This window comes from Scomber scombrus, chromosome 8 (assembly GCF_963691925.1).
Source record: "Scomber scombrus chromosome 8, fScoSco1.1, whole genome shotgun sequence".
NCBI lineage: Eukaryota > Metazoa > Chordata > Actinopteri > Scombriformes > Scombridae > Scomber > Scomber scombrus.
The window spans coordinates 9,079,768-9,151,375 of record NC_084977.1 but is presented as its reverse complement, the minus strand read 5'-3'; the positions used below and the strand labels follow the sequence as shown (position 1 = coordinate 9,151,375).

Genomic DNA, 71,608 nt, shown 5'->3' with positions numbered 1-71,608 from the left:
GTTTGGGAGGGGAGGACAGGTAATGCTGACTCAGGGGCAGTGTGCAGTCTCGATGCAGGCCAGAGCCCAGTGTGGAGTTGGGGTTTGGGGGAGGGGGTTGCTGCTGATGGTGTTATTTGATGATCTGAGGACAGTCGCTCCAGGCTTTGGCCTTTCGCTTGGCCAGGGCTAGCCAGGCCGGCTCTGTGGACACCTGCGGAGAGTCACTGGAGGGGAAGCGCTTTGACACCTCCTTGACAGCAGGTGGCGACGGTGTAGAGTCCGCAATCTCAACTGAAACATCAAACCAAGGACAACGTTTAGTTACAGCTCTATTCATAACACTGATCATAACACTTTTATACTCATTTTAAGTAAGATTAAAGTCCCCCTCTCATCAAGAATGTGTTTAGAATTGTGTTACTTCACTGTGATTTTTGAGCTCCACTCTGCAGAATGATGTGCAGAGTTTGACACCAGAAGCTGTTTTCATATTCATCTGCTGAAAGTGGAAAATTTCTCTGTGTTCACCTGAAATCTGAGTTAAAAACATGTAGTCTACCTACTAGCAATATTTTTGACGTCACAACTAGTTTGGAGCCAATTCTGATCCAGTAGATGTGGAGACATGAAGCATCCAGTGCACAAAACACTGAGAATGAACGTTACAGTGAAATAGGAGACATCCTGCACCCAACAGGTGAAATGAAAAATATTTGAACATTCATAGATACTGCAGTTTTTAATGGAGGACAAAGAGAATCAAACATGTTTATTTAAGTAATTGAACCATTTCTGTGTAAAACAAAATAGATAGATAGATAGATAGATAGATAGATAGACTTTATTGTCCTTTCCAGGATGATTATTTTCACATTCCGTACAGCCACGAGAATTACACAAACAACTTCACAGGTTACAAGAACAACATCAATACCACAGACGTATACCCGCCACCATACATACATCCATTCCCCACAGTTACAATCTCTTCATTCTTTGGTTTAGTTCAGTTATAGCATATGGGATGAAGCTTTTGCTGAATTTGATTTTCTTCCAAGCCAGTGACCTGTATCGGTGGCCAGATGGAAGGAGTGTGAAATATGTGTGCAGTGGCTGTGCTATTGAGGTCTGAGAGGTTGGGGGTGGGGAGCCCGATGATCTTGGCAGCCTTGTGTGTGATCTGTATTAGTATTAATATCTTAGACAAATTATTATTCCAAGCATAGTTTTTTTGTCCTAATTGTCAGGAGATCATATTTTCAATGTATTCTATTCTTTCATCCATCATAATTCCTTGGAGCTTAGAGTTGATGTCGTCATTTATCTTGTTTTGTCGGACCAACAGTCCAAACCCCCCAAATATTTAGTTTACTATAATGTATGACAAACAAAATAAGCAAATGATCACATTTGAGAACTTGGAACAATCAAATCTTTACTATTTTTTTTTACAATTTATTCATCAAATAATATAAATATCAAATAAGTTGTTGATTGTTTTATCCATTGATCGACTGATTGTTGCAGCTTTTCTTCTAATGAGCAGTATATTAAAAAAGAAATCATTTTTTATCAAGAACAAATAATTGAAATATTTGAGTGTCAGCACATTGTAAATATGACTTGAGAGCAGCAACTTATGAGCATACGATGCTTATGATAATTAATATGATAAATATTGTGCGATTATCTAGTCTACATATTATCAAAAAATATTGAAATATGTCCATTTTCCCAGAGACCATCTCCAGATGGTTTATTTTGTCTGAACAACAGTCCAGACAGAACAAATTACAAATGAAAAGAAAACCGTATATTTATCTGGAGTATCTGGAGCCAGTAATGTTTGGCATTTTCACTTGATAAGTGACTCAAATGATTGTTCAATTACCAAAGATTAATCTCTCAATCAAACAACCATCAGCAGTATATGGCTGTGCTGATGTGTACATGCAGGTTCTTACCAGTGACAGAACTGGGTAAAGTGTTGGCTTTTTTCAGGTGGTCCCGACGCTCAAATCTTCCCAGGAGGCTGTCTGGTCTCTTGGGCTCCTCTGGTGTCTGAGGTTTAGAGCTGGGACTGGTACTTCCACTTCCTCTGCTCTCTGTGGGGCTCACCAGCGTAACCTGTGAAAGAGATTTGTAACTGCTTGAGAGGAAGAACACTGTGTGCGATCAATACAGATAACAGTCAATCTGGGACACATACGCTGTCTCTATCTTTTGAGTGTTTTTCTGCCAGTTTGGCCTCTCTTTGGCTACGGCGGTCCTCTCGGTTCTGCTGCTGCTCCCTGAAACCCTTCTGCTTCTGCAGCGCCAGTGTGATCCATAACGGCCCAGCTTCCTTCTCCTGGACCTTCGCACTGTCGAGTGAGTGCCTGCTCTGTAGTGATGGTTTTTCTGCAGGGGAACACATGCATATTGGCAAATTGTTAGAGCTGTGTATCGATTGAAGCTAATGACACTCGCAGTTAAACTTTTGAAATGAACATATATTTGCATAATGAGGGAGAATGAGCAGATGTCATTTTAGGATAAAGATAAAGAGATAAGTGAACAATAATTTGTGTCTGATATGGTTTTTGTCAGGGCTGCCAACACTTATGCATTGACCATGAGACCCATGCAATGGACATTTTTCACATGCTCTCACGCCACATGTCTGTTTTCTCATGCAGTGAAAAGCAAATTCATAACTGATAACATTACAACACGAACAGGAGACCATCAGGAAGAAAACGAGAAATATATACAACTACTATTAGATTGTAACGTGTTCCCATGCATGCTGCTCAGAGTAATCTCAATTAGAAGCTCTTCTTTACCCCCTGCCAATTACATATCTTTCCAAATTCCCATTTTAAAACAAAACCAGGCACCCGTGGACCTGAGAGACTAAAGTTGGGAGTGTTGGATGATGGGAGTGGCTTGGTGAGGAGCAGAGATATTTTTTTTAAAGTGTAATATTTGGAAACATAAATTAGCAAGAAGAAAAAGTCTGATGAAAAGTTGTTGGTTCATAAGGCCGGAGAGAGGTTGTGTGGGTCAATTTATCACAGTTACCGCCCCGTACCCCCAACTAGGGACAAATCTCATTCCAAGCTGAACTCAAAAATTAGCAGCTCTGTTTTTACACAAAAAAGTTCACAGTAGAGTTTTTACATAAATCTAAAAACATGTCTGGAGGGGATCTTTAACAAAACAGTTTTCTTTCATTTAAAAAATTAAGTCAACTTTATGGTGGATTTTATTAAGCTAGCTGTTTCCTCCTGTTTCCTGACTTTATGCTTAACTAAGCTCATTGCTGCTGGCTGTAGCGGTATCGATCTTCTCATCAAACCCTTGGCAAGAAAACTAAGAAACATATCCCTCATAATGTCTAACTTTTTCTTTAAGCCATTTCCCGATCAGCACTAACAACACAGTGCCTACTCAAAGTGACACTGACCTCTTTTCATGAGCTCTGTCTTTCTGTCCACCTTCTCTCTCCAGGGGATGTTAATGGAGGGGAAGAAGGATCTCTTCTCCTTCGGCTCTTCTTCCCCTTGGATCTGGCCATGGCTGCTCCTCTGCAACTGGGCCACCGCTGATGGTTCCTCGCTCCTGTTTGGCTGCTCCTGGCTGGGTGAATCTGCGCCCCCAGTTCTCAGAACTGTGGCCTCACCGGGAGAGCCATGGACCACTTTAGGTAACGGCGATGGGGGAGGTGTTGGGGTTGCTCCAGTAGGTTTGGGTGACGTGGCTGGTCTTCGGTAGAGCGGTGGCTTTGAAACCACCTTTTCGCCTTCACTGTGTGCGGTCGGGCTGGTAGACTTGACTGATTTAGCACGGGGGATAGGGGAGGCACATGCATGTAAGTATTTGCCGATCACACAATCTCTCTGAGGCGATGTGGGACTTGATCTGTCAGAAAAGACAGAGGAAGCATCAGAGTCTGGCTCGATGGGGGTGAGAGGTGAAGGGACGCCATCAAAGCTGTCTCCTGCACTGTAGCGTTTCTTCCTTTTCTCTGTGGACTGTTCGTTGTGAAAGCGGAGGGAGTAGTTGGTCCTCCTCAGCTTAATGCCAAAAGGTGAGGGCTTGTCTTCACTGCCTGAGCCCCGCTCCTCTCCCTCCTCTTTGCTTTCAGGTGCCTCTGTCTCACTGTGTCCCCTGCTCCTCAATTCTTGCCCCTCAGGTTTGTCTCCAGGGCTGGGAACCAGGAAAGAGGGGAGGTCTTTGGCAAACATACATTCCTCTGACCCTCTTTCTACAATACGGACAGTTTTACTGGTCCTGTTCTGAGGTTTACTGGTTGGTGTTGGTGAGGATGCAGTAGGGCTATCAGATGGAGGAATTTCCTCTCCTGCTTCTTTCTCATCTGTAGTGAACACCTCAGAGTTTCTGTTTGAATCTCCGAACTTCTTCTTTGCGGGGGTGATGGAGAACTTGGCGCTGGCTGACATTGTCTTCCTGAGGTTCGTGTGGGCGAACACAGGCTGTTCTTCACTGCTGGGCTGAGGCTGGTTTTTGCTCGACTCTGGGTACTCTTCATACTTTCCTTCTTCTACCCCCTTGAATATCTTCGATCTGATACTAGCCCACTCTGCCAGGACGTCAGCACTGGACTGGTCTGTAGTGGGAGAGGACTCATTGAGTGATTTGGTTTTGCCAGACTTGCGGTCTGGTGAAGTCTTGCTCTTGGTTGGCGGTGTTCCCTGGGCCTTTCTATCCTCTCCTAAACCCAACAGAGACTTGCAGGCGGTGTCTTTGATCTGGTCCAAATTGACAGCTGTTCCACAAAGCTGGGCGCCTGTCACCAGAATGGCTGTGTGGGGGACATATGGAGATGTTGGCAAGTTGGGGGAGTCTGGTCCTTCAGAGGAGGAGACCTTAGCACCTTCTCTCTGATCAGCGGCAGCACTGCTCTGGTGGCTGGAGGTCGGCGTAACGGGCGTCAGGTTGACCTTTTGGAACAAAATCTGTTTTTCTCCAGAGGAAACTTTGAAAGAGAAAGGCCTCTGTCTCTCCTCCATCTCTCTCCAGCGCAGCTCCTCAGCTCTCCTCTGCCTCTCCTGTGGATCTGAGCTGCCATCTGGATCCTCTACAGACAGCCTCCTCTGCTCCTCCTCCTCCTTTCTCATTCTCTCCTCTGCTTCTATTTTTTTCTTTTCTTCAATCTCCTGCAACCTCTGCTTTTCTGCTTCCTCCTTTTTCTTCCTTTCCTCCTCCTCTCTTAGCTTCTCCAAACGTAGACGCTCAGCCTCAAGCTCCTCCTGCCTTCTTGCCTCCTCCTCCTCCTCCCGCTTCTTTCTCTCCTCATCTTTTCTCCTCTGCTCTTCAAGTCGTCTCCTCTCCTCCTCCTCCCGCTGTCGGCGCTCCTGTTCTTCTCTCATCCTCCTTTCCTCTTCCTCTTTCCGCATCTGCTCTTCCTCCTCTCGCCGCCTCCTTTCTACCTCTTCCCTGATCCTTCTCTCCTCTTCCTCCCGAATCCTTCTCTCTGCCTCCTCCTGAATCCTTCTCTCTTCCTCCTCCCTAATCCTTCTTTCTTCCTCATCTTTACGGATGCGCTCCTCCTCCTGCTGTTTACGACACCTCTCCTCCTCCAGTTCATGCAGCCTCAGCTCCTCTGCTCTCTTCCTCCTCTCCTCTTCCTCCTGTCTGAACCTCTGTTCCTCCAACTTCTTTTTTGTTTCTTGTCTTTCCTCCTCATGGAGTCTTTGTTTCTTGAAGCTTTCAAGCGACTCCTCAACAGATGTCCTGCGCTGATCAACTGTGGAGACACCTGCTGCCTCGAAGTCCTCTTGCAGCACACCAGGCATAGATACCTCTTGGATCTCCTGGGGATGTGGAATAATGATTAGTTTGCTTATCCACAACTAAGGTTTGCAAATCTCACAAAATGAGTCAACAGCATGCTTAGACCCACACAACCTGACTATAGCTTCGACTCACCTGTGTGAACCGCCGGTGTTTGCGGGAAACCCTCTGATTTTTCGGTTTGACGGACAGTTTATGCTTGGCAGCGGTGTTGTCTAAGCGAGGAACAGACTGCGGGACAGCATCCAGGTTGATAGACTCGATCGTACCAGTAGGTGGAAGAACTCGTTTGGACCTCAGGGACTTCACTGGGGTGCTGTGCGATCCTGCTTGTTGGGTCTCCTGGACCTGCTTTTGTCCCAATAACAAAGCATTTACTTACTGATACACATCTCAGTCTCACTGCTTTTAAAAATTTAAACCAAATTGTCACCAGAATAAGATAACAAGTTTCACCTTTGGCTCTGTTTTTGCTGGCTCTACTTCCACCTGTGCCATCACCTTCAGAGGGCTCTGGGGAACCTCCTCCTCATCTGAACTGCCCTCATCTCCCTCACTCCTCCTCAGAGAGGGAGGTTTCTGGCCGAACTTTATACTTTGTGCTATCTGCCTCTGTGTAATCAACAATAAAGGTTACATGTTAATACCATATATAGACAGAACAGAACTGATCTCGGTGCACATTGCTTTAAGGCTTACCTGCAGATTCCGAACTTTATCAGAGACGTTTTCCTGGGACATGGTGTGGTCTAGACTGGGCTCGGTCACAGGCTCCTCTGGGATAAAGATGCTGTCGTGTGAGAGAGCTCGAGATCCGATGGGATTCAACTCTCTGCAGAAGAATAAGAGCGTCTTCAGCATTGCAGTGTGTCATTATTGTCTGTCATTCATTCATTTATCATGAGCAGGGCTGTAGTGTCGCTCCACAAATCATTTCACATAAAGAAATGAATGACCTCTTTACACACCAGCAGTTTCCACACATCAATTAGAGTCTCTACTTATGTCGACCCTTTCATGAGCTGTATATGAGCAGGGCCTCACCCTTTTCTCAACAGATTGCAAAAAAACAACTTCCAGCGTTTATGAGAGGCTTTTTTTTAGCACTTTCACTTTCCTGTTGAGCATGAATGGATGCCCTAAGACAAAGTCTGATAAGAAGCAAAGTCGTTTCTTGGATAAAATCGGTTAAAGTAGATTTTTTTCACTATCTAACTAAGGTGGCAAGCATTTTACAAACTTCCTGTACCGACACTAAATTATTGATAAGATTTGGGTGTAGCTTTCATCTGCTATAATAAAAATCACGCAAGAACAAGCTCAGTTTTCTTATGCACTGCTCAAAAACTTACCTCAGATTTTGATTGGGCTCCTCATCGTCAGAAACAACTCCATTGCATACTTCCCCAGTAGAAAAACTCGCTTTTAGCTCTGCTCCATCAAAGCCCCCTTTAGCTTCCCGTTTCTTCTTCTTCCCAAACAGTCTTCTGAAGGGCTGGAATTTGCCCTGCCGCCGTTTCTCTGTTGGCACATAAAACAGATGATAACCACAGCTAAATGCAACTGCATCATCAATCTCCATATCTCGCCCTCAGGCAAGATAACGAGGCAGGACGGTGCCTGTAGGCGTGTCTTTGTGTATCTGCGTGATAGTTAATGAAATGCAATTGATTGAATGAACAAAAAAATAAATCACAATAGCAGATGGAATGAGAAGAAAACCTTGGCTCTTTGGTTGATACTTACTCTTATATACAGGAAGAGGGAAAAACAAACACCACGCATAAAAACAGAGCACCCGCAGTCAGAGCAGCTTTAAAAATGTGGTGATCAAATCCTTGAATTGCAAAGTAAACATAAGCAAAGTCCATGATTTCTTCTGAGAGAAAGGACAGCAGTGAAAACCCACCATGACACTCATGGCTTAAAGAGTTTTGGTCAAATGTGTGACTCACATCACATTTAACCTGCAGTATTTGAGCAACGCTTTAATAGATAACAACTCTCCAAGTTACGCAAAACCAAGGGGAGTACAGTTTTTTAGAGATATTTTTTGGAGAGGAGACAGGAAATGAGGGTAAAGAGGGGGGAGGGGTATGACATGCAATAAAAATCCCAAGCCAGAGTCCAACCAGGAATGTTGCGCATGCACTGTTAACGTACGGTTAGGTGCTAAGATTATACTTTGACTGCTACTTAATGACACATATCAAACTTAATCACACTGATCCATAGGTCAGTGACATTACTCCTTAAACTGCGCCAAATGATAACAGGGGCAACATGCTGCCAAAGATAAAACAATGAGCCGACAGTTAACTTGTATAAAAAAGCAATAGTTGTAAAAAAAGCCACTTAATTATTGCTGGTTCAAGGAAGTCACGAGTTTACAGTTACAACTCAATAAAACTAAGTTTGGACTTTTGGTTGATATCTTTATTTCTTCTTTGTGCTTCATGCCAGAAAGTTATACACATGAGCTAAACTTTCCCATGCGCAAAAGCTGTAGTATCCCAAAGAAAATGTAAACAGATATCTCTTAGTTTCATTTCAAAATGTAAAAGTGAACTTTTCTGGCCTTGTCTGCTAGTGTAAGTCCGTCAGTGTGTTTTTTTTTTGTCTGTGTATTTATTTGTGTGTCTGAGTACTTGTGGAGGTCCGCGGGATGAACGAAGTGGGTGAAGTTACAGAGCTACAAAGCTACTCTACACCACTGTGCAGACAGGCGTTCTCAGGGCTCTGTGGGTATCCCTTTCAGAGCTATAAGTAGCAACTGGTGTGGGATTTCACATCACATTCTGCTCACCATACCAGAGGCATCATGGGAAATTATACAGTAGACTCATTTTCCCACTTAGCTCCTTTACCCTGAAGTTAAGGTTTTGTACATGTATTCATATTGAGGCAATTCAGTAGAAACACAAAGTGGGGAATTCATGATTCATTTGCTGTCTTTGATTGTCTGAGTACTATTTGTTTGTATAAAATGGGACACTGCCCAGGTTTCATTTAAACAGAATGCTTTTACCCTTCAAATCTGAGAAGCAAACAATCAATAGAAATCAGTAAACTCTAAAAAGACGACATTATCAGTCTTGACCATATCAGTAATGTCATTACACTGACACCTTCGTAACAAAGGCCAACATTGTCCATGTACTAAATATGACAAATGTGACAGATGACACAACCACATTTTCACTTTACTGGAAATCTCTAATGCCTCCAACTTACTCTCAACGCCTTGAAGATATAATCTTGTTCTAATTAAATTGGAGAAAATTATATTTTTAATTGTAATGCTTCTGACCCCCTTTTTCTCTTTTTTTAAATTTTACAGAAATAGTTAGACATTTTGAGAAATATGTTTGGTTTATTGCCAAGAGAAGATTTAAAGTAGTAGATCACACCTGTACAGTAAATATAAAGCTATCTAGCAGCTAGTTAGCTTAGCTTAGCATAAACACACAAAAATAAGAGCTGACCTTCTCTTGTCCACTAAACTCACTAATTAACACATTAAATCGTGTTTGATTCATCAGCACAAAAACCAAAGTATAAAAATGACAAGTTGTACTTTTTTTGTTGCTTTTGTAAGGTTGCAATCAACAATTGTTTTCATTGTTGATTGATCTGTTCATTATTCTCTTAATTAATAGATTAGTCCTTTGCTTAAATGTCAGGAAGAAATTTCATGTCCATGTTGAGTCTGAGATTTAAGAATCATCAATCATTCTTCTCATCACTTGACAATCATTAAAAAAAAATCTGTCTTTTGTTTAAATAGATTTGTGTTTACATAGCGCGCTGATGAAATTGATGACATGCTCAATACTCTGTCAGACCCACTGCCACTCTGTCTGTCAAAGCAGCCAATGATATTATGCTGAGACGCTGATGTTCTGTTTCCCTGCAGCATGCTCTCTCAGCATCAGTGCCCGTCCAGTGTTTCTACTCTGGAACAAAGCCCATAATGCACTGCCATGGGCATGCTCACACACTCATGCGTGAAACAAGAAAGGACACTTTTTTCAGCAGCGTAGACGACTCAGCAGCAGCAGCAGCGGCAGCACTCCACTACCAACCTCACACTAGGGTTAACTATTGTTTCCTGTATGTCTGTAGTGCAGTGTGTTTTCACCCTGGTCCTCTGGACTCAGACTCAGACCCCTGCTGGTTTTTTAATTCTAGCCATCTCATCAGGAAATATTTCACATCTGGTAGAGGGAAATTAACTAGCTGGGGGAAGAGAAAACCAGCAGGAGTCTGGCTCCCAATTACAGTTTATTTTATTTTTTTCTACTTATTGCTCACATCTAAGGTAAAATTCACACAATTAAACAGCTCACATGTCTAATAACAAGAGAGTCAGCAATTCAGGGTGCTGTGGAGTAAATTACTGGATTTTCTGTGTCATTAAAAAAAATGGTTTGAGATTTAGGGAAATGCAGGTCAGATCTATAAATATAAAGCCAGCAGCCAATTAGCCTAGCTTAGCATAAAGACTGTAAACAGCTTGCTTGGCTCTCTCCTAGGGCTCAAAATCCTCCCACCAGCACCTCTCAAAGCTGCCTAAAATAACTAAGTCATGTGTCCGACTATTTCTGTTACTGTTTTTCCCATTTCAGTTTTGTACAGATTTGTAGCTGTTGAACAGAGTGAGGCTAGCTGTTTCTACCTAGGTCCAATCTTTCTGCTAAGCTAAGCTAACCGACTGCTGGCCGTAGCATTATATTTAACAAACGATATGAGAGTAGTATCAATTTCCTCATCTACTTCTCCACCAGAGAGTGAATTCATACATTTCCCAAAATGTTCAACTAAACTTCAGGCCTTTATCTACTAAACGCTGTCTCTTTCAATTCCTGGACATAAATGAGGCTTCTTGATATTTTGACATTGATGTGTTGTATTTCTTTCACACAACTCATTGAATCTTTGCTACATGGGTATATGATGAACGCTGATGAAGTGTTACCTAAAAATTGCTTAAAGGGATAAAATAGAGGTTAGTGAAGTAGAGAAGTTAGAAATGTGGACACAGCAAACCACCAACAAATCTAAAGGCTACTATAAATCTCTTCTATCAATTCAAACCCATCACCACACCACACAGTCCTTAAAGAAACAGTGAAAAAAAGAGCATTACACCAAGGCTAACAGAGGTAATCCTCATGATGTTATCACTGACTCTGTTTTAAGCACTGTCTCTTTAAGATGCATCTAAACGCACTCATTTTTTCCTATTTACCTGGGCCTTTGGATTCGGTTACCTCTAAATGCATGTCATGCTTAGTTTCCGTGGCGTCCGTCGCCATGGTCACGGCACACCTTGGCTGTAGTGAGAGAAGAAGCAAGTGAGCATGGGGGGGGGGGGGGGGGGGGGGGGGGGGTGCTCCTTTACTGCAGGTTTAAAAGGAGCAAGTGTGAGCTTTTAATGAAGGAGAGGAGATGAGAGGAGAGCAGCCCAGACTGAGAGGAGACAAACATGAGAGATCAGGTGAGCGGCTCTGTACATTTACTGTGCTCGAGCTGAGCTAAGGTTTCACTTCCACTAGTTTTGCTTTTTATTTCGCCCTCTCCATCGCCTCTAGCTTTATAATCAAAAGGCTCAGCTTGGTTAGTTCTTGCGGAATAGCTCTTAATAAAAAATTGAATAAAGCCTGTGACGTTTTCAAATCAAGATATGTGCTCTGAGGCCTCTCTGATGTGACTTGTTGGTGCAGAAATGGTGGTGTGGAAAAGTCAGTGATACATCTGACATGACAAGTGGTTGGGGGTTGCAGGAAGTACTGAAATAAAAGACAAAAAAGTAAGTCATCCACTTCTTTTATAGCAGCTGATTTGAACATGCTCACTCTCTCTATGATAACCCTTTGTCGTCTAATATAGATACAACAGGAACAATCACACAACCCACATGAACCACCTCTTATTTACATCTCATGAACTGACAGGAACCAACACACCACAGACAGCTTCAGGAACCCTAAACCCGTGCATCCTCCAGCCGAAACACTCAACACTTGTCTGCAGCAGAGGTTTTCTGATGTGCTGCGGAAATGTGTGTTGTGTAAAACCACAAGCGCCCGGGCCAGCAGTCGAGTACCACACAGTGTGAGACAGTACTGAGAGAGCCGGAGAAAAGCCTGCTGTCTCCAGTGGGATCAGCATGTCGTGGGCTTCCTTCCTGAGGGTGACAGAACTGGACAGACTCTCTCAGAAATGTCTCGCCCAGAAAGGCCCTTTGTGCTCTCTGACTCCAGCCAGTACAGAACAAGGAGCGAACAAGCATGTTTGGTAGTAGGAGTGTGTGAACACAGACAGTGTGTGTAGCAAAGAGAGAAACTGTATGTGCTTTTGTCTGCCGGCCTGAAGAGATCTTTTTCTTGTATTGTTTGTCTGTTTGTTTACATGTGTTGACTTTTCTTGGCTGCCACTGCTAATATTAAGCAAGTAGCCTGTGCATGACTTGTGTTTGTGTTTATTGGTGCGAATGTTTGTAGGCCCACTGCTGCAGAGGACAGACTCAAGGAGCAGAGCTAGAGATGGGATGAGAGAAGCACGAGGAGCAGCCATGTGCTCAACAGAAGCAGAAAAATGCCTTTGACAACAGCTGCATCATAGTATGGCGGTGGCATAACGCGATGCCGGGTTGCAGCGCTGTCCAACGACCCAGCAGCTCAACATCATTTAATGGTGACACGGCTCTGCACCAGAGCGGGCGAGACAACTACCAGAGTCCAATGGCATGGCTTAGTGTTGTAGCGGCGTGGCGTCGGCTAACTGCTATAACCTTAAAGCACAAGTAGCTTGCTGACAAAGCAGACAGACGAACGTGGTTGAGCTGTGTAACAGTTTACCTATTTCAGTTGCACAGCTTGTGATAGCTGCGCACCACTGCAGTAAAACCTTAGGGAACATCGATCTGCCCTTCTGCACAAAGCTTGTTTTACCCAGATGACCGTCTCCACTGCCTCTGCTGTGGGAGGAAATTGTGACATAAATATAGAACAGAGACACAACAGCAGGTTTGGGTTTGTTAGTTTGTTGTGAGGAACATGAGTGTGGCACGGAGGGTGACATGAGGAGGGGTGGATGAGGAAGCATGTGAATAGTACAACTATCCATCAGGATGGATGGAGTGACCAAAAACTGTGTCTGTAATAAAATAAATAGGTTTTCCCAGTACACACAACTCCCCCCAATCTCATTCTTTACTACTCTCCAAAGTTTGAGCAGCCTCCGGTTTCCATGGCAACATATTAGCCAGAGCAGACAAACACAACACAGAATCAACCTCCACATCAGACTCTTATCACTATAAACAGACTGAGATAGTTCACAGACCTGCATATATGCACAAACACTGCATGTGGTTGTTTTAACAGCAGATGCAAAGTGTTAGTTCATGTGCACAAGGAGGGAGATTTTTGTATATCCAGCACACACTATATTTGAAGGAGTTGGGTAATTTATGGAAAATTAATATCAGAGGTGTGTGATGATTTATCATCTTCTCGACCAGTCATACTACTGCTGCAAAAACAGAGAGTTTATGTGACAGGAGTTCCCTTCTAAAAAAAACATGATCAAATTTAACTACACTTTGAAATATGAAATTCTACTTTCACAGACAAGTTGAAAAGAAGGTCTTCATGTGTGGTAACCCAGTGTTTCTGGATGAGAATAAGTGAGTGAGAATTTTCAGGGGGGAGAAGTTCACTGTGAACTATGGTTGTCTGATGCGTCCCCAGGATGTCACTATCTCCTACATCTGATGGTTTGTGACACAAACGGAGACAAAAGTAGAGCAGAGCACTGCAATGTACCAATGTATGATGTATGAAGCACAGAATTTGGTGTGGTGATTTTGCAGCAGTCTGATGTTGAAGGCTTTTTATATAGAGTATGGGTTGTGAATGACATGCTGGTGTAAAGCATCTATTTATGAAATGGATAATAATCAAATAAGCTATTAATGTGATGTTGACGTGGCTGTATTAAGTGTCTATTCAGAATGTTTATTCACATTATTTAGCATTATTATGCAATAGCTAAACATTTCCATCATGCATTTCACTTACATTTGCTGATGGAGGCACAAAATCATCAACTGAGTGATGTTGTGCAGAAAAAAACTGTGGGCCTGTTTCACCTACTCTTTCCCATTTTCATATATTCATATAATCAAAACAAACTCCATTCTTGTGACACACGCATGTAGGCAATGCAAAATTTATCTTCAATTCGTGAACATTAGCAAGTGTCACTCCCACCATTTGAACTCTGTGTGCAGTTCTCGACAGTAGCTTTTTTAAAATGGGCCTCTGGTTCGTATACAAATATTTCCAGCACAGTTTTTATCAAAATACCAATGTAATGTAACTCCATGTTCTATTTCAGTTGTATGTATCACCTTTGTGCCATACACATTGTACAGGGCACAAAGATATCAAAAATATGGGGAAACTGCATAAAAAACGCAGATTGCAGCCTGTGCCAATGTTCATGCCCCAATGAAAATGGAGCCTCATGTGTTCAGCATGTCTGACCCAAACCTATGTCAGCTTCAGTGAGAGCTGAGGCATAGTGTGGTAACAAAACTACGATGTTGCTGTTAGGCTGTACTTCACTCAAATCCACAAACGTGAACCCCATGGTGATGCTAGTGGAAAAGTCAAGGTGTCACCAAAGTGCAGATATTGTGTGCAATGTCTGCACACAATTTTATGGCAACCCATTCAATATCTGTTCAAGATAATTCAGTCTGGCCCAAAATGGTGGAGCGACCAACAGACCAACATTGTGATCTCTGGAGCCATGCTGCTAACCTGGCTGAAAACCTGATTAGAGGTGCCCAACAAACACCAATATCCATAAATACATTACCAGATAAAGCACACCCTATTCCAACAGGCCAGCAATAAATAAACACAACACTGCCTTGATGATTACATAATGTTCATTTTTTTCAGACATTATGCTGTAAGGTAGTGGCATTTGTCCACACTCTAGATGTCCAAAGGGTGCATGTGGAGAAACAATGGACTATAGAGTGACACACAACATGTATCACATGACCATGATTATATTTTCCACACCGACCAATGGTTAGCCAACAATGCTCAAGTGTGCAAACAACAACAAAAACAACAACAACAGAGAGGCCTTCATCTCTTGACTGAGCATCACACACCAACACTGTGACTTTTGATATTCACAGCTGACATAGTAATATTGATACGCTTCATTAAGTCCTTGCACACAACCTGAACAGTGGTTTTGCCCACAGAATGCCACGGACGATGAGAGAATGAATGCAAATTATAGTTAAAGTCAAACTACAGCTACAACATCTTCACGCTGCTCTAAAGGGCAAATGTTATAGATTGATGTAGAAGAATGCCTTCTTACCGTCCTGCAGTGGCTCTGTGTGCGAGGGTATCTATGAGTGTGTGGCCGTTCCACCTGCCTGCTGTCACTGTGGATCTAGGGCATTACCTGGAGTCAGGTGTCAGATACAGTGAAGGCTTAGCTATGTGTGTGTGTGTGTGTGCGTGTGTGTGTGTGTGTGTGTGTGTGTGTGTGTGTGTGTGTGTGTGTGTGCGTGCGTGTGGGCGTACAGAAAAGTGACAGGGTAAACATCCCCTGATATTCTCATATTGATGAAAATTTGATCGCCCTTCCAAGGTACAGTCTGTACTGAGGAACGAAACTCGTGTCAGAGTGGGTGCAAGAGTGCAGGTGCGTGTTGGAGTGGAAGCGCATGTACAGTCAGCCGGTCCGAGGGGAGAAGGCGTGTCGGTGGGGGATCGGTGTAGAGTGAGCGCTGAGCGGGGAGAGATGGGTGTTCTGACTGTGTCTGTTAGTGCTGCTGTGCTGAGGAGGCACAAAGTCACACTTTGTTTTCAAGCCAGATAGCCAGTGCAGGAGAACAGAGTGGCATTCATCTTTTTCAACTGGCTGGTGCCAAACAAAGGCTTTCATTGTGGGTTAACAGTAACCGTGTATGCACATGTGTGATTATAATGGTTTGTAATGTGTTGCACCACAAATCCTTAATAATGTTTCGGTCACGAATGGTTGTTTTTTAAGGCAAAAATCATTTCTAAAGGAAAAAACTACAGCTGAGTCTGGTAGCCTTCAAACCAAATGACTGAATAAAATCCTGATTTTATGGTTGTACCAGTCTAAATGTGGAATCATGATGCCATCAACATGGTGTTAGTGTGTAAAAAGGCCGGCTCCAACACGCGCACTCAGTTTTGGCAGGATCACACTGCAGTTTCACAGGGATATGGTAATGATGGGGCTTTACCAACCTGGATGCATTGGATATATTACAGCAGTGTAGCACTTCTAAGACAGACTGCTCTCTGACCGAATCTGCGCATAAATAGAAACCCCCAGTAAAGCAGCAAAAACATGCTTTCTCTCTCTCTCACGCAGACACACACACACGCACACACACACACACACACACACACACACACACACACACACACACACACACACACACACACACACACACACACACACACACACACACCCACCTACGCAGAGCACATTCAGAGAGTCTTCATGACCCCACTTTATGTGTAAAGCAGCACAGAGACGAGAATCAACCGCCATCAGTGATACAGGAGATACCACCGCACTTGACATGCACTAAACCAGTCATTCATAATATTCATGAAAATTTGAGCTTTAAAAAAAATGCCTGAATAATTTTTATTACATACCATACAAATCAGGATTGCATTAAAAGATGAAAATATATCAGTGTATTTAATTATATTCCATATATGGATGATAGGGAAGGCCTAAATCTTCATAGTCTCTGGAAATTGCTCAACAGCCTCGTGATCAGATTCTTTGCAGATGTTATCAGTTAATCTATAATTCTGTTGTCCATGCTGGATTTCTATAATTTTGTTATCTGGTCTATTCTGCACACATAACATCTGTTGCATATGTGTCCATCCTGGGAGAGGTATACCTCCTCTGTTGCTCTTGAGATTTCTTACATTTTTTTACATGAGTTTTTCCTCATTTCAACCGAGGGTCTAAGGATAGAAGATATTTTATTACTGTGCAGGTTGTAAATCCCCCAGAGGCAAATTTGTGATACTGATCTATACAAATAAAATCAGCTTGACTCTATGACAATGTATCATAAATATCAGTTTAATGCTGTATTTCCTTGTTACTCTGGATATACACTGACATTTCTGATGTGACCTAAATGCCTCAAACACATCAGGGAAGAAAACATTCATGAATATTAATAACAATTTTAATAGACTACACACTGAATGGTACATTAATTGTGGAGTTGATGATAACTAGCACCACACAGGACTGAATAATTAGGACAGACCTCATCAAAAGAGGAGTGAACAGTAGACTGTTATTACAAATGTGAGCGTGCTTTAAACGAGGACAGCACTGATTCTAACACCAATGTCTGTATAATACAAAGTATATCCACTACTGTACAAACTACTGATCATCTTAAAATTAATGACTGAACATAATACATGCTGGAAGGTCAGGAGATGTGATGCACTATGATAAAATACTAAACTACATGACGTGTGGACTGAAGCCACCCATAATAAGAATACACTCTAGATCAGGATCACAGTATAAGTACATACTGTTATACTGTAACATATCAAGGTACATATTTCCAGCTGTACTGTACAACTACTGGTTAAGTGAATTCAAAATAGCACTTTGAAGCGCTATTAGGTGGCGATTCTATGTTTGTCTAAAGTGCAGCCACATCACTGCAAATCAATTGACATTTAAACGCATAGAAAACATTGCATCAGACTTTCTTTGTCTGAGTGGCTGCAATTAAATCCAAATCTGTAGCTACAGTTTTATCTGAGGTCAGAAGGTGATGTATGACTCAGGTAAAATGGATGCTGTTTGGCACTGTAAAGGCACTCCACAGATGTCTCTGAGAAAATGTTCATTAGTCACCATTTGAGTTGTGATGACAAGATAACTCAGTGAAATCACTGTTTCTGTGCAGCTATGTGTGTCTGAGACTCTTCATACTGGATATTAAACTGATGGTTGCAGTATTTCATTAAAAACATTGCTCTTGAATCAGGATGGTGAGCTAGTCTTAAAGGTTTCCTCTGCAAAACACAGAGCTGAATCGCACATGACACACCTCTGTAATTTAATGTATCATAATTCATGTATCTACAGAACTACAGACAAGCATTACAACGCAGACTGTCAGTCAATCAGGTGCTGAAGCAGCCAAGCAAAAAACAGACCAGTTTACACAGAGCAGCACCATAAATCCAACACCAGCAGCCTGTGAATTCATTGCTGGCAAAATGCCATCCATTCTCCCTGCCTCTGTGTGTATCAGCACCAGAGTCCACTGACGATGACAGTAATGCAGCATTGATTTAAAACGCCTTTAAATGACGCGTAGAAAAATAGATCCACAATTTCATTTTTTTTATCGCACATGCCGGGCCGCGCCATATGGCCTGTGCATGGGATTCCAGCTGACTCAAACCCCCCTGACTATTCAAATGCTGTATTGTGTGTGGGTTTTTTGGAGAAAGGCGCGGATTGCATGTACAGTACTACATCAGACCTAAAGGCACGGATCAATACGTAGCCGTTAATGGCAGATTAGCGGATGCGAGCCGCACAGGGATTACAGTCTATTAATTGCAGACTAAAAGGCGCCCGGAGAACAAAGAATCTGGCCTTTGCTTTTCACACATATAGCCAAAGATGACACCCAAATGGCGTTTAATTGGTTAGTATAATTTTTGGATTTAATAAAGTACCGATACATTCCAATTTGGCCTGTTGACATCGGCGTTTGCGCTTTTCAAATCGGATCAAATTGCGAGTCCCAGCCCATTTAAGGCGCACACACACATGCACATAGACACACACACATCTGCGAAGGATGGAGCAGAAGATCTGTGCAGGTCAATGAGGAATGAGAGGTGGGATGCATTGACAAGGTCATCAGCGCCGTGAAAATGGAAAACATTCAACATAAACACAAACAACATGTTAGAAAAAAGAAAGAAATCCCACCACCTTATTTTAAAACGCGATTCCTCCCTCCGATCAGTGCTGAGGTAGCCCACGGCAGGCAGCTCCGACCCTTTTGTGTTGCTGATGCTGCGGGTGCCCGACAGGGAGACGCACGCACGCACGCACGCACAGACAGCCCCGCACAGCTGCACGCGTGCTTGATGGGAGATGGGAGGGTGTGGCTGAGAGAGAAAGGGCGAGCGGCGGCAGGCAGGCGAGCACACGGTGCAGCTCCGACATATGAGCTCTCCTGTCACGATGCGAGCACGTTACTGTAACGTAAACTCGTGATTTTCGAAAGTCATTAAAGAAACGAGGAGATGAATGGAAACATTTAACCACCTCGAGGAAAAAAACACCGTGTGCTCGTGAAGGTGTCAATCCTACTGGGATATGACAGTGGTTACTGTATGGAGAGTGTATGAGTAATTGGTTTGGGTGTTTATAATCTACAGCTGTACTGTTTCAGTTTACATTATATTATTATTATACTATATACAGGATATTTTCCAATTCATACAAATAAGCCACAGATCTGTTGACTTGTCTTGTGTTATCTTCTTAAAAGAGATCCCAAAGTCAGGTTCAGTTTTAACCACAGTAAAAGGTCATTAAGATTCAAAAATGAAAATATGTGTTTAAATGAGCAATTACAACCCTGAAAAATAAGCTCAACTTTAGTTAAATGTGTCTTCATTATTCAGGGATAATTTATGCATTTGTGCAAAAAAATGTTATGATTAAAAAACAACATATAGCCTACAGTGATTTTTGTCTCTGCCATGAAGAGCTGTATTGAGTTATATTGTGTTACAAAGATCAGATAACAGGTTATCAACATTTAATATGAGCATTTATTTAACAGCATTTAGGTTATCAGTGTATTAATTCAAAAGAATCTGTCTAATAAATGTCCAGTCATAAAATAAGAAATATATATAAATATATAATAAGAAATGTCCATTTTCATCAAGTTTTTAAAAACAAAAACTCTTAAGAGATCACTTTAAAACGTGATAAAATGTATACCAATTTTACGGATCACATGCTAATGTGGTCGCTATTAATTACAGGAAGTGAGCAAAGGATTAATATTAGAATTAGTTTATAGTAATAGGCTTTACAAAATCAAAAAGCGGGCTAAATATGCAGCTGCTGTCAGCTAGTGTGAGGTTGGTGTAATCTACACTTACAGATTGACACTTAGCTGTTAAGAGTGACAGGCCTTGTATTTCCATTCATAATTAAACAAACATGTCACAATCATACTGCTGTACATTTAAATACATTTCCATTCACCTTTAATAGGTTTATTTGTTTGTTAAAGATTGTGTAGGTTTTCTGTTTGCCTTGTGGGTCTAAATGTAACACCTAATCATTAGATTCAATATCTGCAGTTAATTTGGTTCAGTCACTTTAGGATGGTTCCTCTGCTGTTTTATGATGATGTCATCTTTATGGCCTAATCACAGGCAGGATTTTATAAATACTGAGCCTCCCTAGTGGGGCTAAGACTCATGAAGAAGAAATAATTGAAGACTAAAGAATGAATCTATGCATTTGGTTTTAACAGTAGTCAATTAGGAAATAATATCAGTGCCAACACATAAGTGAAAATCGGACTAGAATCCAACATTAGTCACAAATACGGCCAATTTTAAAATGATTCTTTTTCAGTTCAGTTCCTTAATGCACTGAGATCACTTTTAGTGTCAAAGAAGTTGAGCAAAAGAGCACAACTGCAGTATCTTTCAGTTTTTGCCCCAAATTAAGTGTTCTAACACTCGTTACTCAAGTTCATCCAAACAATAAGCCATAATCTAAAAGTTACACATGGTTTGACAGTGAAAATCAGTGTATAAAAACAAGGGGAGAAGCTTAAACTTAATATGCAATAAGATCCCTGAACTCAATGGAAAGACCCAACAAAGGCCACTTTTGTAGCAGGTGATAACAGACAGCATGACTGCAGCAAGGTAGGCTAGTTGTTTATTCAAAGCTGCTGCAGTGCAGTAACTTATAATGTATTAGCATATTTCTTACCATGAATATTTTTGCCACTGAAAATGTCTGACCAGAAACTCCTGATTGATTCTGTGCGCAACAGTTGGGACATGTCACATTTTGACAGCATATAGGTTGACAGTTTGTGAGTTCAGACCTTGAACACAGCTGCTGTTTCCTAGTTTCTTGTTTTGAGTGCGTAGGTCAGGTTGACTACAGTCTATGTAAGGCTACAGCCTGGTATGTCAAACATGGCTTTGACCAATCTTGCTTTGAGAGGAACTACAGCACCCCCATTACCATTCTACCATTGTTCTAAAATGATCCATGAGTATTTTTATCAACCATATTACCAACACCATATGGTTAAGACCAGTCACAACCCAGATGGCATAAGATTGAATTACTTAGTATGTTTTTTCTTATAATGCAGCTCAACATTGAGGAAAATTCCTTGTATGTGCAAACCTATTTGGCAATCATTTTCTGATTCTGATCTCTTATGGATGTAGTTTTCTCATCAATGTTGTTTTTGCCATCAAAATCTGTGTAAAGTAATGATTTGCAGCTGTATAACTTATGATGCTTCATGTAATAGAGTAAAAAAGGGAAAATATGCATAGTGCTCAAAATTTCTTCAAGTGTGTTGTAGCCACTTCTAATAATATAAAAATACATTGACAGAGCCCTGTTACCCATAATTGATACTGTTTTGGGACATTAATTGTCATTTTTGACATAGTTAAGACTGGACGTTGGATGTTCAGCATTGAAAGTCATTTAATCTGTGAAGGCATCCAACCCAGTTTCATCACAGGGCTTGCTGTACTTTTGATTACCTGCTACGTGCTCAACTTGCAATACCAAGAGGAAGCTGCAAGGACACTTGAGTTTGTTAAAGGTAAATCCTCTCCTGGTCTTAAATATTGTTCAATATTGTTCAATTTAAGTGTAATGCTGAATTCAGATCAAATCTATTATAACACTACATGTTTTTGAATCACAATTCTTCCTCTTTAAAGAGAGATTAAGAGAAAGAATCCCCCACCCCTCCCTCTTTCTCTCTCTCTTTGAATATCAAATCAAAATGTAGTAACTTCATTGGCTTGTCAGTAGTTTTTGTGTTGCCAAAGCACTGCAGGACAAAATATATACGCATATACCAATGTTTGCCAATAAAATGAATTTAAGTTTGAATTTTATATCAATAGAGAGAGAAGGAGAGAGAGAGTGAGAGAATAAACAGCGAGGGGAATAGAGGAGGGCTTCACTATGCTTGCACATGCAGATTGAACCTAGAATAATGCAGGCCTTTAAAACTTGTTACTAACAGGATATTTCGTCAGAGGGTAAGGCCATTATAACACTGGTTTGATTTGCTTTTATTTCCTCCTTGGTGTGAGTAATTGGGATGTCTTGGTACCCTTGAAAAACATGGCATATGGCATTATTGTTAGGTTACATCAGATTAATTATAGTGATATTTATTTAACATTTAAAATACTAAAATCATCAAGGATAGTATTATAATTGCTATTTTTATCTTGAAGGTGTTCTAAAAATCTGCTTAACACTTTTCTGTTCCAAAGTATAAATATATAGAGTCACATACTGTCATAATGGAAACAACTGGTATGTGTTAATCATATTTACTATTATCAGATTTTGTCCCATCTGGTAAGATTTTGGCTTTTATTACAAAAATGAAACCCATGACCAAAACAGTCATTGTGCTACTTATGGATGGAATTATAGTGAAAATAAATGATTTTTATTGGGGGTCCCCAGTCCCTACTTTGAGGACTTTATTTTGGAAATAATAACTGGACGCCCCCTTTACTCCAATGAGCTTGACATGAGTTTCCTGGTTTAAAAATGTCCTGTGAGGAAATGTTAGATACTTGTGTTAATCACAATCCAGACTCATTCTGACTGCAGTTGTTTTCACTGCAGACATTTAGTTTGGTAGTTCAGAACTTATATGATGTTCCTAAGGAGGGTTTTATTTTGACAGTTCATACAGGAATCGCTATATTTAAAGCTGGCGGACTTCTAAAGTGAACTATGGGTACGTGGTAGATACCCAGCGGGTTTTTTTCCTACTTCACGCAGTAGTAAACTAAAAGGTGTTGAAGTGAGGAGCCAGACGGACAAAGCATGCTTCCTCGCAGGCAGGACTCCACCATGAAGAGGGCCGCAGGAGGACGCAGCGGCTCGGTTATAAACTTCAGGACCACGGTGAACTCGGGCTCGGGCCGCCGTAGCTCCGCCGTCCTGCCGTCGGTACTGACGTTCCTGGTGATCGTAGCCTCGGGAGGCCTGCTGCTCATGATAGAGAAAGGAATGCTCAACAGTATGGAGACGCCTCCACCCAGAGGTGACGGCAAGCGGTTGGACTTCATCCGGCAGGCTGGGAAGCGTAGTCCGGCCGCTGCGGACGTGGAGTCCCAGGTAGTGTACGCAACGCACCCCCTCATAACTGTGCAATGATTTAACAATGGATTTGTCCTAACTAGAGGAAACAGGCTTGAGAGACATGAGTCAGTGATGTATGAAGTGTTTTAAAACTCATTACTCATCAATTACTCATTATAAACTTATATGTAGTTTTGTTCAGCTTCATTTTATGATCAACACCCTTCAAATGCGTTAAAGTTAACTGTAACTCCTCAATAGTAAATGCTTAAGGCTGAATTACGTGTGTATAAAGGTTATACACAAGGATCTGTCCGCTCACTTTAAAAAGAACTCCAGCAGTTTAGTATACTTTCATAAAGTCTTGGAACGTAAAGAAAGAATAGCCAAAATCCAATAAACCGAGACCAAGATATACTGACTTTTAATTCCTGATATGGATCCATTTTCAAAAACACTGGATCCTACACTTCCCATAATGCAACTCAATGTCTTTTTTTTTTTTATCAGACCCACCCTGCCGGTAAAGTCAGTTTATGTGCAGGTATAAGGGTTGGGGGGATAAATCGATACAGTATAGTATCGCAATATTTTGCATGACAATATTGTATCGAAAATTGAAGTTTTTTTCCCCTTTGGTGACATAATTTGCAGGTGAAAAAAGGTAATGAATTGCAATATATTTACAATCGCAATAATATTGTATCGTGACACAAGTATCCTGATAATATCATATCGTGGAGCCTCTGGTGATTCCCACCCCTAGCAGGTATCCTGTTATAAAGTTTGTAATCTCCCAACCTACCTGAGATAATCCCAAATGACATCACTGTGACATCAACAGGATAATTGGATGCAACATAAAACATAATAAAATTGTTGTAATGGCCCTTTTAAAGCTGTACTTCTTTTTTGTTGTTGTTGTCACATTCAGTTCGTCAAGGAGATCCGTAACCGGACCATCAGGACCATTTGCAGCCAAAAGAACATGCCCCACAGCGTGTGGTCCCTGAGCCCCCTGCAGAGGAAGACCCTGCTGCAGCACATCCTGGTCAACGACAAGCACCGCTTCCTCTACTGCTACGTCCCCAAGGTGGCCTGCTCCAACTGGAAGAGGGTCCTCAAGGTCCTGAGCGGAGCCCTGGAGAACGTGGACGTCAACATCAAGATGGACCACCGCAGCGACCTGCTGTTTTTGTCCTCTCTAAAGCCCGATGAGATCCGCTACCGCCTCAAGCACTACTTTAAGTTCATGTTCGTGAGGGAGCCAATGGAACGCCTTCTCTCTGCCTACAGGAACAAATTTGGAGAGATCGAGTCCTACCAGAAGAAGTACGGCGTGGAGATCATAAAACGCTACAGGAAGGGCCGCGCCAAGGACACATCGTTAACTGGAGACGATGTTACATTTGGCGAGTTTGTCCGTTACTTGCTGGACGAGGATGTGGAGCGTATGAATGAGCACTGGATGCCGGTGTACAACTTGTGCCAACCCTGCGCGGTGTCCTATGACTTTATCGGCTCCTACGAGCACCTCGAAAGTGACGCAGAGTTCGTGCTCCAACACATCGGGGCCCCTCCTTACGTTCACTTCCCAGAGAGGCAAACGTGGTACAAACCGGTCACAGCAGAGACGTTACACTACTATCTGTGCAGCTTACCACAGAAGCTACTGAGGGAACTCCTACCAAAGTATATTTTAGACTTTTCCCTCTTCGCTTATCCCCTCCCCAACACAACCACTGAATACTGTCGGCATTAAATGTTTTATAGTATTAGAGATTATTTTTTATAGAGAATCATTTGTACTACTTTTTCTTACTGGGGAACAAACAGTATTTTTATAGCTGTTACACTTTTTTTTTTTTTACTTGAGATGTCTGCACCTCATTGCAAAAGACTGCAAAACCACTAAAGCTTGAAATCAGCTGCAGACAAAGTTAAAAATCAAAAAAGGTTACTGAAATGTATATCACATTGTCGTCCAATTTCACTACATTCCTTTTGAGCACTGTTACTGTAAATGAACCAATTCAGTATACAATAATGGAAATGTTTATAGTTGTGAGACCAAACTTTGTATTTTGCTTATTTCTTCACCCAGATATGGGAGAAGGTAAAGGGTTAAACGCCTCAGTGGGCATTCAGTGGTTTAGCAGGCTAAAACGCATACCATGTACTCAGCGAGTTGTGGGTTTTAAATCAAGCTTGTGTTTTCTTTGTATGTCACAGCCTATCGTTCCCATCTTACCTATAACCCTTTACTATTTACCATTGAATTAAACACAAGTTATACAAGGTGATGTGTATGCTAATGTGATGTACGTGACTGCAGTTTCTGTCATTTTGTTCAGTTTATTTGTAAAATAATTTAATAACTTAAAACATCATTTAAAAACATTAATATTAAGCATAATACACATTACCACAGTGGTGAATGAACACTTGTCTTGCTACATGTATGAGGTTATATAGTTGCTGGGGACCAAATTCATTTCAGAAAACACTGACCTAATTTTATCATTGACTGTATAATGTACTGACAGAGAGGAGACTGCATCTAGTGAGATATCAACAGCTTTAGTGAAGACCCAGGCATGATTTCATCCTCGGTGCCTCAGGAGAAACGGGGAAAATAAAGCAGCACTGAGGAATGCTATAGGCAGGGGGCTTCTAAGCATTAATACCGGAGACTTCATATCCAGACTCAAGACGTTGAGGGCAAGCTTCTAGTGGTTTCTGACTCACTCGTCAGCGCCTTCATTTGTCGTTAATCCTTGAAGCTCACACTTCTGAAAAGAGAAAGAGATTTTAAGTTTGTGGAATTGTTAAAAATGATCAAACGCTTAACAAAAACATAAGTAAATCAAAAACAGTGAGCATTAAAAAAAACAGCTTCGTCTTCGCCTTACTTGTCTGCTGACTTGTCAGTGGAGCGTTCGAAAGATCGGAGGATGGAGCGTTCAGGGGAGATGTGATGAGGACTCTGAGATAGGCTGAGGGGCGACGAGCTCCGCAGGGACGAGAATGACAAACCTTGTCTGCGCATCTCCTGAATTGCCCTTTCACTGCGATCAGAGCGACAATAAGACAAGGTCAAAATCTGCTTTTTGATCCTCCACATTGTACATTGTAACTACCTTTAATTACTGTGGTAGTAATACCTAAACAATACTTTTATAATAATAACATTTATTAGACAAAAACACCAGAAATCACTAGTTCCAGCTTCTCAAATGTGAATATTTGTTGTGTCTTTTAAGCCAATATGATCAGAATTGCAATATATAAAATCTAATTAGTGTTAAACATTGGATGCACACAAATATCTGTGTGACTACAGGTCAAATAATTATTAAATTAGTAGATTAATTGATATTATTTAAGCCATTTTTAAACTATTTTCTGGTTGCAGCTTCTCCATTGTGAGTATTTGCTGCTTCTCTGTTTTACATCACTGTAAACTGAATATCTTTGAGTTGTGGACTGATGATTGGATAAAACAAGACGTCTAAAAGCTATGAATTCATCAAGAGAGTAATCCGATAACCGCCAGTGTGAAGAGTAGCAGTCATTCAGCTCACCGTTCAAATCGCTCTGTGGTCAATTGTCTTCTCAGAACATCCATCTCTGTCTGCAGCTGAGACACTTTGCCACGGAGGTTAGATACCTCTCTTGAATGCTCCGTGCTATATTTATATATAAAGACACACACACACACATGATTCATAATCAACACATTTAAAAAAAAAAAAAAAGAACATTTAATTCATCTCCAACAGTCCCAATAGGATGTGTCGTACGTTTTGCTGTCAGCCAGGGTGAGTCTGTCGCGTAGGACCTTCATCTCTGAGTCCTTCTCACTGGCTGTCAGGTGGGTTTGGAACTCCTTCTGCCGATTGGTGGAGAGTAACGTCTCCAGGTTGCGGACGGCTAACCTCTCGCTGGCCAGTTGTTTCTTTAGCATCTCTGCCTCCGACTGAACGTCTTCCAGTTCTCCTGTGACCTGGACAACATGCAGATATATTAACAGAAAGCACAACAATAAGACAGCTGCTGGCTCTGTACACGCTCAAAGGAATGCCAGCTGATTCACAGCCAAGACGAGAAGAAATGTGTTAAAAAAAAAAAAAAAAAAAAGTCAGAACAGCAGCAGCAGGCTTCACCCTCTCCAGATCCATGCTCTTAGAGGTGAGCTGGCGTGCAATGAGTTCCTTGCCAGAGTCCACTTTGACGCAGAGCTCCCTGACAGAAGCCAGATCAGAAAGTAGGCTGGCCTTCTCCTCCTGGGTGTTGCGGAGCTCCTCCTCTAGTCGGGACATCCCGCGAGCCAGCGCTGACACTTGGGCCTCATAAGCCTGCATGGCCTGCATATGCTTGGAAAAGGGTCAGATAAAAGATTATAAAGACAACTATCTTATCACATACTCATTCTAGCAGCTTTCTGATTGTGAATCTATCATCTTACCTGCTGGATCTCTCTCTCCTGCTGGCTCAATGTATCTCGGAGGTGCCTGCGTTCAGAGTCGGAGGAGAGCAGCTCCAGGCGGATTGAGCTGTTGAGACCTTCAGCCTGCTGTAGCTTCTGCTCCCGCTCCTCCATCTCGGAGTGGGTCATTCGGAAGCGCTCCAGCAAGTCCCTGTTCTCCTGCTCCTGTGGGTCAAACACCTCACAGTTAGTAAGTGAGACTAAACGGACATTTATCTGATGTCCAGGCACTTCAGATTGATCTCATATTGACATTACTATACTACACAGAGCACACAGCTGTTTTCTCTTGCCTTTGTGGCCATCATTTTCTCTATTCTGGACACTTCCGAAATGTAAGAGTGGACCCTCAGCTTCAGCTCGTCTTTCTCGTGCAAAGCCTCTTCCATCTCCACGTGTACAGCCTGGACAAGTATGAGAGGGAGCTGGTGTCATTTCCTTCATTTTTTGAGTTTACACATCTGCACACCAGTGGAAGGTTTTATTACTAACTTGATTCTCTCTGGTCATGGTGGCCAGGTCATCTTGAAGCCTTCTGTTCTCTCTGAGTGTGATTTCTTTGTCTCTCCTGAGTCCAGCCAGCTCTTCTTCAGAGGCGTCCAGCTGCCTCCTCAGGCTGGTTATCTCCCTCTCGCGGCTGTTTAATGCCCCCTGGAGTTGACTGCAGGGATCACATATTAACCTCACAATAAGGCAACAGTCTTATGGGCTTATTAAGAAGAACATTTGGTTTCTAGTTTTATAATTGCTTGTGTGACACTTTAAAAAAAAAGAAGAAATGAAGATAAAAGATACATACGCTAGTGAGGTGTCCATGTTTGTGACTGTTAGTCTCACATCATCTAGGGTCTTTTCCTGCATATATACAAAAATATGATGCTTCAACCTCTTATAGTAAATTATTAATTAAAATCTGTAATCTGTATGAGAGTCTAGATTAACTACATGTTTGGATCAGAACATTTAATAAGAACTACCTTCTTGTATAACTCCTCCTGGAGAACAACCAGCTTTTCAGTCTTTTCATCCACCTCATCCTGCAGAGCGTCTTTCTCTCTATCCAGGGCAGAGATGGACTTCTGAAGAACAGCCACTTCCTCTTTGTGCTTGGAGCCCTGCTGACTCAGCTCCCCTGTTAGACAAACTAGAGTAACTGAGCAAAGAACCAAGAAACCACAGAAATAAGAAAGAAAAACAGAAGTGGAACAATACAGAACAAATGTCAGAAGTCCATCCTGAACCTACTAAAACTCACAAACATTCACCTATTCTCTCCTCCAGTTTGTCGATCTCCTCGTGAGCGGTAAGCAGCTCGTTCATCTTCACAGACAGCCTGTGTTGGGTGTCTGACAGCGACTGCTCCATCTGTTCCTGCAGCAACCTGGAGACAGACAGCAAAAAATACATCAGCCCCCCGTAATGAAAATCACTTACTGCAACAGCAAAGATTCATTTTTTAGTTCATTTGTTTTGTCGCCAGGAACAATATTGTATTAAGAAGACAAAAAAAAAAAAGAGGGAACAGATGATATTAAAACAAAACGCCATTATGGAGAGTAGTGAGAGGAAACTGATACTTTTATCCAAACAAAAGCATGTTACCATCATATTTTGTATCCTATTTAACACAATTTTGTAAAGCAGACAGCCATTGCTCCATTCTCATAGAAAAGCCCTTCAGTGCATGTGGATAAAGAGGATACAGCATATCACGCATCATTTTTTAAACACAAACCTCAGAGCGTTAGACTCTGCCCTCTGCTGGGCTGTATCCTCTGCATTCTGAACCAGCGCAACAGACCGCACCTTCAGCTCCTGCTCCACAGCGTCCCTGCCCTCCTTCAGCAGACACACCTGTGACCGCAAGTCAAGTTTCTCCCGCTCCAACTGCAAAAAAACCCCAGTATCTCAAAGTTAAATGATGCAGCGACAGCAAAACTAAAACTAATTTAGCAGCAAAGTTAAAGTAGTGAATATTATGTAATAATGGTGTATTGGGATTTATTTAAAGTATCATCAGGCTTACGTTCTTAATGGCATCCTCCAGGTCGAGAATCCTCCTTTCCTCTTCCTGTCTGTCTGTGAGAGCTGAAGTCTGAGCAACCTGCAAAATATTTGTATCCAGTCCAAGATATAAAAATAATTTACATACAGTATGCCATCTTGTTTCTGAGCTGTTTAAATGCTATAAAATGATTGTTGACAAATGAGTTTATTTCTGTAAAAGGCTAAAACAATGTACTGTTCTCATGTGTACTGTGACAGGTGTGACTGTGGGACTAACCTTTAATCTCTCCATCAGTGTGTCTCTTTCAATAGTCATCTGCTTGATTTGGATTTCTGCCCGTTTGAGCTCCTCTTTCAGAGTAAAGACGTCAGCTGACACATCAGTGCTAGGAGAGAGCTGTAAGTCCTCTTGCGCCTAAATGGACGAGAGCATTCTGTCTTTACATGCGTTTTTTCAAGTGCATAGCTGAAGTCATCCGGCTCCTAAAACTCACCTGTTTCAACAAGGTTTTGAACTGGTCTCTCTCAGCACTGAGGCTCTTCACTTTGTTCTGGATGTCCTCCATGTGCTCCTCAAAGTCCAACAGAGCAGCTTTCAGTTCATCTCTTTCCTTTACTACACGAAGCAGTTCCGACTCTGTAACACCTCCCTGAAAATGTGAGGCCATGATTAACTTTTCCATTAGTTTTCTATAACAAATGACCCGTGACTCTATTCAAAAAATATCAATCAATTTCATCTTCTTCTTTTACCCTGGTGACTTTAGACACAGGACTCCGGCCCCTGCCTGGACTGCGACTCGGGCTCAAATCCAGGCTGCTAAGTCCTCTGGTTCTTCTGTATCGTTCCGCCTCCTGACGATAGTAATCCCTTTCCTCCTCCAGACTCTTGACGAATGCATCCAGACGCGATGGGGAGCGCTCCCTTCCACAAACACCATGTTTAGCCCGCAAGGTCTCCAACTCCAGCACCAAGTTTTTGTCTAGAAAACAGCACCTTATTAATCATTAATACTACTTGGTGAATCTTTGACTTCAGGTACTTTTAACTGCTACTTACCAGCTGCCATCGTTTTTTCCAGTTTGTCCTGCAGCCTGATTTTCTCTTCCTCCAGGAAATTCACCAGTCCCTCCATTTTCTCATTCTGCTCTTTGAGCTCCGCCAGCTGGTCTCTAAGACGGTCTTTTTCAAAGTCGTTTTCAGACTGCTCCTAAATGACCGAATCCCAAAGTTAGATTAGAAAATACTTAAATGTTTACTGAAGTAAAACTGCCAAGACTTCAATTGTGAAAGCTCTTGGCTGGATTAATATTGTCCATTATTGTTTAGCAGGAAAAAAAAGACAAGAGGGAGGTGAAAGCTGATTTTGACTGATCTCAACTTTCAGAACAACTTAAAACATGCAAAGCCGATGCTGATGTTACAGCACATTAATTTAACCTAGTGTAACATTATGAAGTAGGAAGATTTTTGGCAAGGAGCTGCAGTCAATGTTTTCTAAAGAATATCAATTCTACATTAAGAGAATATAAAAGAAGAATACATGCAGTAAATATAGAGCATACCCTTCTTAATTTTGTAATAACATCCTCCAGGTCTTCAATGATTTTCTGCTGCCTTTTAATTTCTTTCTGTTGAGAGAACAGATTTCACTTTTAAAAGGTTTGTTTCTCTTGCTACAATTTTCATTTCATGTTACTCTTCCTGCCTTCACGTGTTCTCACTTTAGTTTCTTGCAGTTCAATGTCGGCAGTCTCCAGCACCAGCTCCTTGTCCATCTCCAGACGCTTGGCGAGGTCGTCTATGTGCGTCAGCTCCTCGCACAGTTCCAGGTTCTTTAAAGACAGATTGGCCACTTCGTTGGAGGCGTCCTTCTTCTTCTGCTGCAGTCCATCTATCTTCTGCTCAAGAGTCCTGTTGGTCTCCTGTAGGTACTCAATCTGTGAGGCACACAGTTAACACTGAATATACAGGAAGGTGTACAGACCAAGTTAACCTCTCCGTTAAAGAATCCCACAGTATCAGTTATTTAATACACCATTATAATACGCTTGCCTGAAGGTTAAGATGGGCGATCATCTTCTCATTGCTGATATTCTGAGACTCGAGGGAAATGACATCATGAGGTCGTCCTCCTTGAAGTACACGATTCAGACGCTCAATCTCTTTATCCCTCTCCTCCACCTGAAGGAAATGTTTAAAAAAATTAAGCAAGATTTCATCACCGTTATCACATTACAACTTTAAACTTTATGTTCCTAATAAACGTACTTACCTGCGTATTTAAGTGTTTTATATATTCTTGAGAATTTTCCAGGTCTAATTTCCATTTTATGATATCATCTTGTAACTCAAGAATCCTGTGAATTAAAATGACAGTGAGTCAAACAGTGGCTGAACACGTGAATGCAAGGATCTACAATCAACACATTTATCAAGCAACTATCACTTCAATTAATAATACAGTCAAGCTGTCACAAACCTTCCATCTGCCAGCTGCAGTAGGTCGGCAATGTAAGGATCATCAGGCTGGGACACAGGATAAGCTGATGTAGAAGAAGGAGGTATGAGTTCATCAATCTGCATTCTCTGACGTCTGAAGGGAATACTGCGCTTTTTTCCACCTGAGAAAGTGTTTGAGAGGTGCAAAAAAGATTGACATTTGTTTTAAATTTTTCTTTAAACACTGAATAAGATCTGATTTGTATTTCTCAAGAGATACGATGTTATGACAAGATTTTAAAACTAAAGAAAGTCTAAGTAGTCAAGCATTATTCTACTATACTATTACCTCACAAATCACAATATCACTTTCAGTATGCTGTCAAAGAGTTTAGACCCTGACATTACCTGGTGTCTGCACCACAGCTTGCATGTTCTTCTCCTGCAGCTGTTGGATGCGCTCAGCTTTAGCTTTACTATCCTTCTCCAGGCAGCGAACCTTGTGCACATACTGATTGTTTAAAAACTTCAGGTCGGACGACTCATGGTCAAGTTTTCTGATGTGGGTCTTGAGCTCTGAAAGCAGATAGGATTGTGGGGTTATCAAATGCAGGTCACAGATGATATGGGGAAAGACCTCTGATGAGGGTGCCTGTCTGACGATCGCAGTGTACCTCTGGTGACACGATCCTTTTCCTCCCTCAGCTTCAGAAAGTCAAGGTGCAGCTCGTTGTTCTCCCTGACCAGCCGGGCATTGTCTGTCCTGTATGGCTCCAAGAGGGCGTCAAAGTTTTGACTTTCTTTTTCAATCTTCCCTGCTGATAGTTTGGCATTGCGCAGGCTTTCAGTTGTATGGACTAGATCACTGTAACACAGAAGACGTCAATGTAACACCTGAACAACTGTGATGAGGACTGTCACTAAGGGAATAAAGGCAGCAGGTGCACAAGAGCTTAAGGTTTTACCTGAAGAGTTTCTCCACCAATGGCAGTGACTCTATCCCCAGTGTCTGTCGGTAGCCCAGCTGATCCAGACGCTTCCTCAAGTTGACGAATTTCCTCTCTGCGCTGCTGTTCATGGCTGTGATGTGGCGCTGGACGTATCACAGCCACGTTAGGAAGATATCTGCAATACTATAAAACAAACGTTCACTTTAATTGTCAATCTAAACACCGCGTTAATACGGGAATTAGGCAAAACTACAGCTTACCAGTCAGCTATGTGGCGTTAGCTGGCTAACCTTAAGCTGCTAACTGGCTAGCTAAGACAATATTATGATCTCTGATGTCTACTTAGCTATCAGGCTGCCTGCTAGTAAGATACAAGTAACATTATCATTAGCTGGCTAGGAAGCATCGTTTGTCTGTTTAGCACAGTCAGTTAGTTAATAAGCTTTGACGTGACTTAAATCTCAGGTTTATCTCAACTTACTTTGCTCGTAGAGATGCTGCTTCGCTGACAGCTAACTTCACTAACGCCAACTTAACGCTACATCACCGACATAAATGTCTCTTTTGGAGCAGTTGTTCGTACTGAATCCATTATAGCAGAACACAGTGCTTAATGTTTAAGTTAGATAATAAGCAGCCCTTGAATGAACATGTTTCCGCGGTAAAGTTGTTTGAAAAGAGCGCCGACGGTCTTCGGCTTGGATTCGTCGCCATGGAAGTGGGGAACGTCTGCGGCAGCTTGTTTCGTCAACCGGCGTTGTCCGGGCAGAAGGCGGAGGGGCGGGGCTAGGCCACAGATGAGCTCAATCATAAAAATGTCATCTATGAGCTCAACAGTGATGTATATACACACAACGCGACACAGATTTAGGTGGGTTGGCAACTGCAAATTTATTATATACATGTGGCATAAAGAAATGACGAAAATATAACAAACAATTAACTATTTCAAGCAGAGTGTCTTTTCAAAGAAACAGGCACACACAAAATACATCACTGTCTTCTGCACAATTCCCTTTCATTAAAACACACGCACACACGCTCTCACACACGCGCGCGTACACACACACACACGCTCACACACACACACACACACACACACACACACACACACACACACACACACACACACACACACACACACACACACACACACACACACACACACACACACACACACACAGAGAGAGAGAGAGAGAGAGAGACAGAGAGGTGAAATGTTTCTTTTGTCCCAAAAGCAATTCAGAGCAGTTGTAGTTACTGTATGTTCAGCCAGTAAGAGGCAGTAGTGATTCACTGTTAAACAGTGTGTAGCAGCAGGACTAATGAGACTGAGCGATGCTGGAGAAGTACTCCAACATGTCCTGAATGGTAAACTCCATGGTGATTCCAGATCCAGGATAGCATCTGCCGATCAAATCTTCAAAGTGCTTGTACTGACGGATGAATTCGTCTTGCATGGAGTGCCACACCACCTGGTGGAGTAAATCAGAAAGTGCAGAAAAATATTCACAAACGAGAAGAAGAAATGTGTCACCGGAGATCAGCTGAACATTTTCAAACCAACCCGGCACCATAAGAATATATATTTCTCACCTGTAGCAGACTCTCCTCTTCACACAGATGTTTGTCCACTTTTTTGTAAAGGTTGTCAAGTCCCTTTTTCACCTCTTTGCCAGGGTATTCTTTGATTACTTTGCGCAATTCTTGTTTGTTAAAAGCCAGCTGGTAGCTCACCTCCTCCTCACGAACACCCTGGGCTACACGGGCCTCAACTCCTTCAAAGAAATGCTGCAAGGAAGAAACAAACACAACTCTGGTCTCATTATCCGTGCCAATTAAAACGACTTAATTTGGTGATAACTGCGAACGGCCGTCTGTCTTACGTTGAGTTTTTCTAGAGGCTGACCCAGAGAGTTGATTACATAGGACTGCAGATGGTCTGTGTATTTATGCTTGGCCTCTCGCCTCTCTGCGTCCAGGCAGGAGATCTTCAGACGTGACAGTGTGGAAAAGATGTGGTGGAAATTCTCCATCATCACAACGTCCCGTGGCGTCTTCTGACTTTCATTAGCAACCTTCTCCACTGGAAAGAAAATCAATGTTCAGAACTCTGTTTCTGGGCATCACATAAACAGCACATGATCAACAGCCAATCAGGTTGATTTTGGATGACCTATTGCTTCTCACCGTTCATGAAGACGGCCCTGATGAGTTTGACATAAGCTTTATCCAGGTCCCCTCTGCGCTCTGCGTTTCGGAAGATTGTTTCAGCCAACTCGGCAAACTCCTCGAACCCAGTAACAAAAACCAGGATACCAACTTTGCTCTTCTTAGAAATCTTGAATTCCTCCATCTGTCTTATCTGGCCAGACTGTGAGGAAAAAAGACAGATCTTATTAAAATCATATGATTTGAAATATGTGAAAGCACGTCCATCTGAAATACACAAATCTTAATTTAGGGGAAGAAAACAGAACCCCCCCCAACAAAAAAAAGTCAAAAGACTTCATCCATCACGTGGACTCTACTTACAATGCATTTGTCAAAGTTCCTCTTGACAGTAACCAGCACATTTCCCAAAGTAGTGCTAAGGTAAGAGGCCGGGTCAACGTTCTCAGCCGTCCACACGTGGTGACTCATCTTCACCAGCATGTAGAGAGAGTTGAAACTGTCAATCTTGTCACCCAAAGCGATGAGGCTGTTGAGCTCCATCTCGATGCTCTGGAAGATTTTGTTCATCATCAGCCGCACCATGTCTTTCCTTTAGAAGAGAGAGAAGAGGGGGAATGAGGCAGAAAGTTGTGGAAAAAGAGGAGAAAAGGAGAAATTAAATATGAAATGTGTTTCTGGACGTGAGCAGAACTGTTAGATAAAGATGTGCAACCACTCACTCTGATGAAAGGGAATGTCTGTGCTCTGCCTGGGGAGGCATTCTTGATGGCATGCTGCCGTCTGTTTCCTCTGCTTCTGGCTGATAGGACAATAGACATAAAACATCACAAATCCAATCAATCTATGAACAATGCTGGAACTGAAAACATGGCAGCGTCGCTTATTGCTGTATTATTTCATGCTTTCCAGGACAGAAAAAAATGTTCCAATTTCAGGAGCCATCACACATGACTGCATTAACGGATGCAAAATGAACTCACATTATTCTTTTGGATTTAAACCAATTCAATTTTCTATGCTATGAAAGACTACACATCAGTAGGTGACAAGCTGTATGATCCTGCTGTAGCAGCTATTTCCGGTTATGTGAACACAGATTCACCTGAGCGAGAGGGGGTGTAACTGTCGGGTGCTGCTGCAGCTTAAAGAACTTGCTGATGAAGTCTTGTTCTGCAAGACACAGAGGCTCCAGCTCACTGAGGACCTGCTCGAATATCTGCAAAATTAGAAAATAAACACTGTGGATTTAATTTCAACGTAAAGAGCAACGGCTTTATGTCCACGCCACATTCTGATGGTTAGATTAGATCCGTGCATCTCTTGCAGCGTCACCTTGTCAAACTTGGTCCTGTCAGCCACGTCTAGGTCAGAGGCCGACATGTTGCCCATGTCCAGCAGCGAGGAGGACTGGGAACGCCGGCTGTTGGAGCCCTGCACTGTCAGCTTGTTCAGGCTTGATGTTGAGCCTGTTAGCTTCCCAGAGCTGCCGTGCAGGCCTGAGCACAACAAATGCAGAGTTATTCAATGAGTTTGAGGAGAAATAGCACAAATCTTAGAGAAAGTCATCCAACCCACATGCTTATATAAGTCAATTATGACAGTATTCAAGAAAATTGAGTCGTCACATCATCAGAAATGATTTGGATATTAATGCTGTTGATTTAGGACAAAATCAACCCGGCTCATTTAAGGGTAAGGGGTTTGCAGAGCTTAAAGTGGTTATGTTTCAGGTAGTGAAGGGCTTTGAGCACAGGATTCTTTCTATTGCAGTTATGTACAGCCCAGTGGTAAGAAGCAGAGTGGCTAATTGATAGTGGAAATTGCTCCATCCTCATGTCGTACTTACTTTCCGTTTCCTGTTTGAGTGCACTCTCTTTCCGCGGAAGTGTGGCTGCAGCCAGTTAGAAAGGCAGGCATCAAAGACAGAGACAGGTTAGGCTTAAAACATGCAGCATGGCAGCGGTGAGGCTAAGATGTTAGATGTACAGAGTTACATATACTGACGTGCACTGCAGTGGGCTTGGAAAACAAATTCTTTTTTTTCTTTTTTTTTGTTTTCTGAAGGAAAAGCTAATACAGAGTGCAGAAAGCAGAGTTTGATAATTCTGACAAAAGACAGTCCTGTACAGATTTTAAATATTTAAAGATCCCCTCCAGACATGTTCTAAGATGTACATAAAATACTCTACTGAATGTTCAAGTTTAAATCCTTAAAATGACATGTCCTTCTTCTCCCTCATTTAAAAAACTATGAATATGCAATCTTCTTTTCATTTCTAAATTTGAACTGCTGGACACCATATTTCTCTTACTTCACTGTAAATTTCATTCTCAGTGTTTGTGCACCAGAAGCTTCATGTTTCTACATCACACTTGTGCAAGTTGAATACTCAACCAGGATTGGCTCCAAACTAGTTGTGATGTCACAAATCCTGCTCTTAAACTTGCATTTAGGGGAGAGCACAGAGAAACTTTCCACTTTCAGTAGATGAAAGTGAAAACAGACTTCTAGTGTCAAACTCTGCACATACATCATTCTGTACAGTGAAGCTTAAACATCCAACTGAACATATGCATTTTTGAGTGGAGAGGGACTTTAAATCAGTAGAGAATTTAGCATGTTGAGTCCTGATAAAAAGGGAAGAAGAGACATCATCATAACAAGGTGAAACAAGAAGCAGGACTTTTACACTTTGGAAGCAAACATTAATTAGGAGACAATCTGTTTAGGAACAGGTGAGCTGCAGAAAAGGCTGTGAAGGATTTGGGCTTTGTCTTCATATTTATACATGAAGAATACTTGAAGTTCTCTGTAATCAAGCAGTATAAATAATGTGACAAAATAAACTAGAGGTGCAGTAAGATTCAATTTTGATAAAAAGTAGAAATATCTGAGAGAAGTACACATAACAAAAAAAAGGAAATGAATGACAAAAACAAATGTTACTAAAACTCCTAATCACACTTTAACTGCAGAAGACAAACATGCTTTATAACTATGAACCGCTGCTCTTACCAAACTTGCCCTTCGCCTCTTTGGTTGTACCCGCCATCTTTATCTTGGCGACCTCAAAGAAGTCTTTGATTTCTCGTTCATACAGTCTGCTCATATAGTCAACATAGGTCTGAAAAAGAGAGATAAGTATTTATGTCAGATAAAAAGGCTTCTGCAGGCCTCACCAAGTTAAATTTAAGATTTTTAAAGACATAAAGACATAAAATGCAATTTAATACCTGTTTCATAGTCAAAGTATGAAAGATATCAACAAAACCATTACGGATAATAAAGCCTAGAATTATTTACCAAATGCAATGTGAAATAAATCTCAACTTATTTATATTTATTTCACTTTTGTCATTACTTTCTGGTAGTACATAACAATCATTCTCAATAACGTAACTAATTAATCATTTACATGACCTGGAAGTGGAACAAGCGTGGATTAACTGATGGAATAATGGATGATTAATCAATAAAAAAATAACTAATTCATTTAAAATCAGAGGTCTATTACTCGATATATATATATATATATATATATATATATATATATATCGAGTATTGACTATGAAACAGGTATTAAATTGCATTTTATGTCTTTATGTCTTTAAAAATCTTAAATTTAACTTGGTGAGGCCTCGATATATATATATATATATCGAGTAATAGACGCCCCTTTTTTATGAGGAAACCTAAATCAATGCCTTTAAGACTTTTCAAAACCTGCACATAGCTTGGTTAAAGCACTGACCCTGGAGAGACCCTCGTACTTCTCCCTGTGGGTGTTCTTCAACCACTCCATCAGCTTGGCATAGCGCAGTAGGTCCCTGTGGAGGGGGCTGTGTTTGGGCAGGGTCAGCTCAGCTGTGTGCTGGGACAGGGTGGAGCTCTGGTCATGACCCTGAATGACAAAGTGAGAAGAGACAATTAGAAATATGTAGATTTAATAAAAAAATAAAAATAAAAAAAAGAGTACAGACTAGCTTATTATAAATCCCCATTCCATCTTGTTGTAAACACTCAACACACACATGAGGCAACTTTACCTTGTATCCCTATCACACACACACACACTTGTGGATAGGATGACGATGTTACCTCAAATTACCAAGAAACCAGATGTTTCTAAGGTAAACACACAGAAATATTCGTAACTCCAAATTTCCGACACTTCTTCAGCTCGGCTCACAGACAAGCTTACTGAAAAGCCGAACTGTTACTGACATACTGACGTTCTCCTCATCTCCCCTAAGTGTTATAATGGTTGTGCTACAAGACACATGCACGCAGGGCAGGACAGGCACAGGATTTCATGATATGAGACCTTTTGCGACAAAGCCGTGTTAGCACCCAAACATTAAAAGCCCGTAGCTGAGCGCAGAGAGTTGGTGAAGGAGGAGAAAGATGGAGGGAGCCTCTTCAGCTTTGAGATCAGATGACAGACATTAAGTAGTTAGAAACATATCCCATGCAGTAAATAATGTGCCGTGGTGGAAGGCCTGGGTTGTCTGATGGGACATGACATGTATGTTGGGGTGAGTCATGAGAGGTCAAACATTTGCAAAAGGGGAAGGGGGGGGGGGGGGGGGGGGGGGGGGGGGGGGGGGCACGTGAGGGGGTTGCTGTGAGGGTACTCACTGGAAGTGACAGACAGGAGGACCTATAGAACTGAGGGATGGTCATTTTGAAGTGACTGAAGTGGTTGAACTGACACAGAGACAGAGAGCAGAGTGGGATGATTCAAAGTGAGCAACACAGAGAGTCAAGAATAGAATAGAAGGGACACAACTGGAAGGAAACGACACAAGGGAGCCCAGGAGGTAAACAGGAAGTCCGTGAGGGGAGAGAGAAAGAGAGAGAGAGAGCCTGGAAAAGAACAGGAGAGGCTGCGGCCCTCCATAGTGCAGCAGGCTCAATAAGTGTAGAGACAAAACGAGGTCTGACCCTATAAACCCTTCCTGATCCCTGTTCTTTCTTAAATGGCACTTAGAGTTTTATAAATATCATGTCTGTTGTCAAATCAATTCAATAGTTCGATACAGATAAAGCATTAAAGATTGCAGCTTAATTACTTTTATGTCATTTATTGCACCACTAACACATTATCTTTATGGCAGACTTTATTTCTATACACTTTTGTAACCACAAAAGACCCAAACACAACACCAGAAAGTCAAGACAATCCAACCTAAAAATATATTCTTGAATAACTTACCATTTGAAACTGCCACACAATCAGTAGAGCGCTGCTACACCTGCTTTCAGACTATTTATAACTAGTGTAATGATAGTGAGCCTGTTACCTGGTGAACAAACACGTTGTTGAGGTGATTGGTGAGGCGGCGAGCAAACGTATCTCTCAGCTCAGTGAACAGGTGCTGCTGCTGTTTCACAGCAGACAGTTTGTCATGGCCTACAGAAAGAAATCACACAACAAAGACACTTAAAGGCTGCAGAAAATTATCAATCAGCATTTGTGTTAATCATATACTTGTACGCACATTGTTTTTTTTTTTTTTAATATGGCTTGAAATTTCTTCTTATTTGACCGTGTGTGTGAACTAACCTGGTCGGAGGGCCACGTTCATGCACTGCAGAAGAGCTTCAGAAGCGTTGATGCAGGCCTCAATACCTTTAGGGGAGGTCAGGTCTCCCTCCTGCAAGGCTCTGATGTGTCCCTTTGACAAATCCATGTAGTTCTACATGAAGAATGACACAAAGCAAAGTCAAAAATCAAGCACAACACTTAGTATTCTTCTCCTGTTGGTTTCCACGAGGAGCATAGCAGATTTCAAAGCATAGCACATCATCATGGTGAGTTATATTTTGCTCATTTTCATTTATATTTATCTTTGAAATCCACATTTGTTTGCAGAACTTAACCTTTTTTAAAAACTCATCCTAATCTACATTGAAATATAGACCTCTGTTAACTGGCTTTAGTTCAGCTGAGTCTTTAAGCACTTTAAGCACTTTACTCGATTCAGTGAACATAGAAAGGATTTCAAGAAGTGTTCCTGACCACTAAGAACTGGATCTCGTCCAGCAGTTTGCCGTTGTTGGTGTTGCTGATCTGGATGAGCCGGTTGCTCTGTGAGATCTGGTCCATCTGCTCCTTGACGCTCTGCAGCATCTCCTCGTAGCTGCTCAGCTTCCCCTCGATGGTGTCCACCTCAGACAGAGCCTCATCCAGCAGCGTCATCAGGATGTTGACCTGCTTCTCCGACGCCATGATGGACTGGATATTGGCCTTAAAGTAAGAAGAGATTAAGACGGTATGAATGTGTTGTGTTGTAAGGCAGGATTGGCATTGAACTTAAAAAGAAAAAAACAAGACAGTAGCGAACAGTAAGAACATTGTCTTTTATTTTATAATTTTCTGGAGTTGTTTCACTTACCCCATCTAGAACCTGCAGCTCCCTGGAAAGCTGCTCTGCGAAAGCCTCGGCGTTGGAGATGGCGTACTCGCACATCTCCATCATGCTCTCGATGTCCTGCTCTTCACGGGTACTCAGCTCCTGGTAGTCATCCAGAGCGTCCTCGTCGCCCCCGGCAACGCTCTGGCTCTCGCCGCTAGGCACCGACTCTGTTCCACGCGGGAAAAGAAACGGAAACGGTACGTGCGAGACATGAGCACAAATACAAAGTTCGGTTGAAGACACTCTGGTGCCTTCAAACATGATTCCTACACTTCACGTAGAGACTACTGCAAACATGAACACATTCAGTGATAGGGGAGGGCATTTCTTCACTGATCTTACTGAAGAAATGGTTCTTTTACAAGGGCATAAACTATTTCAGAATATTTAAGTCGTAAAAAGCATTTCGACTAGGTTGTAAAATTGTACTCATTTACCATCAGTTATAGATTTACCTTGCATTTTAAAATACAGGCTATGAAACGCCATAACACCAAAAACAACCTTTGGAAGTGGCAACATTAAATGAAATAAAGGACTGATGTCTATATTTTATCAGGTAAATGAACTTGTTGCTATTAAATGACTTCTAGACCACTTCAAAACAAATAAAAGCACAAGACATGAACTAACACCTGCACTTGACTTTGCTCTGGAACAATATGGGCAACAAGTTTGCATCAACTTACATACATAAATGAATACATGTCAGTAAATAAACCTATGAATTAACATGAGTGAAGAGTGAAGTAATAACATGACCTAAATGTGTGTTATGATTATTTAAAAAAAACATAAAATGAATCATGCCCGTCTTTATTTAGTGATAAAAAAATCAAGCAGCAGCAGCTTTGAGGAGGTGAGAGTCTCTAATGAGAATGATGGTTTGAAGTCATGAGATAACAATGAAGAGGAGTGAAAGGGGGTGGGGGGTTGGGGGGTGGGAAGTGAAGTCCTACCAACCTTCCGCTTTAGGAAGTTCTGGCCAGAGAAAGTTTAAAGAGAGAAAAGTGAGAATAAAGAAGAATTTAACACAGAGAGCCACACCAGAAGAGGTTGAATACTTTAAAAACATGCTATTAATAAAAATCAAAGAAACCAGAGCTGATTCTGATTTCTGGGCTCAATTAGATTGTCATGACCGATACACACAAAAGGTCAACGCTGTAGGTTTAAAAAAACACGCCTTTAAACAAATATACTCAAAACAGGACAAAGAGGCCGAGAGTGTTTCCGCACCTTCCAGCAGCTGAGAACTGACATTCACAAACTCCACCTTCTTCCTCAAATATCGCTGGTTCAACTTCCAAATGCAGGAGATGAAGGAGTTTTTCTCGGCTGTGCTGCTGGCCAACCACCGGTATACCTTCTCAAAGTGAAGGTCAAATTCTGGATTTTCCTAAACCAGAAGAATCAAAGACAGACTATGAGTGCTGAATTTAGGAGAAACAACATACTTATGGGAACTAAATGAAAAAGACAGAGGAAGTGCATCAAAATGTACAAATCTCACTGACTGTAACACCTCTACATCTCTCTATGGTACTTCTCTGACCTTGCTTGCATCTTTGGCATCTACTTCTGTCAGATCTCGGAGCTCCCAGGTCTGCTGTCGTTTGTAAAAGTCTCCTTTGTCAGATTTCTTCACCTTCACCACTTTCACCTGCACGGGTCTCTCTGTGGTGACTGAAGTAAGAAAGCAGATTATTTCTGAAGCACTTACGCAATATCATTAATAGTTACGTACAGCCATTCTGATGGTTATTACACACTCACCCGTCGCACACAAGAAGCAGTTCTTCTTTTTCTTCCCCGCCTTGCAGACATTAACAATACCGAGGAGACGCTCATCGTTGGGTGTGAAGATGTCCCTCTGGAGAGCGTGCTTGATGGCTGTCATGGTGGGATGCTGTCATACAAAACATACAGGGTTCCCACACATGTTTACCAATGAATTTTCAAAACTTTTCCATAAATATTCCATAATATTTTACCCAATTTCCATGTAGTTTAACAAAGGGTCCTCCCCCAGAACATTTACAACAGTGTAAATGTTATTTATTGTATTCTGGTGCTTTTTTAACAGGTGTTATGAAATTTTGATCTCACTAAATGATGGGTACATTTGATAATTACATCCAGAAGAAGTGTTTGGCCCCAGATCACATATTAGAAGATATTAAAAAACTGAAAGTGTAGAAGCCGATGATTAGTATATCCATATTAAATGAATCTACTGATTTTTGACATGGTAAAGTTGGGGGGCTAAAGTTCATGCAGCCTGTCTTATATCCGTTATATCCTTTTATCCAGTTCTTCTAATTTCATAACTTTTCCAGGAATTTCACGACCGTGGGAACCCTGAACATAGCAGATAATATACATATTACTGTAGGGATTATACATAGATAAACACTGGCTATTAAGTGTTATTAACTACATTTTGTAACCTAAATCATGTCCTAATAAGCCACTTTAAAAACAATCTACATGATGTTACTGTTATATTAAATATTAATTGCACTCAGCAAAAAGCCAGTTCTGCTAGTGACAACACAAGATAAGATGAGATAAGATAAGAAGTACTTTATTAATCCCTTGGAGGGGAAATTGAATGTCCCCTTCTCACAAAAACAGCGAAGCACCACATCAGCATCAATCAAAAAATCCACAACACTCAGCAGTCAACAGCAATGTTCATTTAAAAAACTCATCTCATCTAAAACAATCCAGAAAAATTATAACCATTGATTTCATGACAATGTTGGAAGATATTTTCAGAGACTTTCTAACTCCATCTGACAATAGCTGTATGAATGTGTATACTCTATTCAGAGGCTGTACACATTCACTTTAGAGCAGAGTGACCACAGAAAGCATTAAAACACGTTAATAAGTGTAGCTAATGGTGCGGGCTACTGCAGCAGTAAAAAGAAAGAGGCCCTTCCTGAAAGAAATGTCCTCATCACAACAGCTGACTGACGTCCTCTCTGTTAGCTGCTAGCTTCACGGAGCTAACAGGCTAACCTTTAGCTCAATTACGTTAGTTTGCCCGAACAATGGATGCATTACTGCTCGATAAACAACTCAACCGCTATATACTTTTAATCCAAATCTACTCTATTTGTATTTTAACAGAGGTACAAATCATAAGGAGCGGTTACCTTGTTTTTGTGAGTCCACCAGCCCTTTGCAAAGCACCGCCCTCACTTCCTGGTTGTGAGAGGCGGAGCTGTCATGTGACCAAGACACTGTCAACATCCACCATCACCCGGTCCTGTCATCTTTAATAAATGAATTGAACTTGTGAAAAGCCACTTAAGTTATGGTGAAAAAAGAGATCTGACAGCCTTTTCAAATGTAGGATGGTATTGAACTAACAGATAAAAAGTGTAACAATAAGCAATCTTATAAGCAAAGGAAGAAAGAAGAAATAAGACTGTACCCAGAGGCAATTTTTCCTGCACTTCAAAATATTGAATAACATTTACCCCACTAATTATCTGACTGGTAAGTTAATGAATATTGATGCTTCTTGCACTTTTTGTAAACATCATACAGAAACGATCTCACACTTGTTCTGTGAATGTGAAATATCTCCAAACGTTTTGGACTGATCTGGAGTCTCACCTCTCTAAAGCTCATAACTCAGAGAATAATGCTGCAGCATATCTGATAAATGTTGTAATTCTTCATGCCAAATTCTTTATTCATAAATACAAATTCTCCAAAACATCACCCCAAATTGCACTACCCCTCCTTGAACTGAACTCTTTCTTTAAATCACTCAAGTATTTATCTAGTTAGTTTGTTGAACTGTATAGACTGTATACATGATGTGATATGTGATGTTTGCCTATATTGTGTATTTGTCATTTCAAAAGTTTAACTGCTGGGCACAAGATGTTTCTACTTCACTGTAACTGGAGGCTTCAGCTTTTAACATCACACTTCATAATAATTGAATAAACAAAGTAGTACTAAAAATGAAATGAAATTATTTGAAAATTTAAATTTACAGAATGGAATAGTAATATTTTTGAAATGGGATATAAAACTTGAAATAAAAAATTGACTGTACAAAGGAGCAAAGATTAAATTTGACATGTGCATAAATAATTAAAGTATGTATGTATGGATTAAAGGAGAGAGTCAATATGTAAAGTCTAGTTTGATAACAGTACAGTTGAGCTATTTAGTAGGACAACAGCTTGTGGAAATAAGCAGTTTCTGTGTCTGCTGGTGGAGGTTTTTATGGATGTTAGCCTTTCTCCTGAGGGAAGAAGTTCAAAGAGTACTGTGTCCAGGGTGGGATCACTCGGAGATGCGCCTGGCCCTGTAGGAAGCCAGCTGATCAATGTGATGAGCTGCAGCCTTTGAATGCAGCCTCAAATGTCCTGCATGACTAAAGAAGATACAGTGGCTGTAGTCTCTGTTGTAAGATATATGCAATAACTGCAACTGTTTCTCATTATTATTGTTCTAAACAGAGATGATAAATAAGTCTTTTGTAGGTATATACGTAAGTTTTACATTTTTCTAGCCTCTAAAATATGACATCACTTTCTGGATCACAATTTGAGACGATGCCAACAAATGTCATTCAGGACACCAGGTGGCATTGTTCATCCACATAATAGTTATCATTTCTGCAGATACCATGTTTTGTATATGTTGTGTTCTTTCAAAAAAAAAAATCTTCGATGTCTGTTTGTTGTCAGTGTTACTCATGTAATGAGTCAACACGGTGAGTCAGACATCTGATAGAAAAGACATCAGTGACATCAGATATCAAATTTGACACTGCAACAGAAATATTTAAAAAACAGTGTGATGTATGTGCTTATATCTAAAAATGTTTTAGTCATCAAGAAAATCATAAACTTTTGAAATCACTGTGCAGGTCTCTGCAGTGTCTTTAAGCATGCTGCTGTCTTGTCTGTGTCTTAGTCATCACGAATGTCCCTGGACATTACTCTCTTTCCTCCAGTGGTGGGAGAAGATTAATGTTTGGTGATAACTTACATTGTTGCTCATGGATATTATATGTTGCACAGCCACACTGTACTGAGCTGCTTCCTGCAACAATTTCATTTAAGGAGTTATTGTTTTAATATGGAAATAAACAAAGGACATTATTATATTTTGCCATCAGAGAAAACGGTGGAGGAGTTTACAGTAAGTCAGTAAGAGTGTTGGTCTGTTTGAGCTGTTGCCATGAGAGTTACACAAACAAAAACACAGAATAAAAGACAACTCATTCAAAATAATCTCTAATATTATCATTGAGAGGGACAAATTATGACTGATAATTACTTTCTGAGACTCATTTGTGTGAAATCTTTAGCCCTAAATGATAAAAAAATATCTTTACCTAATTAGATTTCTATGTTAAGGTAAATATTTTGTGACTTTGTTCATGCCGTTGCATTTAATAAGATGACATAGTGCATACTGGGGCCACTATGACCGTAAAAATAATTTCCTTTTTCAGCCCAACATATAATGTACATCCAGGCACTGCACATGCACACACACACACACACACACACACACACACACACACACACAAACACACACACACATAACAGACTCACACACCACCATTAACGTTCTTCAATGTTTCTATTTTACCTCATGTTGTGCTTTCCTGTAGGCATGATTCACCCACAGGTTTTTGCTATTCTGGCACTTACTGTCAATCTGTTTTGTGAATGTCAAAGGTCTGTAGTCAGTGCTGATGTTGATGTTCCTACAAACTGATGCTGGCACAAAAACAATAACTTCAACCTTGGTGGATTGCAATAATCACAGAAAACCCCTTCGCTTTTGGCAAAGAGGGACTGAAAGATTGAGATACAGTATCAACCAAACCATCCAGGCCCTGCTCGCAGTCAGTTTGGGAGATGTACACAAATTCTGCAGGTGAGAGGTGTCCCCACTGAATCAACTAGTTGTGTCAGGAGGCCACCACGCCGATGAGGGAGCCCCGGTGACACACGCAGCAGATGACATGCAGATGTCACTTGCAAACAAAAGGGCTTTTCATACCGGTGGTGCAGCGTCAGGGGAAGGTGATTACATCTGTGTAATCTACATTTGACATTCACACTGGTGATTAAAGGCCGATAGCATTTGCTATTTCTTTTTGAAATCAGAAATGTTTGAGTTGCTATCTGGATGGCATTTCATGCAGCCCTTTAATATGCTTGGAGATTGCATAATCAGTGTTTTTTAGATCCATATTTGTTGTGTTGTCAGTATAACAGAATCACATATATATGCACTTGCACGCGCACACATATACACACAGACATGAATACATCTACATATGTACAAGCTGAATTATTTCTTCTTGGAGTTTTTCTTATTTTCTTTAACATTTAAGAGCTTCTGAGGCATCAAACAATAAACTGAAATAAACAGAAAACCTCTTCAAACATATATTGACTCAAGTATCCTTACGTGCTTGTTATGGTAATTTGTTATGTGATTTTTAAAGTGCATAAATGTGGTGATACCTACCTGCATCAACATCAACACAAACCTGTAGGAGTTCTTACAGCTGTATGGGAACTTGTTTAAATGCGTACCCTACTTTGGTAACCTCATCCCAAGGTGAAGTCTTCACTCATCACTGCCAAATTACACATAAAGATGAACTATGCCGGTCTTCGAGCCGCTATTACATGAGCAACGCTGCGTGTAGAGCTGTTTGCTTGTCAGGAGGGTCGATCATGCGTGCGATTTTGTTTTAAAGTAATCATGTAATTTCAAGTGTCCATGCGTGTGTGTTTGTGTGTGTGTGTGTGTGTACATGTGACTTTGCAAGAGTGCTTTCCTGTCTGTTTGTGAGTTAGAGAGAGAGAGAGAGCAGGTGTAAGAGTGAGAAATAGAGAGAGAGAGAGGATTATTATGAATGAATATGAATACATGATTCAAACGCTGACGACTGCTGGCAGAGTAAAAAAAAAACAAAGATGGCTGGAAATCTGAAAAAGAAAAACTGCGAAAGAAAGTATAGGAGAGGTTATTTTATCAGCCTCACAGTTTTTCAAATGTAGTCTATTTTTAACAGAGAACATCTTTATCTCTTTACAGATGGAGTTAGAGCTGAAGTAGAGGCTCCTGAAAACACAAAACCTGGAACAAGTTTCAGCTTTAAAACAACAGATCTAAACCACGTTCCCCTCATTGTATGTTCTATTCTTTTTAAACTGCCCCCTTAAATGAAACATTCATTGTTAAATTTTCATTGTACACTGTTTGATAAACTATGTGAGTATTGTGACTTTTACCTGTCCCATTATTCTAATTTTGTTAGGGTTGCACAATGAATTACTCATTTGTATTTGAGGAGATTAGATGTTAAATCTTACGGGTAGATGTTAATAATATTTTGGCCTTGAATAGTTCAATGAACAATCATCTCCAAGGACCATGTTGCACTTTACTTAATGAACTCAGGTTTTGGTTATGAGTGCAAACAGTAGCTTTTGGGTGTTCATAAACTATACATGTACATAGGGTAAATTACATTTTGTGAGAAGTTTGCTATTGAGAACTACTGTAGGGCTTCAACTAATGATTATTTTCACAATCAATCAATCTTCTAAATATTTGCTTGATTGTTGCTGACCTTTTGTTTGAAAGGAGTGTTTAAAGGTTGATTAGAATGTCTTTTTCAGCCCTCAGGGGAGACAATTGCTACAAGCAGGACTATGAAGAGTTTCTTCAAGTTAGCATCTGCTGGCCCTGAGACTCACTGCTGCAGTTTTTTGTCTACCTTTTAATGTTGACTCCCACATTTGTTTAAAACTGGGAAACATTATGTTATTTACTGTTTTGATCACTGATTTGGTATTTATTCATTTTCAGATTACCCAGCTTATGTCTTTTTGTCATTTACTGGCCCAAACAAACAGCTCTGAGATCGATGGCATCAAGTTTTTCTTGGTGGACATGGTGGCACACTGTGGAGATTAGTGACCTCAGCCAGTTTTTTAGTCTCCTAAATTAACTGAAGCTTCTTTCAGCTTCAGCTGAAGCCACAAGGATAACCAACAGTGGCCTAACAAGACTTTGAACCTCATAAAACAAACCGCTAGAGGCATCGTTTGTAGAATATCTGCAGCTTTACTGTTGGACTTGTACTTGTTCTTTGAGATGAACATGGCTACTTGGAGATTCTCTTTGTAACTCTGATAGATAACATCATTCCTTTCCTCCAGTAAGGAGAACATTCTGTAATCTGTGTAACAGCTGCATATCGGCCTGATTAAACTGTTCTTTCAACTGCATATCCACAGTATCTAACACCTTGTAACACCCTGTAATGTTCTTCTGGGGATTTTGGCCTGCTGCTCCACTAATGTTTCTTTTCAAGGGCTCTTTTTGGTAGCCTCATTATCCATGATGTGCACCATAGATGATGCCTTGTCAAACACTCTCTGAAAGTGTTCCTCACTCCTTTTACTTTGCAGAGTGGAGTTCACATATCCGGCTGCAGCCACCAAATGTCTGTGTTTTCTCTTGTTTAAGCAATTCATCTCCTCAGTTACCTCTGATGCTAAAAATAGTCTAAGGCCAGTTTTCCCTATCTGAATAGTCTAGGAGCCCATTTGCCCTTACTCCAGTGTCCGAACTACAATGTGTCATTTCCTCCAAGCTCAATAACACACTCTTATACTGACCAAGAACAGCAGTAATAGCCTCCTCGTCAACCATCCACCTGGTCGGACACAGAGGTTTCATTGCTATGGTTTTGTTTTGTCCTGGTGTTGACTGTCCTTCATATTCTGCTTCTTCTCAAAGGAGATGAATGAAGTTAATATAGTTTGAATATAAAGAGCCAATGGCTGCTTTCTCTTCAACATTGCCTGCGCTCCTGTGTAACTCCAGCCATATTGGCTGCACCATCATAGGTTTGACCCTGCAATCCAGATCCAGGTTTAATCTCAAAAGGACATTGCTGCTCGACTTGTTCCAAGTGCTTCGTACAAGCCAATAAAGATTTCTTGGGAAACCACAACGTAGTCTATGTACCTAAGGTGCACTGACAATTGCTCTTTTCTTGTTTGACATCAATCTGAGACCTGATGCTTGCTGTTATAACTCTGAAAAATATCCATGCCACTACAGCTGACCTGAGACCTCTGTTGCATCAATCTGACCCTCACTGTCTGCATCTTAGATGAGAAGTAAATCAATAAAAAAAAAAGTTGTATTTGCAAATGCATGAAATAATGATAATTCACAGTATTGTGCTTTTGCTTTGGCTAAGAAAGAGAGGAGTGGAAGGTGACTTGCACCATAGACTGTATAAAGTCAATTGACAGGTGCAAATTATGTCCAGCAATATAACTTTTTAAATTTGTTTTTAATTATAAGATGTTTCAATTGTTTAAAATAACATTTCCAACAACTTCAAATTGACCACGGTTCATTCATCTTACACAGATACTAGCTTTTATGTCCACTGTCAGGGTGGATGCCATGTGCCATGTTGATCTCTGTCATGTTGCAGGTCTCTTACCTTAGTCCTCAGTGTGGTCAGCTCTCTCTTGTAACTGTATCTGACCTTGTTTACACCTGACATTAACATGCGTCTTGGGTGATCCGATCACAAGTGGACAGGACTAAATACCAGTGTAAATTACCTCTGAGACGCATTGTGATCCAATAGCTTGCCGAGGTGGTCTGGGACGCATGTGACCACATATCTTTTGTAGGGTAAACGCTAATGTCCTGATGCGTCCCCACTAAGGACATGAGAGGAAAATACTTCATCAATAATAATTATGGTAAATGGTTGAAATAATGGAGAGGAGCATAGATGTACGTGGTTGGAGTAATCTGAACAGTTGGATAGCCTGTACATGTACATTCGTTTTTGAAACATTTTTATCAGCTCTTACCTCTTCAGCCTGCACTAAAAAAACAAATTGGCTCTTGTCTGACTGATGTAACAACTGTGCGCAGGGCCCTTTGACATCTTTGCCAAAGTGATGTAGGCAGCAACAAAATCTGGACATAAGTGGTCAGCGTGAGACTCTTAGTAGAGACAGGTGTAAACAGCAATGTGTCTCAGCTGTCCAGTTGTGATCAGAACACCCAAAACTCATGTTAATGCGGGTATAAACAGGGCCTCTATACTGCCTCACTATGGTTAGCTCTGTGCAGATGGTAAAGGTTTCTTGCTAAAGTTAATCTAATTTTAAAACAGGGCAAACATTTTAGTAGCTTATGATGCTGCTGCCATCTCTCTCAGTGTCTCTCAGAGTAAGAAAACAAACAAACCATATACTGTTATATTGTTATATTGTTTGAGATTGATAGAAATATTGGTAGGGACAGTTCAATAACTCCTTAACTTTGGTAAGGACATGTCCCCACTATCCATACCCAAATATACACCTGCGAGTTTTCATTATTTTTGCAATGGCACGAGTGGGAGTCGCCACTGTTGTGATATATTCACCAACTGTGGTCAAACTGGCCAGCCGGTTACTTTCACTCCTAAATCTCACTCTTGCTGCCATGCTTCTTCACTTACTCACTGAACACGTTATGAAAAGACTCACTTTCACAACTAAGTGCTTTCATCCTCTCCCTCATCTTGCTTTTATTTACAGAATAAATGTTCCTGTTCTCTTGATAAAACATATTTTCACTTTGTGTTCCAACAGCTAGAAGAGCAACAGGTTCTACTTTCTAAAAAGGTATAATTTATTATTTCAGAATTACAGTCCTGGATTTTCAGCAACGTGATGCACTATATAACCATCCTACATCTAGGCTAAATATACACAAGTGGCACGGGGGCACAGTGGTTAGCACACAGCAAGAAGGTGTGTGGAGTACAGAAGTGTGCAGGTCAGGTGAACCGGAGAATCTAAAAAGTCTGCAGAGACAACGTTGGATTACTAACGGGGCAAAGGCAAAGTGCCCCAACCTGGTAGCTCCATGTTAATTGGGGCCCACTATTCATTTTTGCCCTATGGCCCCTTAGGGGCGTTAAACTGGCCCTGGATGGAGCAGACAAATTATTGCAGGTTAACACAATAAGGGTGGTAGATATGATATGATAGTGATGTGAGACTGATGGGAATATGACTGCACATTAGGGAATGTGTACAGCTAAGAAATTAGTAATACCAAATACAAATAACCTCAACTTGAATAAACTTTAACAAGCCAGACAGACTTGTTCACTAAGGAGGATGATAGTTATTTTTACCTGAGAAAAAAAAGGAAAGGGTGGCTGCTGAGACAGAAAAGCATGCAGGTTAATGCTAAATAGTTGGGCTGTAAAGGATAATCTTCTATTATTATTACTAGTTAACATGTCATTCAAATATCAATATGACTTCAATAAACTGCCAGCATCACTACCCAAAATCAACCCAAGAACAGAACCAAATGGCCAAGTTAATCAGTCTGTCAGTCAGGTAGTTGGTCCACAACATTTTTTAAAACATAATATTGATTGTGCTTTAAACATACAGTATATGTCAAACATACACATGACAATAATCAAAAAGTCAAATAAATAAATACATTTAAAAATAAAAATAAAAATGAATGAAGTAAAAAAATCCTCCACTGTGTTCATTTTAAGGAAATGGTGCCCACATCTTGTCATAGTCCTTGGATTTTCTCTCTTTGTGCAGATATTCATGGTCCCCAGAGAATGAATCCAAATGACTTCCCCTAAAATGTTGCATAGATTAGCATGCTACATTAAGATATATGCTGCTATTCATTCTTTTCATATAATTATATGAGTTACTTACTTTGTTGGTATGTTACTTGTCTCAGGAAAAGCTGGAATGGTAAACTAGACTGAATTGTAAACATGGAAAAGATGGGATGAAAGGATCTTTGTGAATACTCAACCCTGTACATGTCATATTAATCATAGCGAGGGTAACAGGATTGATTACTGCATCCTATTATTGCATTTCTCAGACTCTGCCTACACAGGAAATTGTGATTGTGCTTGTGTAGAATATGATACTCATTGTAATGATTCTTACAATATAACATAATATGTTAAAATTGCACAACAGCTCATGTAATGTGAGTCAAAGTCTAAGTGGATATCTGTTAGTTCATACAATCATAAAGAGCATTGTGAGTTCAAAGCAGATTCTAAAGTGAAAATGATCACAGATCTCCTTTACATTGAGATTACAACATAGTTGCATGATTCATACAATTTAATACTCCTTTTTTTTTAAATTATCAGGCTATATTAAACCATCAATTTCAAATTTAGTTTGCAACTCAATCTAAGTGGCATAATATTAACATGAGATATTACGAGTGTAATCTAAAGAGAATATTTTCATATATATTGTTTATAGAATTTGTAGAATTATGAAGCCATATCTTAGGAGAGATTCAGTGAGTTCAAACCACATTTGAATCACAGTACACACAGTCACTGAACTTTACTCATTGGCAAAGGCAGCAACTTCCATTTGATGCAAGATGGAAACACAATACGCGTACAATTTGGAAACAATAGACTCAAGCTTGTCATATTTTATATGGTTAACTAATTGTCTTGGAGGATGTGACTTGTTAATAGGTTACTCTCCCTGCTCATGCTTTCTTCTTGTTTCCAAATAAGAACATCAGTCAATGCATGCAGATAAATAATCTGTTGTGCATTATTCTTCACAGTGATCCTACTGCTTCATGTGACAACAAATATACACCTGTGAGTATAGCTTCATATTTAGCTAACAGAGTTATACTGATATAGAATAGAATAGAATAAAATAGAATACAATAGTTTATTGTCATTGTATAGGTATACAACAACGTTTATGCTGTACTGTCTGAGTGGAGCTCAAATAGAAAGAGATTTTAAACACACACACACACACACACACACACACACACACACACACACACACACACACACACACACACACACACACACACACACACACACACACACACACACACAGTGCAATGTCCTTAAGTACAGTTTCCTTTAGTGCAGTGTTGTTTAGTATAGTGTCATTTAGTACAGTTTTCTTTAGTACAGTGTTGTTTAGTATAGTGTCCTTTAGTGCAGTGTTCTTTAGTACAGTGTTGTTTAGTATAGTGTCCTTTAGTGCAGTTTCATTTAATGCACTGTTCTTTAGTACAGTGTCATTTAGTGTAGTGTTCTTTAGTGTAGCGTCCTTTAGCACAGTGCTCGCTGTGATTGATCTGTAGTGCCTTCCTGAGGGCAGAGGGTTAAACAGGTAATGGGCAGAGTGAGATGGATCTTTTAGGATGCAGGATGTCTTTCATATAGAGTGGGAGGTGTGGATGTCATTCAGGGCAGGCAAACGTGTGTTCGTGATTTTCTGGCCCTGTTTTGATTACACTCTTACAGAGCTACTTATCTTTTCATCAAAGTCTCATGAAACAACTATTCCTTTAAAGCAGGTCCACCAAAGTGAAGAATGATAACTGAATGATGCTGAAGAAATAGGAGAGTGGTTGTTTTTATACTGCATCGTCTTGTTTATCGAAAAAATGAAATATCAGTGCCAGGCAGTATTTATGCCCTTGCACACACAGCTTTACACACAAGACTGACACATTACCTGCGTTTATCAGAAAAGGTAATTCTGTAATGAGCCACAAATTGGCATGCACGTTAAAATACTAAATGACAGATTCATTTATTCTCATGTCTACCTTTGAATTTGTCTTAGAATTAGAGCACAATAACAACCATAATTTGTGTTGAGGCTTCAGGGTGCAACAGTTTATGAACTCCAAGGTATCATTTTCCCTTCAGTTTAGTTGCAAGATCACGAAATAATGAGATCACATGAGAATCCATCTTATCAGGCTTCTAGTTATGTGTTTGTGTCCAAACCTACGGCGGATCGGACCAATCAGCATCCTATGAGGATTCTCACGTATCTCCAGGTGAGACGGTGATAGACAGATGGTTCATCCATCTTCTGAACAGTTTCCATGGACGAATTCTCAGATGGTTCTGAGTAACAAACCATCTGGTGCGTCAGATACATCAGTACCTTTGGGTTTTAACTCAAACAAATCAATTAGACCAGAGCACGCAAATACCAGTCAACTTTATAATAAAATAAACATTTTTAAAGGTCATGACATTTCAGGACTTCTCCCAGTTGGTGAGAGCTTTTCTCAAAGCTTTCAGGTCTAGTTACTGAATCAGCTTTGACGATCACAAACTCTGTCCCTTTTCCTCAAAGTGCCATAATTATTCATTGTGACAAAGCTGCAAAAATCTTGTCCTTCCTTTAATTCAATGAACATTACACTCACCCACTGACCTCCACTTTTTGTTCACAATTTGTGGTAATAAGGAAAAGTGGGAGATTAAAACGGAGAGAGATTAGTGTAGGAGGATGACAAGGGTGGGGATGCCTATGATGACTCCATGGAATGACTCAATTATTGATGCACTCCATTTGTTGAGACACACACTGTCAAACACATAAGACTTAAAAAACAAAGCTGTGATGAAGGCAGGACTTTTGCTCCAGCCGTTCCTTTGTACAGTTATTAAATACAGTACTGTACTTTCATGCTAGGTGATGAATCAAGATGTGATAACATCTTTTCAACAAATTGTATTTATAATCAGTGCAGGTCATTTTGGGCATGTAAGAAATCCATATATGGAATATTTACTTGAATCCAGTAAATCATCATCAAAATTTTCCCAGCAACATCTGTTTCTCCCTTTTCTCACCCAGACTGTTCTCCTCATTTTACTGTAATAAATCCAAAGTCCCTTCTTGTGATAATAAAGCCAGTTACAACCAAAGCAAAGCCAACTTCCTTTTTTATTCATTGTGGGTTTTTGCTAAGGAAAACAGAAACAGATCAAATTGAAATGTACCCTCGCACATGCAGCTTCTCACAAAGACCAACACATTACCTGAGTTTTATCAGAAAAGGTAATTCTGTAATGAGCCGTGATGGGTAGATCTGATAATGAAGTAGATTCAAATGTATATAACGCTATCAATGCATGAATATTGTGTTGTGCTATCAAAAGTTGAACAAAAGTTGAAAATTGAAGACACGCTATTTCATACAATTATAGTCATTATTTCATACACTTTAATGATGATGTGCGCCAGGCTTGAGCTGATTTGTTGGACTGGCATTTAGGAGCAAACTGCAGTTTCCAAAGCCTTGAGGTGTACACTCTGACACAAAATAATGCTGAAATAAGAGCATGAATCCTGTTATTAAAAATAAAATTGAAGCCATGATGATCAAGGTCATTGGGGGGTTACTTATATAAAATGGGTCATGATTCACTCCAGATTAGCTGTGATGTCACACATCATGCTCGAAGGTGCATGACTTAGACTGAGATTTAAAGTGAGCACAGAGCAGATGAACATGAAAACACATACATCATTGCTAAGTTCAGGCATCCAAGCAAGGAACAACAAGCAACACACGTTTTGACTGGATGGGGGCTTTAAATGATTTACTAGAGACATAAAGTCCTTAAGTTTGGTTTTGATTGGTGGGCACACATGCTTTGTCACATGTTTGCTTCTGACTTTAACAATAATAGTAAAAGTATGATATTGGCAATCTTGAGTCTGAGTGAGAAGAGAAGGTGGATGTGAACACCTTACTATATTCACTGACCACAACAGCATAGACAGACACAGGCTATAGTGCATTGATGAATGATAAAACTGTGGTTTATATGAGATCCAATAGCAACAGATAAATATAGAATAAATATAGGTGGTGAGTGCATGTGTCTGTGCCAAAATGGCCTTCCTGACAGGAAGCTGATGAAAAATGAATATACTCACTGCATATAAAATAAGGAGAATTTTCTATGACAGCCTAAATGTGTACAGGGCCATCTGGTAGAGTACATGATACGGTTCTATGGAAGAGATAGTGTTAGGTGGTTGTCCGTGTGGTCGAAAAAAAATTAGAATTTCTGTTTTCACTATTATTGGGTTTCATTTTTATTTCTCAAATTGCATGTGTTTATGTTTTTTATTTCCAATTCTCACTGTTAAATGTTTGTTTTATGTAAAGCACATTGAGTTGCTATTGTGTATGAAATGCGCTATATAAATATAGCTGCCTTGCCTTGCCTTACATATAACGCAATGCATCAAAACAAACGGCACCTTTAACATAATAACAGACATGAATCAGACTGTATATCTCAGATACAGACTGAGCAAAAACGACAACAGCTACTTTGTGCTTCTCTAAAATATAAAGTTAATTTTCTTATGGTCAACAGTTGGATGATCTCACTGTTTATTGTTATAAATGTTATATTACTTCATCACCGCTCATAGCTCTTCTCTCCCTGACGCCAACCTGTTGATCAAATCTCGTAACTTTTTTTTTTTTTTACGCGCGGCGCTGACGCAGTCAAGTGTCAGCGCGCGAGGAGGGTGTGTGACACCAGCCTTCATATTTCTCTGAAGTGAGTGGGAAGCTGTCAGAAGAGCAAGAAGTCAAGCAGAGAGAATCAAAAAGAAAGAAAGAAAGAAAGAAAGAAAGAAAGAAAGAAAGAAAGAAAGAAAGTAAAGAAGGAAGAAAGAAAGAAAGAAAGAAAGAAAGAAAGAAAGAAAGAAAGAAAGAAAGAAAGAAAGAAAGAAAGGCCAGCTAGAGGGAGATGAGGACATTCCAGTGCCAAAGTCAGCCTGCGCAGCGCGGAGCCTCCAGCAGCCTGTCCAGCCTCAGCAGAAGCGCCATGAGTCCACTCAGCACGGCCAGCATCACACTTGCAGCCCTACTCATCCTAACCATCCCAGTCTGCAAAAGTAAGTTATACATCATTTTATTTTATCTTGTTTATTTCATCTTTTGCTTTTTTTTTTATAGTCAAAAACTATCGCAGATCTATCTATCTATCTATCTATCTATCTATCTATCTATCTATCTATCTATCTATCTATCTATCTATCTATCTATCTATCTATCTATCTATCTATCTATCTATCTATCTATCTATCTATCTATCTATATTACAATTTCTATAGGAAATAAGTGGTTTGTATTTTTTTGTTTATTATATACTTTTAAACAATGATGTGTATGAATGAAATATTATACATATGAATACTAGTTAAGAATTTTGATACATCATATCAATCCATCCATCCATCCATCCATCCATCCATCCTTCCATCCCTCCATCCATCCATCCATCCATCCATTCATGTCATTTTTCTGATGTAATGCCGAACTACTAGAGACAGTTTAGCAAAAATCTTCAGCCAACAACTCGATTTACCATTGCAACCTTTGACTTTAGGTGTCAACTGACATAAAGTCACCAGTGATTGCAATGTGTGATTGACAGGCACATGTGAAGTATTCTCATAATGTCAAAGTGATCTTTGCAACGACTATGGGGATACAACATCAGTTCTGGCACCGTGATGCTGCATGCTGTTGACTTTATTACATGTAGATGATGATTAGATGATGATTACACAGATTATGATATGTGAAAATACAGTTTTATGGGGTTGAGATTAATTGTAGTTTTGATTTGAAAATATTTTCAAAACCAGATTTCTGCCAGGCAGTAATCACACATCAACGTGATGCATGACAAATCCATGTTCTACAGCGAAGCTTTTACTCCTGCTAATGGACATTTACTGCAATCATGCTGAAGCAGAGCATCCCGAAAACAGTCATACAGGAGATGCGATTTGTCATCACAACACTACTGACCTTAGCTTCTATAATATCATCATACATCATTACTGATCTGTCAATATAAGCGTACTTTCATCAGGATGCTCAGTATTAACTGTATTGCATTAACTGTGTTTTACCTATACGAAACCAAAGGTGCTCCAGCAGAACTTCAGCAAGCCACAACAGATCAGCGGCAGCTACTCAGCCAGGTAAACAGCGCTGTTATATTCTCTTCTTCCCACTTCATTGCTTCTGTCTGTATAACTGTCCACTGTCCTTTGTGCTGCTCCACAGATAGACGCTGTGTGCTCATCCTACCTCTCTGCAGACTTGGAGTTTTTGGTAAGTGCGGTGTCAGTTGAGAAGTTTCTGAGTAAAGTGTGCTTTGTTTCTTTAAACATGTGTTACAAATTGAATTATTTGTTTAAGCAGCCACTTTTCTTTTTTAATTTATTTTCCAGGCATCTGATGTCTTAGGAGAACTCTGTGTCTTGATGCTGGTTCAGAAGTCAAAGGTACCTCATGCTTTGTGCTCTCTTCACTCCCAGAAGTAAAAGTTCAATAGCAGAATATGTTACTAATTGCAAAAAAGACTAAATCTATACTAAACCATTAATACCAAAGATTTTTTTCATTGTCAACATTTGTTGTTTTTGCAGGAGCTGAAAGTGCGAGAAAATAGTAAAAGGGTAAGTACAAGTTTCTTATGAATCATTTGAATAAGCTCATTTGGAATTGTTTATAGTAAACAATAGACTAGACCTATAGAGATTAATGAGACAGAGAAATTATACCTAATGACACATTTTTGTTGGCTTGTGTGTGTGTGAACGTGAGGGTGTGTGAGTGTGTGAGTGGGTTTTTCCCCCCAAATGTTCATGTTGTGCACTGTATGCACAGTTTTTATTTCATTACTCAAGACCAAACGATTCTGCCTTGTCAGAGAGGGTGGTAAGTTTTGAGATAAATGTGCACTGCTACAGTTCATTGCTTGACCTTGGAAAGCAGCTCACACTGTATTATAACTATTTCTAACTTGCAATTGCACAAGTTTGATACTTTTCAACTCTGTTGGAGCTATTATGTCACATAATAAAACCAGTTGTGTAAAGTCTCCACACTTTATTCCTCAAACCAAAATGCATGCAGGCACACACATACCAGCACTAATGCATGCAGACAAATACAGACACAAACACATGTTGTGTGCTCTGCATGTCAGATGCCTTTTCTCAACATTTTGTGTAGGGAGGCGAGTGCATGGCTTCACAGCCAGCTTTATTTCTTGGTTGCATGAGAACTTGGATTATGTTTGCCTCCTCTGTCTGTCCTTCTCCCTGCCACTGGTCGTTCTGGAGTGCATGGTCAAACAACCTATGTGGTCGTCCAGTTTGGACGCCTTGTTGCTTAACCCTTACATACTGTTCACATTTGACCCTTTTTCACATTTGAGAGTTGTAATATCACCCTATACACATTTCCTTTAGTCAGACTTTTCCTAACGTGGCCCACAGTTTACAAAAAAATAGAAATAAAATGCATTTTTAGATTTTTGTGCAGCTGATACACTCATTATATATGAAAATCTAAAAATCCAGCATTCAAACAATATTCTATAAAATGTTCTCCTGGACCATAACATAATGATTGTGAATGTCTTTTAATCAAACAGAAGGATTGTATAGATGACTGACAGGGAATTTATGAATGTGAATTGGTATAGAGAATAGAGAATCATGAGTCAGAATGTGAACAGTATGTGAGGTAATATTGCTGATTGAATAACAGTGAATTAGTTGTGATCAGAGATTGCAAAAAAGGCCTACTAAATTCTGAAAAATAAAGTATATTTTCATGATAAAAAAATTGTCCAATTTGGACATTTTTATGTGTCTGATGAATCTCTCTGCAGCTGTAATTATAGTACAGCAGTGTAAACGCAGTTATGACAATTTACATGCATTTTCCTTTGTGTGCATTTATGCTCACTGAAACCTACATACCAAACAAAACGTCCCAGGACGCACATTCACTTGCCATGTTTTATACTGCATGTGTAAGAACAAAACATATTTCTTACATGAAATGTCAAGCCTATTTGTTTTCTGCTCCTCCATCACTGGTATGTGAATAATGCAAAATGCAAGCAGCCTGCAGTGAATAAATGAATAAATCGCTGCACCGCGGAAGCATTTGTATTATGTTTGCATATCCGTGTCGCATGTTCTTGTGTGTTAACTAGAGGGAAATAATGTTTCTCTTCTTTGCCGCTGAACTTATCCATATTCTGTACCTTCTCTTTCGCTAGAGCTGTTATTCACGTTTGTGTGTCTGGCTCTACCTGTGTCTTTGTGTGTGTGTGTGTGTGTGTTGGTCAGACCCCTGTGTTGCAACCTTTCCTGCATCTACTTTCTCAACTCCATACCGGAAGAGAGAGAGGACTCTCAACGCACGTATGTACCACCCATGTCAGCTATCCTTTCAATCTCTCGCTCTCTCTTTTTCTGTTGCTTTATAAAAATAATCTCACTGCACTGATTGGTAAAACAAAGACACTGAAAAACCAAGCTGTTTGTTTTTCAGAATACACACTTCATGTAATCAGTGCTGCAAACTAACATGAAATGCCATTTTATGTGACTTCTGTTATATTCTGGTGATAAACATACAAAGTTAATGCTTTAAGAATGTATTCTGATCTCTCAACTGCAGTAGAAACCTTGTCTGAAAATATAGAATGAGCCGATGAGAAGAAAATGTTATAATTGCAGCGAGCACAGTGGAAAACGTGCACATTTGTGGCAAATATTGAAACATTCTGTAGTTGATTTCAATGTATGTTTTCCCCTTCCTGAGCTTACATGTCAGTAATGCTGCTTAATATCAGGCAACTATCCTCACTCCCTGTACGAGCTCAGTCTACATTAGCTGTTCTTTCCCAAGCTGAGAGTAATTATGGTCTAAAATTAGTGGAGCTGACAGGTGAACTTTCCCCCTTAATGCTAACACAGAGGAATTGTGAGTGAAAAACGTGTAAAGTGTTTGTTTTGGAAAATCCAGATGTGACTGTTTGAGTGCGTGCTGTTGACTTTGCCGGTGAGTCATAGAAAAAAAGGTGAAGTAATGAAGACATCCAGGAACTTCAACTTTACACTGAATAATACCTGTCTCATCAATATATGTGGACATTAAGAAAATGGGAAATAATACAGGGACAGTCTTTGCTGTGGTTGTTGTGTCTCTGCAGGCTGAACTCCGGGGACCTGGGGGAATCCAGAGCAGAGGTTACTTCCTCTATCGAGTATGAACATGTTTAAGTCATGAAATAAAAGAAAAAATATCCAAGATTATATGATGATAATTCAATAACACCCTGTTTTTTACTTGCAGCCACGAAATGGAAGAAGATCCTTAGAATATGAGTAAATTAAAGGTAAATTCTCAAGATATTTTTTGTCACGTCAAGCCTATGGTTACAGTCTTATTAGACATGTTACAGTGACATTTAAAAGCTTAATTGCAACACACACTGTTGAAACTCTCTCATTATGATGGAGTTACGTCAGTTGTGTGTGTGCGTGTGTATTCGTCATCATCTAATCCTGTGTATCAATGTGTGCCAGTCTCCACCTCTGAGGCTTAGTGTACAGAGACAACACAGACCCCGAGCCGCTGCACTATGACTGAGTGATCCAGATGTCGACCACAGCCCTCTGCCACTGCTGTATAGTGATGTTTGAATGTACACAAAGAATACCATTAAAATACTGTTCATTTGTCCAGATTTTATTTTGTGTTATATGTGTATCATTTGCATTAAAACTGCTATAATGTGATTAGGTGTGGCCGTGCAAGTTTGATTCTACATGCAATGTGTATTATGAATATAATTCTGGAAAAAGCATGAAAAAAGTTTGCACATTAATGAATGCACACACAGTCTTAAAAACACCACATTTAAACCATGAAATAATTTATTCAACATAAAATGTTATACTCAAAGGGAAATCTTATTGTTAAATATAAGCACTCTGAATATGTCCAAAGTGCAGTGTTTTAAATCTAATTGATACCTCTAAGTGCTCCATCTGTTATCACAATTCATTTTAATGGTTTAAAGCAAGGCAAGTTTATTTGTATAGCACATTCCAACAAGGCAATTAAAAGTGCTTTACATAAATATGTATTTCCATGTATGTGTCCTGTGGTTTTTTGTTTTTTATTTTACTTTGTGCTTTTATATGTCTTAATATTGACCTACTGAAGGGACTGCAGATGGATAAGCTATAAGCTTACTCTAGTACAGTACATAAAATGGTCATATTTAACAATGTACATGGTCCAAATAAACAAATTACTACTTTAAAACATAAAAGGAATCAAGACAAAATATACAATGTTTAAATCAGATAAAGACATTATGTTTATTATCCTGCCATCATTTTGAATGAAATGAGAAAAACAAACCAAACAAGGAAAGCTGGCAACAGAGAAAGTCATAGACTCATGAAAGAACAGCATGAATGTTTTGATTAGATTTACATGAGCGATAATGATTCACGAGTAAATAAACTGCAATTCCCACACCTGTGAGAGCCCCTCTTCAAAAAATAATCAGATGAATTAAAAAGAGCACTAATGTCTTTTTAATGGAAGATGTTGTTAGGGAGTAATAATAAGCTATTTTTTTCTGAATTCACTCATTCATTTTCTTCTTGCAATAAAATCATTTTCTGAAATGCATTTTTTTGTCAGAAGAAATATAACAAACCTGAAAACCTGAATGTGTAACCACTGTTATCAACAGTAGATGTCGCCATTATCAACCAATTGAAGTCTTCCTACCACTTAAATAATCACTGAGTTGTTGCAAAAAAAATAAAGATGCAAATATGTCATCCTATGTGCATTTTATTTTATAATTCTGACCTCAGTCTGACATCTAAATTTAACTCTAATGTCTTTTGCTTTCAAAGATGACAGATATAAACAAAGTTTAAAACAGATACAGAAAGGTAAAGGTACTTTCAGTATTACTATACCATGACAGTAGTTCAATTAAAGATTAAACTGCAGCACAGGGAAACACACACTCCACTTTTGGCTTTTGGTGGTGTTCTCAATGTCGTTGCATTTCCAGCCAATAATAACTTCATCACAAACAACAATAAAAGTGTGTTTTCACAGTAAATTTTAACAAGTTTCCGAGGCAGATTTTTAGAATAACATTGGGTCCTGTGTAAAATTTCACAGAACCTCTGGCCAGATTAAAAAACAGACCCCTGCTCCAGTCAATAAAGGCAAATTGGCATCCCTCCAGAACAATGAGTATATGTGGATATTAAGTCATATAATAATCACTCTCAGACCTAAAATTTCAAGACAGCTTTTATTACTATACCCAAAAGAAATATATGGACATTCTGTAATTTTCTCTTTTTTCTTTCCTATAAATTGTTTTGTGGACACTCTGATGCATGACATAAAATCTGCATGTTTAAGTAGACATGGCCGTCTTGCAGGAGAGACTGTGTTGAATTCACACACTAGATGCATGCAAATTATTTTGCCAGGACACCTGCCTCATGACTAAGGGAAAGAATAAATGAGCTAATTGTGGCTAATGTAGGCCACTAAAATAAGGAAGGTGTATTATACGTAGTCATACACACAAATTCATCCTCTAATCTTTGTCCCTGTCTAAAGGTCGAAACAGCGCCACTAGCTCATTGACTCCTTCGCTGTGGCTCCAAAATGGTGTTGCACCCTTTGCGATTTAGGCTGTTGCCATGGTGATGAGCACCACGCCGGAGATGGGGATTCACCAATCAGATAAAACTAAACCATATTTCTCTGCTTAAAAGAAGAAAAACTTCACATTTATCGTTGCTTCTATTCTTTGTGCTAAAAGTTTGTCTTGGCCGAGTTGTTTTTCCTGCAACAATGTGTGGTAATTACAATAGACATATGTTAGAAAAATGACTAAATCCTTAGACAAGGTGATGTTTTTAGTGTTCAAAACGAACTAAAATAAGGGTTTAAAACATAAGCAATGGACTAGCCTTCACTGTTGCTTTTCCAACAATTAATTCATTTTAATATGACACATTTTAGTTAGGCTACTGTAACAACTAAATAATCAACAAAAAAACAAAACAAACAAACAACAACTATTCAGCACATAACTGGGTTACCTGTGGAGAGGGGGTGTCCAATCCATCTAATTTAACTAAAACCTGGGTGTTGATCAGCTCCCTCAGCGGGCGTGTGTGTTATCTGGAGGTGTGTGTGGGGCCTCTTGGCTCCAGCTCCGGTCCGGCTCCAGTCAGCCTGCCTCAGCCCTGCGCAGTCCACCGTCAGCAGCGCCACCGGGTGCAGGGATATCCCGATGAAAGGGCAGCCTGCTCGGGGTAAGTGTAACATTTCTACCGCTCTGTGTTTGCATATCATGTATCTACAGCCTGTTAGTCTGAATATATTGACAGTCGCGAAGCTGCAAACGGAACAGTTTTGCTTCGGTTTGTTTGGTGACAGAGACTGGCCAAAGGCCCGGTGACCCACATTATTATCTAATGCTGCACGTTAGCTAGCTAGCTCCAGCTAAAAGTAGGTTGACATACATACAGTACATTGTTGCAGACGACTTCATTGCTCGTATTACATTATAAAGTCGCTCGCCACCCGGAAAAATAACGGCTATCTAATTGTTGACGGATAAAGGTGCCTTGACAGTGTGTGTCATATGTCGCAGTAAGTGTGTCAAACTATAAAAAAAGCTTGTTGTTTTGTTGCTGTAATTGACGTTAGCACGTAAGCTAGGTGGTGTTAGCAATCACTGCCCCGGTTCGCCGGCCGGCATCAGCGGCAGCACGGAGACAGGCTGACAGACGAGCTGTACCGTCGAGACTGACTTCAGTTCAGGTGACTTTACATACTTGACAACCGTACACATCTCACTGACATGTCATTTTCCGCATTTACTGCTTATTTTTTAAGGTTATGGTTGTTTTTTTGGGTTTGTTTTAATGCCGGTGTTAATTAGTAGATCTGTGGTAGCTGCGTTTCAGTCCAAATTCCCAGTCTTGCTGTGCTGCTCGTCATTCAACAGATATGAAATTGATCAGAGTCAGTTCATTTTCTCATGTGATGTCCCAGCTGTCATCCAGAAGTGCTTTAACAACACTGTACGGCTTGCCTGAAAGGTGCACTTGGACAGCCTGTTTAATGATAATGTAATGTGCTCTGCTTTGGGAATGAAACATGCCTTATTTTCTCATCTGCTACATACATGTCGAGGTTCAGGTTCATGTTGTGAAATCTCAGATCATCTTGGGTACTTTTTCTTTCTCTAATACACATGATACACATTTCAGTAAGTCCTTTGAACTTTATTCAGACTTATTGTAACAGCAGTGTCATAATGAGATACAGTGCTTAATGCGATGATAAGATGAAGTTTAGTCATGCAAACAGATCCACTTAATTTCTACTGTAGCTTGCATAAATGAATCTTATTTTGCCTCTTTTTTTTTTAAAGAGCACATTAAAATGATTTCACATTTGGGTGATTGCTCTCGTTTTGAGTGACATATGATAATAGAGCTGAACAGTATATCAGTCATTATGATCTGATCATGTGTCCCTGTAATTGTTTTGACTATTGTACAGTTTTATAGTTTGAAAGACTAAAAATCCCTTACTAATGCTCCTCCAAAAGGATTTCTTAAATCATTGAGAATCCCATCTGAAGGCGGTAGTTTGATGTTCCCCTTAGATAGCAGTCTGCGATGTGTAACTTCCAACATATCCAGTGTGATATTTCCTTAGCTAAACATGTCTATAACACTTTTTTTAATTACAGTATTTCACAATATGTTTTGCACATTACCTACTCCTAGGTGATAATAAACATGAAAAACAATCAAATCAGAGGCGGCATTGTTAATTAGTGATACCTTTCAGCTGTGTTTACACATAATACAGATTTGGTAATCAATTTTGACCACGCAGAGTTGTCGGAGCTGTTAGTGGAGCGTGGAAAAATACTCTGACACCTTTTTGGTTGCAGGTTGCAGGTGAGGAGAATAAACAGGGATGCTCTCTTTCTCTTCCTCTGAGAGTCCAATGCTGTCTCTTCTTTGTGTCTCATCGTTGCCTGGCAAGGCTTACAATTCAAGTTTTACATGTTCCTTCAAGTTTATTGCCTTACCTTAATTGCATTTTGTATTGTTAAAAAAGGGGGGCAGACTGGGCAGCAGAGAACAGACAAGTTTGTTGTCTTTGAACAAAGGAGGAAGTGTGGCTGACAACACTGTCAAATTGACACGCACGGATTACATTATTATTTGCTACGCCTAATAATGTAATTATCATATGCCTGCCATATCAGGCTTTTCTTATACAGTAGAGGCTGTGTTGATTCAGATGGGAGGATTCTCCCAGTGTTAGACTAATGCAGTCAGTGGACTGATAACATGTCATGATACTCTATCTCCATCTGTAACATTAAGATGCAACTGTTCCTCAAGCAAAAAAAAAAGCCATACATGCAGGATTTACTCTCTTGTATATAATTGTAAACTGAATATATTTAGGTTTTAAATTGTTGGTAGGATAAAACAAGACATTTAAACCTCAGACTCGGGGAGACGATGACAATTTTTCACCATCTTGTGACCTTTCGTGGACTGGTGGACAAGCAGATGAATCAACAACAAACATAATTGTTAGTTGTAGCCCTGCTATATTGCAGATTTTTCTTCTGCAGTTTTGGGGGACATCACAGTTGACTCAGTGACTGTGTGGGCTTACTGTGGTGGCTTCATGTGAACTGTGCATCCACAGTGTCTCAAGTATAACATCTATGGCATTATTCCCTCAGGGTAATCTTCCTACTGACATCAGTGAGAAATGTCACATCCTACAGCAACCAAAACAGTACACAGCTCAAGCAGCATCACCAACAGTTAAACAGCTTAATAAGCAGGAGGGGGTTTAACTCGTCACAATCCTTCAAATGCTTTTTTTCCTACCATATAGATCTAATTTCATTAGTCAGGGTCGATCGCGTGCTTGCTATCATAAGGTTAGGCTATTTATTTTGACTCTCACTTCGCCAGAGATGACCCTGACTTTGACGTCATGTGAATTCTTCACTTGACTTTAAAAGGTTACGGTATAGTAGAAGGACTGCAGAGGAGACTTGACTTTAGGTCACATCCTCCAGGTTGTTATTGACTGCAGGCTTTGATGACTTGACGCTATCTCAGCTTAAGCTAAACAGCTGGGCAGTCTTGACTTTTGCCTTCATCTTGTAATGTGAAATATAAGCTGAAGCGCAGAAGGTAAAAAGAGTCATTTTAGTTCATTGTTGCAATTCTTGATGATTTGATATGGTTTTGTGTAGGATATCAGATTTACTACATTTAGCTTTTTCTTCCTCTTAATGTTGTTGTTTGCAGATTTAGGAGCCGGCATGTGACTTTGCCATCAAAGCCGTTTAATATTCCGACCTCACCATTAATGCATTGTTATGGCTACAGGCTACAGTTTAAAACTCAAGGCCCTGCAGCAGATAATTGATGCCACCAATATTTGGACTGCAGTTAGCTTCATACACAATAATTAATGCTGTTTGTTGGACTGAAAGTTGTTGTGAATGTTAGATAAACTGACAGCTCGGTTATATTTTCCTGTTTGGCCTTAAAGCCTGTTGCTGAGTTAAAAATGATCTAATGAAGTTTAATGTCATCTGTCAAAATAGTCTTTGATCTGATAACTGACCTATTGGTACCAGCAATTACACTGCCAGTGTTCATTGTAATGAAGCAATATGTCAGTGTATCAGTATGGCTCTTTTTGTGTTTTGAATGTGTGCTTGGGCAAAATTAAAAAGTTGTACATAGGGTTGGACAATATATCGATATTATATCGATATAGTGATATGAGATATTGTCTTAGATTTTGAATATAGTAATATTGTGATATGTCACCAGCATTGTCTTTTCCTGGTTTTAAATGCTGCACTACTGTAAAGTATGTAATTTTCTGAACTTAACAGACTGTGCTAGCTGTTCTCTTATTTACTTTTTACCCACTTTGTCATTATATCCACATTACTGATGATTATTTATCAAAAATGTAATTGTGCAAATATTTTGTGAAAGCATCAAGAGTCATCTCTACATTATTGTTGCAATATCGATATCGAGGTATTTGGTCAAAAATATTGGAATACTTGATTTTGTCCATATTGCCCAGCCCTAGTTGTACATCATAATCTATGTCAGGTTTTGGCAACACAAGTAGTTCTTTTAGTTGAATAAATTCATTGTTATTAGTCTTTTAATTGGTTGATAATGATAAAAAATAAAATTATACCAGAATTATCCTTGAAATATGACTTAATATACACTCATGTTTGTCCAGACATAATAACAAACTGGAGGCTATTACAGTGTAGCTTTTTTAGGAAGTGATTGTGAAAGAGTGTGAGATGCAAAAAAAAGAAAGAAAATCTTTCGCATTGAGATGTAAAATGGTAATTTCCAAACCAATTAATTAGCATAACATGTACTGAATTATTAAAGTGTAACTGCACCCCTAGGTCTGAGCCTACTCCACCCACTGCATGATGTTTTTAAATTGCTAAAAAATGAGCTGAGGGGGGAACCTGTCCAAGCTCCAGCTCTGCAGTTCTCGCTCCTCCACATTGGACATATTCAGTTCAGACAGGACCAGTGAAGGCAGATTAACATGGACATCATGACAAGCGCCCCACAAGTGAAGATAAAAAACATCACCCCATGGTGGTTCCCAACCCCTCTATGTTAGCGGATGGGACACGAGTCATTTTAGGTCGTTCTTATCACGCTGATATTTTTTCAAGTGCTCATTTTTTCTGATACATGTCTTTTTGATTATTTATTTGACACTATAAAAAGTAGATGTGACATCATGATTGACAGCTGTGACAGCCACTCTCAAACCTCTGTCAGGCGGTGGGGCAGCAGAAGGGGCCAACTGCCCAATTCTACTGCACAGACTCGCTAAAACTCTCAATCAGCATATATTTGAAAATGAGAGGCGAGTGTTATTGTTCTACCATTTATACAAATTTCATGAAATGCGGATTTTTATAAATGTAGTGTCACGTTTTTCATCAGAGTACAGCCATATAATTTAGTTTACAGCTCAAAACAAATGTGCAGTATCTCTTTAACATGCAGTTTATATAGTGTCTTAGGAACAGAAACCAGGCATTCAAATGACATGAATATTAAACTCAACTCCCTACTGTTTGGCCTCCTCATGCTCTAAGAGCAGAACAACCACTGACAGCAACAGTGGCTGCAGAGAAATCTTTTAGCCACACAGGATTGTTTCTGTCACACCAACCTTTCTTTGACCTTTCTGGCTTCCTCCTGAATACACAAATCAAATTCACAGACTCTGTCAGTAGTTCTTTACACGGCCTACTATTCTATCACCAAAAATAATGTTTCATCACATGACAAACTGCACGTCTCTGTGGAGCTCTGTATCAGTAATGCTAGCTGAAGAGGCTAAGTAGTCTCAGAGTACACTGTTAAACTTGTGAAAAGGGCTTACTGATCTGATGGTTGACTGTCTCTAACATTACATACTCTATAACTGAAGAAATACAGCATTTAAGAGATTCATTCAACCAAAAATGAGTTGCATAGTTGTTAAAAGTCCCTGAATGTGATTGAATGATCTCAATTTGACTCAAAAACCAGACACATCAACCTCTGTGTGTAATAGGGCTGCAACTAACTACTGGTTTTTATCATCTGTTTATCTATTTATTTTTATTTTCTTGATAAATCAATGTGTTTGGTTTATAAAATGTCAGAAAATTGTGAAACATGGAAACAAGGTGACATCTTGAAATGTCTTGTTTTGCCTGGATCAGCAGTCTATGGTTTCCTGTCATACAGTAGATGACTAAGGAAAAATAGAAAATCTTGCACATTTTTATGAAAAAAGTAACTGCAAACAATGAATTGATTAATGGAATAGTTGGAAATTGATTCAATATTTGAGAACTAATCTAATTGTAGGGAATTAGTGTTTTCATTTAATTCTAATTCTAGTAAAATTTGT

General features: G+C 40.1%; 5 protein-coding genes across 7 annotated transcripts in view; 2 read left to right on the top strand and 3 right to left on the bottom strand.

Moving 5' to 3' along the window:
• The window catches only part of cracd (capping protein inhibiting regulator of actin dynamics), a 20,258-nt gene extending 1,306 nt beyond the window's left edge, over nt 1–18,952 (bottom strand). Inside the window, exons 1-9 of one of the 2 annotated variants that reach the window (XM_062424703.1) lie at nt 18,874–18,952; nt 7,134–7,302; nt 6,481–6,613; nt 6,238–6,393; nt 5,917–6,129; nt 3,431–5,801; nt 2,192–2,382; nt 1,947–2,109; nt 1–273 (exon numbers count right to left, since the gene is read on the bottom strand). The exon at nt 1–273 is cut by the window's left edge and continues 1,306 nt beyond it. In XM_062424703.1, coding sequence (XP_062280687.1) covers nt 113–273; nt 1,947–2,109; nt 2,192–2,382; nt 3,431–5,801; nt 5,917–6,129; nt 6,238–6,393; nt 6,481–6,522 — 3,297 coding nt within the window. In that variant the 5' untranslated portion in view covers nt 6,523–6,613; nt 7,134–7,302; nt 18,874–18,952 and the 3' untranslated portion in view covers nt 1–112. Of the gene's footprint in view, nt 274–1,946; nt 2,110–2,191; nt 2,383–3,430; nt 5,802–5,916; nt 6,133–6,237; nt 6,394–6,480; nt 6,614–7,133; nt 7,303–7,527; nt 7,743–18,873 lie in introns of those variants that run through there. The other variant, XM_062424702.1, reaches the window with a different exon arrangement.
• Nucleotides 18,953–22,925: 3,973 nt separating this feature from the next.
• On the top strand, nt 22,926–25,583 carry chst14 (carbohydrate (N-acetylgalactosamine 4-0) sulfotransferase 14). Its single transcript, XM_062424174.1, has 2 exons — nt 22,926–23,325; nt 24,224–25,583. The coding sequence occupies exons 1-2, from the start codon at nt 23,032–23,034 to the stop codon at nt 25,049–25,051; spliced, it is 1,122 nt and encodes a 373-aa protein (XP_062280158.1). The 5' UTR covers nt 22,926–23,031; the 3' UTR covers nt 25,052–25,583.
• A 614-nt stretch (nt 25,584–26,197) lies between these two features.
• Nucleotides 26,198–33,306, bottom strand: cep135 (centrosomal protein 135). Its single transcript, XM_062424200.1, is given in 24 exon segments — nt 26,198–26,357; nt 26,874–26,978; nt 27,093–27,295; nt 27,456–27,665; nt 27,758–27,943; nt 28,072–28,182; nt 28,271–28,439; nt 28,578–28,633; nt 28,756–28,910; nt 29,044–29,159; nt 29,514–29,665; nt 29,805–29,882; nt 30,063–30,200; nt 30,280–30,492; nt 30,494–30,768; nt 30,846–30,996; nt 31,352–31,417; nt 31,511–31,726; nt 31,842–31,970; nt 32,062–32,146; nt 32,269–32,410; nt 32,637–32,804; nt 32,903–33,093; nt 33,194–33,306. Coding segments are annotated over 24 exon segments (3,588 nt in total).
• Nucleotides 33,307–34,054: 748 nt separating this feature from the next.
• On the bottom strand, nt 34,055–44,977 carry exoc1 (exocyst complex component 1). Of its 2 annotated transcripts, XM_062424387.1 has the most exons (19): nt 44,938–44,977; nt 43,550–43,682; nt 43,329–43,459; nt 43,013–43,172; nt 41,753–41,940; nt 41,377–41,604; nt 40,921–41,053; nt 40,658–40,767; nt 39,106–39,255; nt 38,370–38,478; nt 37,200–37,244; nt 36,686–36,849; nt 36,456–36,569; nt 36,073–36,152; nt 35,714–35,942; nt 35,369–35,552; nt 35,065–35,264; nt 34,775–34,969; nt 34,055–34,653 (listed from the first exon to the last, which is right to left on the bottom strand). In XM_062424387.1, exons 2-19 carry the CDS (start codon nt 43,671–43,673, stop codon nt 34,501–34,503), a joined length of 2,697 nt encoding a protein of 898 aa, XP_062280371.1. In that variant the 5' UTR covers nt 43,674–43,682; nt 44,938–44,977; the 3' UTR covers nt 34,055–34,500. The 2 variants fall into 2 exon arrangements, with proteins under 2 accessions (XP_062280371.1, XP_062280372.1); XM_062424388.1 differs by lacking the exon at nt 37,200–37,244.
• A 13,468-nt stretch (nt 44,978–58,445) lies between these two features.
• Nucleotides 58,446–62,908, top strand: nmu (neuromedin U). The gene is made up of 8 exons (XM_062424789.1): nt 58,446–58,593; nt 59,636–59,691; nt 59,777–59,824; nt 59,944–59,997; nt 60,142–60,171; nt 61,861–61,935; nt 62,730–62,783; nt 62,873–62,908. Exons 1-8 carry the CDS (start codon nt 58,446–58,448, stop codon nt 62,906–62,908), a joined length of 501 nt encoding a protein of 166 aa, XP_062280773.1.
• The last annotated feature ends 8,700 nt before the right edge of the window (nt 62,909–71,608 follow it).

Excerpts from the sequence above, each read along its gene's own strand:
- chst14 (XM_062424174.1), top strand. The coding sequence starts at position 23,032 with ATGCTTCCTCGCAGGCAGGACTCCACCATGAAGAGGGCCGCAGGAGGA. Across the intron at positions 23,326-24,223 it reads CTGCGGACGTGGAGTCCCAG|TTCGTCAAGGAGATCCGTAA; the intron begins GTAGTGTACGCA and ends TGTCACATTCAG.
- exoc1 (XM_062424387.1), bottom strand. The coding sequence starts at position 43,673 with ATGACAGCCATCAAGCACGCTCTCCAGAGGGACATCTTCACACCCAAC. Across the intron at positions 36,570-36,685 it reads ACAGGACCAAGTTTGACAAG|ATATTCGAGCAGGTCCTCAG; the intron begins GTGACGCTGCAA and ends CTAATTTTGCAG. Across the intron at positions 34,654-34,774 it reads AAGAGGAGAGTCTGCTACAG|GTGGTGTGGCACTCCATGCA; the intron begins GTGAGAAATATA and ends TTACTCCACCAG.
- nmu (XM_062424789.1), top strand. The coding sequence starts at position 58,446 with ATGAGGACATTCCAGTGCCAAAGTCAGCCTGCGCAGCGCGGAGCCTCC. Across the intron at positions 58,594-59,635 it reads AACCATCCCAGTCTGCAAAA|GTGCTCCAGCAGAACTTCAG; the intron begins GTAAGTTATACA and ends ACGAAACCAAAG. Across the intron at positions 59,692-59,776 it reads AGCGGCAGCTACTCAGCCAG|ATAGACGCTGTGTGCTCATC; the intron begins GTAAACAGCGCT and ends GCTGCTCCACAG.